We start from the raw sequence: 72,089 nt of genomic DNA on the forward strand, positions 1-72,089 counted from the left end.
TAAAAACTAACGTAATTCATTATCACATTTTATTACGTATCTATAAATATTCTACTCATATGATCGGACAGCGGCAGATCCAGGATAGGGATTAGGAGGGGGGGCTAAAAGGGATAAACATTCCAGCAGTAGTGGGGGTCGGAAAAAATTATCATTCTAGCTATTGTAAATTACCCAAATACCCAAGAGGGTATAAAAATACCCAAGAAGGGGGGGCTGTAACCCCCTTCCCCCTCCATAGATTCGCCACTGTGATCCGATATGTAATGTCGATCAATTACTTATTTTCATCAAATAGCATCCCACATTTTGGAAACAAAATCAAAAACGACTTTTGAATTTAGGGTTTACAAGGCTTAAAGGCAAGTGAGTTTTCCCAATGTATTCCCTTCCAATGCCACTGGAAAGCCAACGTTTCCTCCATTGCTACGCTTTCTATTTATACACTCCGGAGTGCGAGAGCTAACTGGAGAACGCAGCGGGTCGGCTAGACAGCCTAGGAGGAAAGGGGAGGAAGACAGAATTGGGACGAGGAATAGACAGACAGGCGCCCATGGGGAGAAAAAAATACATGAATTAGAGCACCACGAGCGAAGGAAGCTGGAACAAAATGTCGGATGCGGCAAAGCAGTAAACAAACAAGTAAAACTATTCGAAGATGTTAACGAAAGACCTCTGTTAAGTTTTCACAAGTTAGGCATGACCAAGGAGCAGTGAAGTTTTCTCCAGTTTCACACCGGGTCAGGTCCTCCATTTCTCCTTCCTTGGTCAGGAAGTCTCCTTCCAATGAAGGAGAAATGGAGGACCTGACCCGGTGTGAAGCCCGAGAAAACTTCACTGCAATTGTTCACCGGGAAAAAAAACAAAAATTATATGACCAAGGAGGTTGCAAATATCTGAAGGCGCTGTTTCCGAGTTTTTAGCGCGATCAAAGTTCTGTCATCCTGGTCCGACAATTTTTAGACTTAGTCTCTCGCTGATGTTTTGAAGTGGCTAAGTTTTGTTCTGAAAATGAACGACATTAATTGAAAACACGCTACCATAATCATTATTTTTTTCGTCGGCGATTATCATCGAATTTTTTCCATCATTCGCGATACTTCTATTAATGTACAAACTCCGTTTCTGTTAGCCACTTTACTGATGAGGATATCCATGAATATATACTTTATTACTGTAATTGTTAGATTTCCGTTGGCTATATTAAAATAAAATACCAGTATAAGTTCAGGTAAATGACTAGTTTACTCTCGTAATATTTTATTTACAGCTGAGCTGGTTGTAGAACGTAACCGTGGTGATTGATAATAATGTTTCCCCGGGGAAAAGATATTTGAGTCATAACTTCACGAATCCTACCAATGAAATAAGAAAAAAAAGGTTTACATTGCACGTCCCATAATTGTTTTATGTATTAGCGAGTAATAACAAAAAATTTCGGAAATTAGTAAGCATTGGCCCTTATGGGATTGTCCTTGTAATGGTCAAAGTAGGCGTTGCTCGTCCTACCCTAGCACCCCCGTTCCGGCCACAATTCGATCCACGATCGTAACCAGTGGGGTAACCTCTAGATATTTACAACCTCCTAAGACATGGCGGAATCGAGCATTATAGTCGACTGATATACCATTAAAATTCAGTACATAATTAGGCCTTCACCGAAGTAGAAGTTGTTCAACTCATAACGCGTTGCGTATGGGTCACGAGAATCATCATTTTTCCTAAGAAATGCGTTAAGGATGGATAACAAGAATTCTCGATTTTACTGCTCACTCCTTTTTTTGCCAATTTAATTCAATTATTTATCATTTGCCTACAAGCAATAGATTAGTGACCACACCAAAATTTTCGATGATTTCTAATTCAGACGTTGCAGTAACAAGAGAAGTAGTAGAAAGAAAATATATTCGAAGGAAAAATAGATCACTGATTGACGGATTTCGCGGAATTATTAAGTCTAATCTTCTGAACTATTCAATTCAATTTACCGGTTGATAAATGGTTCAAGATATGTATATTAATAATTTCCTCACGATATTTTACCAAAGAGCATTATTATTCTACCCAAATGTTCTGATATGTTGATACGTCACGCCGATCCATTCCTTATTCATTGAATAGCAACACCCAATCAAGACCGCGAGCGCCCAAACTTCGCATATCGCTGCTATGGCAACGGCAGCAGGTCGTTTCTCGGATCTTACGAAGGTATACTCTCACATATATCCGGCGCTTATCGGCAGAGAACATCTTGATTTGTTGTGAAGTTTTTTGTTAGCTGGTCTAGGCGTATGTTTGACATAACTGACCAAACCAAAAACAACAGCACGCAATTCAGCTCGTTAATTAAGCCTATCTCATAAAAATCCCATATACCGGAAGCATACTCTAAATGAGGTCTTACTAGAGAAAAGTGGCCCCGTTTGTTTGCTTAGTCTTGTCACAAAACGAACAACCAACTACTATGGTAATTATCATAATATTAACGCACTTGGACTTTTTTTAGACCCTTTCTGACGGTCATAAAATGTGCGGAATATGTATGCGACCGCCAATACGCTTCGTGAGTCGTGACGCGCAGGCAAAAAAAAACAAATGCCGATTGCGAAAGAGAAATATTTTCATTCTTTCTTAGAAAACTAAATTTTGGATTAAGATTATTATACCTCGCAATTAATAAATTGAAAAAAAAAAAGTCTTAGGCTTTTATTTATTATTTTTGGCTGCGTAGTTAAATCACTGTCTCCCGCGGGAGATATATCCAAAGCTGCCAATTCCCACAGTGTTGCACCGCTTGACCTTCGCAAATGTAATAGATAAAATCAAGAACTCAATCGATAAGTAGTGCTTCTTTGTGCTCCACAGTAACTGTCTATACGCAAGAGTCGAGCATTATAATCGAATGATATAGCACTCGAATGCAACAAATAAACAGGCTCTCACCGAAGTAGAAGCAGTTCAAATTTCAATACGTTGCGTGTGGATCACGAGAATCTTCATTTTTCCTGAGCCATGCGTTAAGGGTATACAGCGGGAATTCTCGTTTTTACTACTGACTCCTTTTATTTTGCCCATTTAATTTAATTTTTTATACTTTGTTCATATGTAACGGACAACTATTATAAATAATATTATTTTGCACAAGTTATACACTTATAGAATGTCTGCATACATATTTTTATTTAAGTATAGTCATGGTTCCAAAATCTACTTTCACGCATTTAAGTCACAACAAAAAGGACTACCAACATCATAACCGATTTCTCGCAAAAGTTCCTTTAAAAATTATTGAAAAAATAGAAAAAATGGTATTTGATAGAAGAGTGCATTTGAAAGTGATCAGGTTTTAATACCTGCACGCAAAAAGGGGCGCGAGGTATTTAATCATTACCATACGCAACGTATTAAAGCCGTAGGATTCGATAATGGTGGATATATTGCAAGCAGCAATGTTGATTTAACTACGGAGCCAATAACGTGGCAACAGCTTGGTATTCTAAATCTTCAGCTCATGAGGGAGCACTCGTAAGCCAAAATAAAAGTTTATTTTCTCACAAAACAGACTAGATGATGATATTTATCTTTCAACACCGGCATTTGCTTTTCATCCAATTCTGCCGAGACGTTTTGCAGAAGGAAAATCTCAAAGCAGAAAGAGCATTGCGTTCAGTGTACGATGACCCGCAAACTGGACAGGCTGCCTCTTAGCCCCTTCAGCGAAGACAAATAAATCACGAATTAACTAGGACCAAACTTAAACGGAGTCACCCGTAAGTGTAAATAAAACGCGAATATTGGATAAGAGAAAATCAAAATTTCACCTTCTGGAATCGAACCGAGATCCCCCAAATTCATTTCAAGCACTCAAACAGTTCGCGGCAGATGTTTATTTTTTTTCAAAAAATGCATTTTTCTGTATTCCTAAGTTAATTTTACCTAAAAAGTTTAATCTAATATTAATAGAATTCAAAGTTTTAAAAATTGCAATTTCTACATATTATGTACCTCAAAAACTACAGCAGCAGAAAAAATTAGGGGATCCCGCTCACAATAGATGTAATTTCTTATAAAAAAAATGAGTATTTCTGTTTTGAATAAGTTAATTTAACAATAAATGTTGATTTGATACCATTAAAAAGTGGTGTTCAAAAAACTGCAAATTCTAAATATTTTGTAGCTCATAAACTAAAGCTAAAGAAAAAATGACTAGACTTTTTTTGCAGCCAATTTTATCTAGTTTAATTTCGTATCCATATAAGCTATCATACAAATTGCTCGTTAGAGATCAGGGTTTTCGAGTTACTCACGAAAAAAGCAAAAAGTCACCTTTGGAGTGGGAGAGGCTTACCTCCTCGCTTGATCCTCAGAGTTGAGGTTTTGGTGGACAGTTCATGAAGATACTACTGAGTAAAAATTTGCGACTACTTTCTGTTTTTCCCCGAAAAAAACTTTCGATAACTGGACTATAAATCTATCACCTACGCACCGATATCGCGAAGAGGAATCAGCGTTTAGCTGGGTGTGGGCAACAGTAAAGTATCTTTGGAGAATTAATGAGAAAATGGAGTTCGTTAATCTGAGTGGAGGGCACAGTTCATACAGTTGCATATATAGATCGCCTTGGTACCCATGAGATTAGATCAGATATTTTTCACGACAGCGACATACTTTGAGAAAATAGCGCGTGAGTGGCTGAAATGTATATAAATAGACTAATAAATCACACGCAGTTGATTTCCAGCGATTGAGAGACAATGACGTTAATATCTCTACTTAGAAAAGTATTCATTCACCTCCTAATGGAAGCAGTCTTAGCTTATGGCGTCGTTTACTTCACAGCTTCCATTGTGCTACACGATGTTTCCGAGAAATGACGTCGAAAAATACGCCTTCCAGCGAAATATTAAGTGGTTTCGGGGATTCAAATGACTTATTTTGGAAAAATGCTCTAATAGGAAAGTTGGCGAGAAGCACACATCATTTTCATTATTATTAAAAAGTACATTATTCCATCAATGCTTTCTAGAGTGTCGACCACAAAAAAATCTTTTCTTGTAATAATTTCTAATGATCAAATTTGAAAAACAACTTTTATGAAATTGCTACTCAAAGCAATCGATGAATGATGCCAGACTTATTTCATTTTGACTAAATGCCTATTAATATTCGTCGTACTATCAGAGTCATGGGAGCTTGATGGCTACTTTCTTATACTGCCGTACGCCTCTTGAGTTTTTCGATCGAAAATTCTGCGACCTTTCTCAGGTAAGTTGATGACGCCACAAACTCATGTCAAGGGTGTGGGCGCTTCTAAGTTACTTCTCGGCCTTCTGCATGGACCGCGAGTGTTTCGTTGTTGTTTACACTCTTGTTAGCGATTCCATCCCTTCGTGAAATGATCTCCTTCAACAAGTCAATGAGATAGAATTCTAATGACGTCATCAACTTAAGAATGGTTGGCGGCAAAATTCACGTTTTCCTTCTTATACAGTCACAAGCGAATGGGTAAAAGTAGGGACCTAATCTTTACCTTCCAACTACCGATTTCTTTTCATAAAATTGCGATTTCGGGTCTAAGTGAAGACCTCAAAAACGCATTATCACTCATTACTATCATCATCAAGACATCAGAGGATCGGGTTAGCGTGAAGGCTAGAGTGATAGCATCCCACTCCCAGCGGTGGCATAGATTATTTCATATGAAATCAATCGATTCGGCTTTAACTTTGTGAAAATACATGTTGAAATGAAAAATAAACAGCCTTGGTAAATTTTCACTGAAAATTTTATTGGTACGACGCGTGTTGAATGCAGGGATAAAAGATATCCTGGCTTCATTTTGCTAATACTTAATTTATTCTCCCAACCGTTCCGGTCTACTGAGCCGCAGCCAGTTTACATATATTTTGTATCAGCATTTGAATAATTCCAGGAGAATAAATTACTTAATAGCAAAATGAAGCCACAAAAACTTTTATTCCTGCATTCAACAAAGCGTTTCAACGCTGAGGCGTCGTACCAATAAAAGTTCCAGAGAAAAGTTACCGAAGTTGTTTTTTTAAATTTTCATTATTTCAGGTATTGTCTCGTTTCGGCTTGAGTGCTTCGTGGAGGACACCTCCAGTACAGCACTCCGTCCGTCGGATGGGACGCTAAACTGTGGTCCCCTTGGCGCATTGCGTTAAGAGCGGGATAATGCCGACGCCGGGTTTCTCTCCATCCTTCCCTCGTAATCTTTCCTGTGGCGTCAATGACCTTAGCTGTAGATCGCCTCTTCCAAATGGCATTAAGTCATCATCAATACGTTATCTAAACTATTGACACTAGGATGCGGGAATATGAAAAATAAAAATTTCCACGATGGCAGTCTTCAGCTGAACATCCCTTAAATTTTAAAGATTTCTGTCGATCGGAACCTTAAAATGAAATCATCGATGAAAGATGAAACTAATTGAAAGTTGATTTTGAAACAATTTGGACGAAAAAGAGATAGGGGCAATTGAAAAAGGCCTTCGCACTCCCACCAATCCATCTACCTCGAATCCCAAGCGGCCTTCTCGATATTCGCATCACGCATTCGATATATATCAGTCGATTCCTTCCAATCAGCGATAGCGAATCCTCTCGGGGTTGAGTACAAGCGCACGCCACCGTGGCGCCCCTAACGTCCGAGGACCTCGGATTCCTTTCTCATTACGGCAACACACAGCTGGGAGAGGAGGAAAGTGATTGCTGCAGAATCCTTTCCTCTTTGTCGTGGATAATCGGCGAAAATCCTCACGTGGAGCGTGATAGTAGAGCATTCGACTTTTGGCGGAAGGACCCCGTGTTCAAAACTAGGTGAAGAGCGTTCGGCACAGGAGAAAAAACTCTCGTTTCTCTCGAGAAAAAAACTCTGACTCCTTCGCCACTTTGTGTTCATATTGATATTGCTTTTACGAATAAGTTTGAAAAATCCATGGAAATTATTTTTTTTCCGATTTTCAATCCTTCTGTAACTTCTCGAGCGTTTTGTAACGAAAAATCGTCAGCCAATGGTTCTCCAAAAATTCTTGTTTTTGGTGATAAAAACAATAAAACTTAACTTGAAACAAATCTTAACAAATAAAAAAGAATTTTGTCCTCTGAAAATGTGAAAAATATCCTTCGTTTACCAATGTACAATGATAAACGGGCTCGCGAAAAGATGATGGAGGAAATAGGCTGCAGGAGAAAGAGACTCATAAATGTCTTGTCATCACAGTACCACCAGGGAGATCAAGGTTTTTCGGTTACATATAATATTACGATATAAAAATATATTTTTATACGAAAATAACGTTTATGTCACGAATTAAAAAGGATAGAATAAATTTGTGTGACCTTAACAGAGTCTCTAAATAAATAGCTTCACGTACAACGATATACGCTGGGCGCATGTTCCACTATGACACTCAATTTATACTTAATATTAATAAAAATGTATAAAGCTGTAGTTCATTGTATTTCCTAACTTAATTAAGTTATGATATTAATTACAAATTGAGTGTAATAGTGGGACATGCGCGCAAAGTATTTTGATGTATATAAAGCAATTTATTTAGAAAATTTGTCACGCTTATAGAAAATTTATTTTATTTCAAGTAATTCGCGAGTAAACTATAAATATTTAAGAAATATTTATTTATTTAATCCAGTCCAAAAACAGCACGAAGCCAATTACAGAGGACTCACAATAGCAGGAGAAACAATTTAATAACGTAACCAATAATGAACAAAAAATATATTGTACCTTATAACCTTATTTTTAGATTTTTTATCATTATACATACCGACGCGCAACTCTGACTAGATGAATAAGCCTGACAAGGTCTCCGGCAGAGGAAAAGAAGCGTTGGCCAGTCTTAAAATTGACGAGGTGAAACCCAAAAATAACTCTTTCAAAAAATCAAAGTTGTTCGGAAGTGGAATGCGATCGCTGGCATCCGTATAAACTCGTGGGTCGTGATAGAAGCGTAGGAGGTTTTCCAGGTGGCCCTTAGCCTTTCAGCTGCTGACACTACAAGCATGTCTTCCGGAATTTTTTTATTCTACCGAGAGCAGATAGAAGATCCTTGTAATCCCCAACCGGACATTCCTGAACATCCCTGAAGGCCCGCCGGGAGGTCCTCTCCACCCATTTAAAGACGGACTATAGTGGATCATTGGATAATTCGGTGAAATTACTTTTTGGACTCAAATTGCAAAACAAATATTCCATGTACTTTAATCATGGAATATTAGTTTTGTAGATTGTACTAGGACCACACCCACTAAGTTATGGATTATAGGAACATCAGGTGATTCGGCTAAATTACTTTCTGGGCCAAAATCTACTAGACAAATATTTCATGAAGTTCATTCATAATGTGCTGTTCAATTAAATACCAAACCTCAAGAAAATCGGCTGATATTCAGCGAAATTGGTTATCTGCACGTATAAAGGAAGATGCCTGTTTGTCTGTCCGCAATGCGTTTCCATACGGCTGCTCGAATTGCAACCTAAGTAAGCATATAGGTGCATCTCATGCTCCCAAAACCCGTAATGTTACTTTCGGTTGCGTCCGCCGTTTTCCGTTTTCTTATTACCATTCATTACGTCACGTAATACAACTTCTGCGGTTGGGCATCCTTCCGGTTAGGCACACCTTTTGACGCGCTCATTGGGAAACGTAACACAAAGGATTCTACACTTAGATATTAATCCTCTCGAGGTACGACGATTTTGGTCTATACACAAAGCAATCAATGTTGTGGAGCGGGGTTTAAGCTGACCCCGTGCGCGTTATTACCTCTTCAGACCCATAAAGAGTATTGTCTGCAGAAAATTTGCATCTGCCTTATTTTTCCACAGAAATAGAACTGAAAAATATTATTTATTATTATTATAGTATTCTACCGATTAAGGTAGGTTTCCATGGAGTACGCAAGAAGTGATCCGGGAGCCTCCCTTTCCTTCCAGCACTGCCTTCTTTAACTCACAGTAAGGCCTACTCTCCATCAATCTATCTAAAAAATCCTATTCTTTTCCTTCCCCTCCCTCGTTTCCCTAACATTCTACCCTCTAACACCATTTTCAACATCCCCTCACCGCTAAGCACTAACTCCATCCATACCTTCTGTCTCCTCCGTATCTCATCTAAAAGCTGTCTCTCCTCGCCAACCATATCCAGCACTTCGTCATTCCTTTTCCTCTCCGTCCATTTCACCCTCTCCATTCTTCTCCATACCCACATCTCGAATGCCTCCAATCTTCTCTCGTCTTCTTTCCTCAGTGCCCACGTTTCCGCACCATAGAGAGCTACACTCCAAATCAAACTCTTCACTAACCTTTTCTTTAAACTCTTACATAACGATCCTCTTAGAAGCTCCTTCCTGTTCATGAACGCCTCCTTCGCTAATGCAATTCTCTTCCTGATGTCCTTACTACTGTATCCGTTTTCCTCTAACGTACTACCTAAATAGTTGAATTGCTCAACCTGCTCAAGTTTTTCACCACCCACCTTTATCTTGAGTCTCACATTCCTCGCTCGTGATACTTTAGAAAACCGCATAACCTTAGTTTTCTTGTGATTAATCCTCATCCCATACTCCTCGCAACGCTCGTATAACGCATCCACTAGAGCCTGAAGCCCCCTCGCTGACTGGCTAATCAGCGCCTGATCATCCGCGAATCTCACTGATTTGAACATCATTCCTCCCACTTTTATTCCAGCTTCTAACTCATCCCACGCTTCCCTTACCATCTCTTCAGCGTACACGTTAAAGAGAAGCGGCGATAGAGGACAGCCTTGCCTCACACCTCGGCCAATGCTTGCCCACCCAGATTCTCCGTCTGCTACCCTCACTTGCGCAGTCTGGGCCATATACCGATTACGAATCAGTCGTCTATCCCTCCAATCTACACCTATTCTCTTCAGAATATCCATTAACTTTACCCAGTTCACCCTATCAAACGCTTTCTCAAAATTCATGAAACACGCATATACGTCCTGGTCATATTCTAGGTTCCTCTCGACGAGGGACCTCATTATTGCTATTGCATCACGAGTTGACTTCCCTTTTCTGAAACCAAATTGATCTTCGCCCAAATACTCGTTTGCCCTCGCCTCCATTCGTCTGTTCAATATCCTCAGCACCACTTTCGCCGCATGCGATATTAGGCTGATAGTCCTATAATCTCCGCATTCCACAGCTTTCTTCTTTTTCGGAAGCGGAATTAAAGCCGCCTTCACGAAATCTTCCGGCCAATATCCCTCCTCATAGATCCTGCGCACTAGTTAGAAAAACCTTTTCTTACCTTCCCTCCCTAGATTCTTCAGAAGCTCACACGGGATATTGTCCACGCCGACTGCTTTCCTAGCCTTCATATCACGAAGTGCTCTCTCTATTTCCGAATCTAATATCTCCGGCCCAAGATTATCCTCCTCCACTACACTTTCCTTCTCTAGGGTCAATCTCTCTGGTCTGTTCCGACACCCGCCCTTTGCGGACGGGTCCCGGGCGATGAGATTCCGAGGCTCATTTGGTTGTACTCCATGTGTTCAGGGAAGAGATAGTTGGTAGGGTTTCCCACTTCCATTCGACAACAGTGTTTTTCACGTGACACCATCACGTGGACTACCTTTCGTCTGGCTCCTACCCTTCGACCTATCTGGCATGGGTGGCCCTACCGGGAATAATTTAGAATTAATCCCGCCAGTGCAGCTCTAGGGGTCATAGGAACGCGCAAGCCTTTCCACCGCGACAAGGTTGTAGCCCAAGGGAAAGGAAAAATATTAATATGCTTAAAAAATTCTAATCATAGTGATAAGAATCCCTTGTATCACCCATGATCCGTAAAAACAATGCAACAACTACAAAAAAAGGGTTTAAAGCAAAAAAATAAATGCATGCATGCATTATATTATATGAACCACTAACTGCAGAAAGTCATCATGTCCAAGTTGGACGATTTTTCTTTTTTCTTCTTTAAGTTGTTGCTAGGTGCAAGACTCAACGTTTCCTAATAAGAGGAAACAAGTTATGGAAACATATGTTCGGTGTTACTCACATAACATGTTTCCTTTTAGTAGGAAGCATTCAGTAAAAAAAAAAAAAAAAGATAAATCGTCAAAATTGGACATGAAGCCTTTCTGCAGCTGGCACTTCATATATGGTCATGTTATAGAAATAATATCAGTAAATGGTAGTAAAATAGTATCAATAAATGGCAATCACCTTTTTTAATGCCACTCATTGTAGAATAACACCAAAACTGGAATATTTCGACAACAACCACGCTTCAGATTCAAGAGAGATGGAAAACAGATGAGTATGTTAAGGCGCAGAATGTATAGAATACGATGCAAGCGGTCCACAGCACTTGGAGACACTCCTGGATAACGATAAAAAAAAAACATTTAATGCGAGGCTTATTCCACAAGTAAAGTCCGGTTAAGAAAAATAATAAAAAATAATTTTTTTCCCAAAACTATTGTTTTATTTACATTCCCTACATCTTTCTCCATTTTTCTGCATACTATCCGCACTTATTCAAATATTTCTCACATCGTTCAACAAGCTGATGCGTAAGTTGTAGAAATCGGCCACCTGCGAAGATAACCAGTCTGCTAACCTGTAGGTCTAACTGCTTCTTTCACTTCATCGTCGGTGTCGAAGCGCTTGCCACCAAGAAACTCCTATAGGTAGCGGAACACGTCGAAATCACTTGTCGTCAAGTCCGGACTGGTAAAATAATGAGTGGCATAAAGTGTGTTTGAAATCTGCCTATGTACCTATTACAAATTGGGTTATAGCAATTTATCTACTTGCAGGAACACTTAAATTTCACTAAGTGTCATATCTGAGGTGCTCTTGTATCTTTTTATTAATTGTAATTAAATTCTGCAAATAGTAAGTCTCAACTGTTCAAATTTATTAATAAATGTGTCACATTGAAAAGCATCGGAGTGGGTTGTTGAATGTTTTCGTCAACCGCATTGACCAAATCGTCTGAAATCACTGATCGTCGGCCGGAGCGTGGTTCATCATGCACATTTTCCCGTCCCTTACTTCACAATCGGCGGGCTGATCAATTGTGTTAAACATTGCGAACTGACACTAAACGAGTTTGTACTAAAACTAAATGAGTTTGGGCCATGACGAAAGGAATGGTTCCGAACTTTTCTTCCGTAGTCGCCATCAAACAGGCAAAGCGGAGAGAAAAGTTAGTCAATGGACTTCGGTGGAAATTTTCATGCATACGGCCAACGCTCCATGTCAGTTTCAAGGTTTATTTTTTCCCTCAAGTAAAAAAGAGTGTTTGAATTTTACTACGAATTGAGTTTTTATGAACCTATTACAAATTGAGTTATAGTATTGGAAATAAAAAAATAAACTTTGTAAGGTTCACTGTTATTTAATTATGAACAAGACCCGGGTTTCGTAACTTGGTTACATCGTCAGGTGACTGATCTTGCATGCATCATATATTTATACACAAAGTACACAAGTGACAGTGAAAACAGTGAGGGTGTAGCCCTCACCCCCGCCCTTTCAACCAGTCCTTTTCCTTTCCGATAGATGTCCTCACTGTCACTTGTGTCCTTAGTGTATAAGTATATGATGCATGCAAGATCAGTCACCTGACGATGTAACCAAGTTACAAAACCCGGGTCGTGCCCATAATTAAATAACAGTGAACCTTACAAAGTTTTGTTTCTTTATTTCCAATATGGAGAGGTTTCACAAAGTATAGCCTGAAGTTATCAGTTATGAGTTATAGTAATTTATCTACTCGCAGGAACACTTAAATTTCACAAAGTGTCCTACCTCAGGTGATCTTGTACCTTTTCATTAATTGTAATTAATCTCTGCAAATAGTATTTCATCACCATTAAAATTGATTAATAAATGTGTCATATTGAAAAGCATCGGAGAGGGTCGGATTGAAATTCATTATCACATTTTCAATAACGCCCAAATTAGAATGTCTCTCATTATAAGTGCTTCCCTCTGAAAAAATATACCCGAATCATTTTAATAATTCATCTTTCTGGTTCATTATTATTCTTTATGGCTTGATAGGGATTACTTAATCCTCATCGCGGGAAGCACTCAACGAAGACATCAATCACGGCCAACGGCACAGCTGTCTCCAGCGATCGTGGAAAGCGCGGAGAGTAGCCATAGGTAGTGAAGGAGGGGATTCAGCTCTCAATTTTAAAGATTCCTGTGGGCTTGTATCTTCAAATAAAATCGCGAATGAAGTGTGAAAATATTTCAAACTGACTTTTGAAAAAAATTGGAAGAACCAGTGGTAGTCAGATAATCGAGCGCATATGTCAAACGTAATAGAAAAACTAATTCGCCAAATCCGTATTGTTTTCTACCGATGTCAATTTCTGAAGCGTCATTTTCAGACGTTAGCTGTGGTGAAAAGGGTGCCTTGACATAGAAACACACGCGCGTGATTGTGCAATGCGGCTTTAATTATTAAAGCGACCTTCCAACTTCAAAAATGGCTTCAAACTCTACGTTAACTGCGAGTTTTCCTTGGAGGTGCACGGAAAAAAAAGATTTGATTAAAACTATCGAACTGGTGTGATAGGGAGTATTTTTGTTAAATATACTTAAACTTTGATGCAAATTATTAAGCACTTGATTTATTTTACCAAACGCTAGCGTGAGCTCTTGATATATTTCATCAAACATTTTGGTATTGCATAATTTCGGTCAATTGTACGGAAGAGTTTCGTAAAAATAACCGAATTAATTCAATACGATTCTGAGTTTGATAACTTTTATCGAAGTTATGATTAATTTTACGAAGGTGATTGCTTGTTTGGTAAAAATTATCAAACTCTACATTGCTATGCAAATTTGGTTTGATAGAATTTACCAAGTGTTTCGTAATCCATCGAACGGTCTATCGTTCCTCTTACGTTTATACCAATACACATTTGCAGTTGAAAGATTCTTAAACAGGCCTTACATAAAAGATAAGTTGGTAGAAATGCTTTTGATTTCATTATTTGTGATGGCGATTACGTTTTAATTTTGTTTACGTTCATTTTTCTGTTTTTTTTCCTGCTTTAAATTGCAATACTACCCGTTAGCTGGTGCATCAAAGACATTGATTGAATCGCATATTATCATAGATATTAAAGCTGTAAGGAGATGTTTGTGTATTTCGACACATTAAAACTTTAATTATAGGTATTCCTGAGGTATAATCATTCGCGATCATGATTAATAACGTGATAAAAGCCGTGATACTACACCCAATCCATGCTAAGGATATCACCCAGCACGTTAAAGCCATCTCTATATCGATGTAATAAGCCTGCAAATAAAGTTTTCTTGTGCATCTGCACTAGATATTCATATGGAGTAACTACGCAATGCAATTGTGTGCATCAAGTATTCCTCTTAAGCATACAAAGGGAAACTGTAGCCACACCTTATTCACATTTCAAAACAAAGGTTAAATACTTAAATAATAATATATTACAGCGTTTAAGTTATTACTTATTGTGACAACCGATTTAGACTAGTTGTTAGAGTCCGTTGCTAACACGCGGAGGGCCCGCGTTCAATGCTTCATGCAGGCTTGTTATTTTTCCACTTTTTTTTGTATTTTTTTTGCAGAAACTTACGCCAAACTCCTAATTTTATTATTTTCAATCATAATAGTGTTTTCTGGGTTGAAAATCTTTCACATGTGCACGCTACGTCGATTTTATTGCCCTTTCGATTTTGATAGTTTTTATCGAACTGCTGTAGCCATTTCGGTAACAATTACCAAATCAGTTTGATAGAATTTATCAAACTGGTTTGGTAATAATTACTGAATTTTTCAATGTGCCATATGAACCCAAAAGTTTGATAAATTTAATCAGAAATCGATAGTTCTAATCAAACTTTTTTTTCCGTGTGCGTTTCCGAACAAAGTCGCGGTTGAAAGGTGGAATAATAGAAACTGGAGATGAAATAATTTGGAATCGCCAAAGATAGACCGTGAAACAAATCAAATAGGTTAAATATACGTTAACTGCGAGTTTTTCTTGGAGGTGCGTTTCCGAACATAATCGTGGATGAAAGGTGGAATAATAGAAACTGGAGATGAAATAATTTGGAATAACCAATGATAGATCGTCAAACAAATCAAATTCACTATACTCGCAACTACATTGTTTTCGACAGATATCAATTTATAAAGCGTTATTTGAACGACGAAACCACTCAAAAATGAAACATATACAAGAAAATTTCTCCGTTTCATTTTCTCACCATCTCTCCTGCAGACGAGAATATTTCCGTGGAGCACCTGGAAAAATGTTCCCTTAAAAATACGGATAGCAAATCCATTGGTTTATCTGCGATGAAATGACGGCATTTCATTTGGAAATATGATAGATAGAAGTTAGGAGAATTTCACCAATTTTAAATAAACTTAATAGGCACATAAAATTCACCATGGAAGGAGATAAAGAAAAGAACGCTCCTTGTCTTTTGCAAATGCTGAGCATTGACGAAGGCAGCTTAAGACACGCGCATAGAAAATATACAGCTAATCAAAATCTCCACGCCAGCTCTCACCATCACCATGCCCAGATTAACGCTGTTATCGTCACATTAATTGAGCGATCTATTCGGCTAGGTGTCTCGAAGAATCTGTCTTCAAAAACACAAAAACTTAAAAATATTCAGCGTCGTGACGGTCACGACAACATAACTTTATATTTAGAACGATTAGGCAAAAAGACAGTAGAAAAACATTTGAAGATAAACACGTAAACAGCCAGAAGTAAGCCTTCCTCCTCTAGCTTGAAAAAACGATCGGAGAGATAAGCAAAGTGATTCACAAATTTAAAATTAAGACAGATTTTAAACCTCGTGTGCAAGTAATTAACCTCTTTCTAATTGCAAAGGGCAGGATACCGCTACAGTATACGTTTTACGGAATTAGTGGTAGAAAAAACATCGGGGAGTCGGATCACACAATAAAAAATCGACTTTAAGAGCTCAAAAAGGCCATTCGCCTCGGTCACAATTAAGATCGCTTTAGCGAGGTAAGGTGGGATATTTCAGTCTCAGACACATCCGTGAATTAAGTTAAACAGCAAGAAATTCCGGATTAACTTTTTGCCAGGCGTAATATTGAAATTGCTGAGTTGAGGAGCAATGTGCCTGACAGTAACAGATGCGAAAAAATATTTTTAACTCTTAGCATGACTCAGTGGTCCCATGGTTTGAAGTTTAAACCATCATTATTATTAATATAGCCAAACACTTACATGATGTCTTTCGTACTAACCACATACCCCTTTAAATGCCGAAATACGGATCGATCCAGCAAGGAGCGTTTCAACGTGCTCTTTAGGCTATTAAGTGTTATTACATGAGGTGGTGAGAAGCCAAGGGGTACAAGTGATTTTTTTCAACAGTTAGGTGAAGTTAATTGTTAGAAGAAATACACAAAAATTGGTTGCCAAGGGATACGAGTGAGTCCCAGTTCTGGCCTGGCATCGAGTGGAAAATCAAATGCACGATATCAAATGCCTAATTCATCTCGTTTGTTTCCTATAACTAATTGCTGTACCTAACTATGCATAGAAAAAAAAATAACTCGTACCCCTTGGCTTCCAAACCACTCACATGTAATTTGTTTTAGCATCTGAATTCTATACGATCAGTGTATTTTTATTTTTCCATCTAATTTATCTAATAGTGCATTTATTTTGATTGATTATGCTGAATAATTCGTTACTGACCTGGCGCCATAAATGCTAAAATTTAAACGCTGCATAAAACGAATCAAAAGAAAAGGCTACTGCATGCGTCAAAGGTCCATTGCACCCGACAGAAGGTTAAGGGTAAGCAATAAGCAAAGCATCCGCAGATTAAGGTCGTTGTTTTCTGGGTGCGGTTCATCAATTACTGCGGCGCTTTGGTGGCATGCTTTTAATCGCAGTGATTTGAGGTATCATATGCGCATAGAAATGGCGTTTACATATTAATCAATTGATGTTTGAACATTTTTTGTTCAGCAAGTGAAGTAATGAACTTACATGAAGAGCCACCTAAAAAATTACCATCTTTTCAAAATTTCCATAAATTGGCCATAATGTATCAGTGGTTATGCACGAGATTACACCTCTACATTTTCTCCCTTTCAATCTTAACTCCCTGCCCCCTCCCTTTTCTCAATTAGCATAAATAAGATTAAAATAAAGTAAAAGCTAAGCAGTGGTAGCTAGTACAATTCCAAGGAAAAAGTGGTTCACAGGGAGTCGCGACCCGCAAAGCCAAAATTCTTGGTTCATCACGCGGCACACACTCGGCGCCGACCATCATGCGTCTAAATTATCAAACTTCCAGTTGCATCACTGTGTGAATTAGCGCATTTACTTTGCATTGGTTATATAACATCAATATTCTCTCGCTCGTGATTCGAGTTGCGTACTGACGAATGAATCATAGGGTTAAATTTAGACGATGGCGCTCGTCTTTGTTTCATCCATTGATTGACTTGTGATTCATTCATCGGTGCCATGGCCGTGAAAGTTTCAATATCATGACAGTGTCATTGCCATGACAGCGTCACACCAGTGCGTCTTCATTATCCGCGTACTCACAGATAAAAGGGAGGTCTTCAAGATCGTTCTGGGTTTAAGGATGTTTCACACGATCCGAAAATCGTTCGGTGCTCCCGAAGAGGTTTCCGGCAGCTTCAAGCAGCGGGAAACTGGAGCTCTTCGCCAAGAGGAGGTCGCCTGGTATGGCCTCATAATATGGATGAGAGAGGGAGAAACTGGCGACGATTTTACGGCCGAAACCCCGTGTGCGCTGGAGCGAATTAAGACTCTGACGCGGTTGCGGAAACGAAACACGGGAAAAGTCTCCACACATCAAAGTTTAAAAACTTTTTTTTACGGTACCATATGCGACGAAGAAATGTGATACAATGGCAGTTTGTTTTCCACCTATTTTATTTTTGCAACGTTACCTCTCAATTTGCTTATATTTTTCACCGGTCAAGGTAAACATTTCTCTTTTTTCAGCCACGCATTTTTATATTGCGTGACATTACTTTCCATGTGTTTGTAAATTTATGTTACATGAGCCCTTGTCCCAGAACAATAAAACCCAATTGTTCTCTTCCTAACTCACTCAATAAAACTCATTTGCACCTCAAGTGACCAACCGTGGGATGGGACGTTAAGCAATGGCACCATTGACGCCTTTCGTTATTCGCAGGTTAATACCGACGCCGGGTTTCTCTCCACAATCTTCGATCAAGTCAAAATTCTTTGCTGTCAGTCACCTCCTCAAAATTAAGAATAAATCATAACGTAAAAATGGAAAATAATAATTTTCAGCCGCACGAATATCTAGCGAAAAAATTTCTCAGAAATCTCCTTAGAGCAAAAAATGTTTAGCAGTGAAGGATCATCAACTTTCATTTGAACTGTAATGTGCACAATTTTATTCAAGCGAAATTCAAAATAAGCGTAGAAACTGCCTCGGTCAATACTTGGCATATCGCGTGCACCACGCAGGCAATAATTCACCCTCTATCCATGAAATTCCTCGTTGAAGTAATCCATGGCAAGGACATTGTATAAGGCTCTACGAGCAAAACAAGATGATCTAACAACGCCAGGACCTCCCTGCAAAGCCAAGTCACTTTCTAAGCAGATGAGTCATCCTGTGGGGAGAAGGGAGCACACCCTTAGCTGTCCAAGGACGCCCCCGCAGACGCAGCTTCCAACTGCCAACCACAAAGCTCTCTCTCGCGCGAACGAGTGCGAATGTTATGCGAAAGGTCTTCAAGCTCTTGTATTTAGGTTAACCCTTTCCTAAGCCAGCGTTACTTCTGAGAACAGCCAAATTGGAGGATTTGTCATAAAAAAGAATGTTTTTAAATGTTTAACCCAATCATAATATAGTGGCATATACAATACAATTTTAAAGTTTTATTTTATTGCAATAAAAATGCTCTCAGTCCAGACCTATTTTCTTATACAGGATGTTTCAGGAGGAATTTGCAATACTTCAGGGGGTAATAGGAGACTGAGGGTTGAATGATAATGCGCAATTATAGTTGTCTGAAATAACTAATCTTTGAGGTTGATTAAACGAGGGCCTTGAGCAATTATCAACAATGCGATTGCGCAATCTCAACAATTTTGAGAGTAATTATTTCAGGGAATTATAACACCACATATTCGTTCAACCTTCGTTATGATGCACTTAAATCGTTTTTTGTGATACCGTCATGTACGATTTTGAATTGAAATAATTAAATTTCATTACTCTTTTACCACTTGGTAGAAAAATATTAAATCGATATATGACTCACGAAATTTATAAAATTTTCACACAGTTGAGGCGTATATTAATGTAAAGTCAATAGCTAAATTTAATTGTTATTATTTCATCAATTTGCATGATTGTTAACAGTCACAAGCCTATTATGGGTATTAATAATAATACTAATTACCAACAAAATTAACTTCTACATCATTTTAAAACGATTTGTACGAAAATGAGTCATGCAGCTGCAAGTGAAATTGCCAAATTACATCTCCTTCTTGAATCTAAAAGGGAAAAGCTAATTTGATCCTCAGCCAACGTTTCGAGAAATTTATGGCCTTCTTCGGGGCATAGTACTGCATCTATGTAAACATACAGGGCAAAACTTCAAGCATTGCGAAGCAACAGTTACGAAAGGATATCCAACATTTAAGGTGTACAGGAATCATATTACCTGTTTAATTCTTCATATCGCGTTTTCGTTGGCTAAGCATCACCGAACAGCTGTCGCACGACTGTATACTAAGCAATTATAATGCATTAACTTACAATATAGATGTTTTTGTCAGATTATAAAATCTAATTTTAGAACCTTTCTCTCGATTTTTAATTTTCTGAATACCAGAATGCCAATCAATGGAAGCCAAGGTTTCCAAAAAGTGACAAGTCCATTTGGCAAGAATTCGAGACGAAAAGTTTTTCTGTATATCTTCGTTGCTACTACAGCTGTTGATGTTACGATTTTTTTCCATGAATGTATTTTACACTAGCAATATATCTATTCACGGGGAAGAATGACTTCTTTGATAACTAAGAAAATGTACACAGAGAGTGACGTTTCAAATTGTGATGAACGGACTGGTAAAACTTTGAACTCATGAATTCCAATATATTAGATATGAAAAGAACTATTTGATCACGATTTGACATTGATTTTCGACTATACGAAGTCACCAGAACTTATTGTAACACAAAATACATTAAGCAATAATTTTCCTCCGATTGCAGGCAGTGAAACACAACACCGCTGGCCCTATTTGTAAAACGGTTTTAGTCTTGCAGCAAATCCAAGAAGGCTTGATTGTGAAGATTACCAATCTGGAAAGGCACCAAGCCTTTCCATCAAATCGTGATTGCGAGAAGCAAAGCAGCTTAAAGTCACTGCTCACCGCTCTCCGCCCACATAATGCTCAACATGAATATATATATGGATAAATATATATTCTCCTAAGAGATCGTTTTTCACTGAAGCTATGGGTAGCTTAACTATAAGATTTAAATTATGTTCCATAGAGACTAAACACAAAAATTGCCTAGAACGAGGATATATTATACGATGCATCCATCTAATATTTATTAGTCTGGAATTAATAGAATAACTTATTGTAAATCAGAAGAAAATAAATCTAGATTGTCCAAGAACTTTGTATGTATCAAACAAACGGGAGACTCATAAACCAAGACAATGAAATAATTTAAATGCCTTTTCTGTACTCAATTTTCTTCAAAATATATAACATAAAAATATCGATTAATTAGTCGAAATTGACATTTCTCGCGTTTCAAATGACAAAAAATAACAACGGATAAAATCGTGAATTGGTGAATGCTGGACTTGTAAAACTTTGACCTCATGACTTGGATTATATGAAAACAAGAAAATAACTGATTGTTGGGACATAGAATCACGACGCGTGACGCTCGGTATATACCAAGCGGTAATATACCAAGACACCTTATAATGGATTATAACACAGAAAAGAATGAATTAGTGAGTTAGTTCATAAAAAAATCAAGTTAGATGAAAAAATAAAAAAAATGCACCGTGAAAACTAACAAGCTAGTGGCTGTGAAACCTTTCCACAAAATATTTTTGGCAGACATAATGTGTGAAGTGTAAACAATTCGTTCGCCAAAAAACCTCAAATATGTAACTAAGAAAAGAAAAGACGAGTCAATGATGAGAGGGAATTAAAACGATGTTTTCCTCGAATTTGTGTGTCAATACTGAATGCTGGGTCCTACAATAGAGGGACAAAAACCACGAACATTGTTTGTGTTTTTACAAGAAGCAAGGGAAGTAGCGGACGTGCGTCCCACGTCACAAGTCAACAAAACACACAAAGCACGTGCAAGACAACAATCTGATGATTCCATTCAGTGAGTTGAAAATTTGAGAGAATAAAATTTTTTTGTCTAGAATTTGGGAATCTCTATTGAGTACTAGGTTATCTACGTAAGAGATGAAGCCACGGACATTGTTTATGTTTTTTTTACAAGACGAGAATGAAGGTCTCATGTCAACGCACGAAGCACATAGGGAGGAAAGAATTTAACGGTCCCATTCAGTAAGTTGAGGATGAGAGAGAATGAAAAAAGTTTTTTTTCTCGAATTTGGGCATCACTATTGAATGCTTAAGAGATAAAGCTACAAACATTGTTTATGTTTTTTCAAGAGGAGTAGTAAGGTGTAGCCCACCATCCAAGGTCTCATGTCAACACACGGAGACAATACTCGTTCTCACAAGACTCAAGAAAACAATCAAACGGTCCCATTCAGTGAGTAGAAGATGAGAGAGACTAGAAAAAAGTTTTTTCTTCCTCGACTTTGGGCGTCATTATTGAATGCTAGTTTGTATGCTTACGAGATAAAGCCACGAAAATGGAGTATGTTTTCTCAAAAGGAGAAAGAAGGCATGACCCTCCCAGACTCCTGGGACTGAGACCCTTATACCTTCTTCAATCACCGATCCCTGACCCTCAGGATTCTAATTTCGAAAACGGTCGTTTTATGACACCCTGAAGCGGAGCCCTTGGCCGTCTTAACGGAGGTATTCTGGGATGGGAACTTCTAGCTTTTTTAAAATGTACATCACACCCTCAGTTTTACTTTGACATACAGATTACCATGTCTTTACACGTTTACCATACGTTACTCCCCGTGTACGCATTAGGGCATTGGAACACCATAGGTTCGACAAATTTATTATTTCTAAATTTTACATAGGCTCCATCCGCCATTCCATAGAAAATGCCACCTCACATTATTACATGACTTGATATCTACAAAATAATATTGGAATTGGTAAAAAAATCATTCACTGGGAAAAAAATATTTGCTCCATTATTTATTGCGGAGGCTGAATTTAAGACAAGGCCCTGATGCTCTGAAATTTCTCAATGACTTCCTGACAAAACGCATCCTATGGCCATACCTTAAGAAATGGGTCGAGTTCTCGAAATAATGAATGATTTTTGTGTCGATACAAAAGTTGGCTCGCTGACTCTATAACATTTCCAGAATTTGTTATGCATCACTTTCCCGATACTTCAACGACAGCCGGTTGAGTATTGTATTTTTGTAAACATCTATTCCTCTCAAATTGATTGACTAAATAAAATCCCCCCCGTAGCTTCATGCTACAAAATTCATATTATATTTGCCAGGCATTCCAGGGCGACCAAAAAAATGTCGCACCTAATGTGTTAGATCACGCAGAAGAAAATTCAAACTTTTAAAACTACTGCTACTACTGCTGAGCTTGCTCTCGCGGCATCTGTGAGTTTGAGAGAGAGGGGAGACACTGCAGCAGCTCACCTAATTGTAGAAATAACAACTACGACCCCTACTCGGGCTAAGAGAGTTCTTTCTAAGTGGAGGACGAGTGAAAAGGTCCACCCTGAGATGACAGTGGAAGAGGCACTGTCATTGATGATTGCCTCTGATTTGACCAAGCGTCAACATCGGTCTTTTCGTAGGACAGCTCTGACAATGAGCCATGGACACGAATTGTATTCCAGTTATGATAGAATAGCGATAGCAAAAAAAGGCAGCTTATAACGAAGGAATTAAAATAACTGAGACCATGTGCGAAGTAAACCTTCAAGCACCACTGAACCACACCATATTGGGAACAATAGCCTACTTAGCCACCACTTCCACCTCTCAAGAATTAAAATGTGTGGTGAACTACACATTAATCTCTAAGTACGGTTTTGATGGCAGTTCGGGCCACTCTCAATATAAGCAAATGTGGCAACAAGTGGATGCTTTAGATAAATTCCTATTCATGAGTTCCCTTGTATCTCTTAGTTTGATTAAAAAGCAGCAGGTAACAAAGGCGCTACAGGTAACGACTGAAGTTTCCACTTTCTCTTGGTTAATTACATTTATCTCTAAACTTTTGATAAAGAATTTAAATTGCATCGGAGGCACTTCTCACATATAGGCTCTACAATTTAAGATGATACTATCTGGGAAAATCCACTGCCGACGTCGACACGATTTTGTCATCCCATCCGCTTTAGGTGAAAAAAAGAGACAAAAGAAGTTACAAAATCAGAAAGACATTACCTATATCGAAAGGCAGGTGAATGGCCTTAATGATTTCAACTCTGGATTTTACACGATCAAGTTCTGTTTACTTCTGACCATGATCAACGGAAAAGTAATGCTTACATTGCTTACCTTATTTTCCTAATTTTTTCTTAATCTTAAAACCCATATAATTTATTATCCTACAGGGAAGTATAGTCATTTCGAAATTAAGAAAAACGATAGTTTTTAGTTTGCAACACACTGAAGGACAGCTGAATCATGGGGTTCTAAATCTGCGGTGCAATAGAGTCGGGTATGAATAACTTAGGAGATGTAAAATATCATTCACCTGATATCGATAAATGTTCTGTTGGTTTGTGTACGCTGCACTGCCACATATGATTTTCTGAATGCATATTGGATATGTCGTATCGATTGGAATTTAAACAGTAGCATTTGATAATTTTGATTTATTTTAGTTAGGAAAGGAATGCTAAGAAAAGTTTCAGCTAAAATTGATAATATAAATTAAATTAACTATTTCGAAAAAGATGTTCGGGGATTTATTCAAAAACGTACTTACAGGCAAGTGGAAGTTTGAAATTTCTACGCTCCACAAGCAAATTAAAATCACTTTAACAAAATCTGCGCACTCAAGAGAACTTAACTTTCCTTCACCACAGTCCAAGTAGAACTGAGGGTATGATACACGTTTTAAAAAAATCTAGAAGTTCCCGTGGAATTGTCTACCTAAACTACCCTGTCTTCATCGTATCTGCTTCAACAACTTTCTAGTGCTTACTGTCCAGGGCTCCGCTCCAGGGTGTCATAAAACGACCGTTTTCGAAATTAGAATCCTGAGGGTCAGGGATCGGTGATTGAAGAAGGTATAAGGGTCTCAGCTGGTATCTTTCTGGTAGGTCTTTTTGTATGAGTCCCAGGAAAACAACTCACTTTGTCGAGGTTTGAACGCTTTTAATAGAAGCATGGTCTTCGATCGTATCCAAAGATAACGAAATGAACTTCGATGAAACGTGCAAGTACATCGCATGAACAACCTCCACTGTCTTCACCATAGACCATTTGAGAATCGGTGTCTTGAAGCAAAACGTAAAAACGGTGAATTTTGAGTGTTAAAACCCATACGGCTTCAATAACCTTACCGCGGCGCGGCTAATCCAACTCCCGACGCGCGGAGAAGAACCCTGCCGCGCGATCGAAAAATCAATGTAATTTCCGGCGACGCAAACTTATTTCATAGAAAACTGCATAAAGACCTCAAAAAATCTTCAAGCAATGCTCTCATATAAGTTACTCTGCGCGACCTTGCCGAAAACCTATTTGAAACTCTACCTAAATGTAAAACTTTGTCTAAAAACAGTATCCGCCATTTTGTTACTGCACGGTAAGAATTTATGGGCTGTATTCTTTAAGATTACGGAAAATTAAAGAAAAAACACCATGCTAACAGATTATGTGGTTTTTTATTCGGCAAGAATCCACCCATAACTTCACCATTCACTTACTTTGGAAGATTTTCAGAGAAAATTGAAGACGGGCGTTTTTATGGAAATTTGCTCACGTTTGAGCCTCTGTATCTCAGTAACGGGTAGGATCTATGTCAAATTAAGTACATATTAATAAATTTCAATCATTTTTGAGTATACCTGCGAAGTTTCACGTTTATAACTCAAAAAAAGCCATTTTGTAATTTTGTCCGGCTTTTTCCGATTTCCGCCCACTGTGCACCGTCCCTGTTCACATGGAAAGACAGGAATCCAACAATGAGTTCAAAATGTGATGGAACAAAAAAAAATATTCCATCCTCGAATTGGGGCATCACTTTCGAATACTAGGTTCTCAATTCAAGAGATAAAGCCAGGAGCATTGTTTATATTTTTTCAAGAGAAGAAGGAATTGGCATCCTAGATCACGTGTCAACACACGAAGGACTGGCAAGAAAAAAATCTAACAGTCCCATTCAATGAGTTGAAGAAAGAAAATAAAAAAAGTTTTTTCCCCTCCACTTTGGGCGTCACTGCTGAATACTTTAGGGATAAAGCCCCGGGCATTTTTTTGTACTTTTCATGAGGAGAAGGAAGGTGTGACCCTTCATCCCAGGTCACATGACAACACACAAAGCACACGGCAAGACAACAATCCAAGGGACCCATTCAGTGATTTGAAAATGAGAGGGAGAATTGAAAAAAAAATCCTCGAATTCGGGCATCACTATTGAATACTTAAAGAGGTGAAGCCACGACTATTGTTTATGTTTTTTCAAGAGGGGAAGGAAGGTGTGGTCCAGGTCACATGTCAACACACGAAGCACATGGCAATACGACAATCTGGCGGTGCCCATTCGGCGCCCTTGCGGTACACCCGAAATAGCTCTGCATCAGCGGGCGGGCTATTCCCGTCCGACGCCACCTCAGCCCGAAGTGCCGTGTGCAAAACGAAGTGACTTAGGCGCGGCGCGGAGGCCGATCTCGCCATTCGAATTGTCAGTGGTGCGACGGACGGGCAACTCTTCGACGAAGCAAAACCTCATCTCATCCAACTCCTCGACTACCCTCGACCGTCCGACCGTCGTGCTCTACGAACTCTTTACGCTAAAGGTAAGGACACCGCCCCGAGCTTCCCGGATACAATATCGAGACGTGTGCGGCCGGCCGACAGTGCGTGCAAGTCAGCCGGCGTGATGACGCTTTGCATGTGAACGGATTTTTGGTTGGTATCGAAGGAATTGAACTACGTGAACTGCCTCGAAGAAAAATATTACGTGCAAGGCTGAGGCAAAAAAAACAGTGGAATTAGATAGGCATTTTGAGTGAGCATCACATCCTGCAGATGCCGCTTCCCGCGAAAGTGATTTGTTATTTTGTGGCATACCTTCCGGGCGCAGGAGCTATGTGAAACCGTGGATTTACGTCGCTAGAATGCATAGTGCTCAACTCGTTACCAAATTCCGTGATTTCGGATTTTAGAAATCAGTTTTATTGCCCCCAGTTGTGCATTACAGTTTCCCGGCTTCTTAACCGGTAGTAGCAGTTTCTTTATCTGGGATTTCATTGAGCAGTTAATTTTTTCAAAGTTATTTTCCAAGAATTTACCGGTAAAAATTAACAAAAGGTTTCTAAAAATCTTGAAAAAACACAATTATTGGAATAAAATTATAGCTTATTTCAAGATGTCTGTAAGAGATATCATGTTACGTGTATATCATGTCTATAGAACTAACGAATTATATGAACAAAACTGAGGTTGACTGTTCCACAAGAGAGCGTAAATTCTTTAAAAATTACAATTTGATAAGTCCTCACACGGGTTTCCATTGAATATACAGCCACTCTTTTGTACGGATTATTTGTTTGTCGGTTTCCAAGAAGGTAGGCCATTTTGGAAGGAAAGATGTCGAGCTCCATGGTAGAAATGTCGATTAGCGTAGCAATGGAAGGCATTAGATGATAATTTTTTTAAATGAGTGAATCAAAATTAATATTACGAAAGGTTTTAAAAATCGTATTGATATATACAAACAGTACCTACTGATTGCTAACCATGTGAATGAATTGAAAACTTCAATCATAGTACCCGAAGTTTAACTGAAAGATAGGAAAAAATCTTTTTACAATTAAAAAATCGTTGACAAGTTTCTAGCCTAAACGCCGTGATTCCTATCCGAAACACTAACTGCATGGATTGAGGCCTCTACTGAATGATAAGTCGCCAGGTAACCAGCGTGCTATCACTGCAGCGGATTGCACCTGCTGCCTAAATCACTTATCTTATTTTTTTAGAGAAAAAATTCTGTATTCACTCACTTTGAAGGGTACTATCCTTTTTGGACAAACAATATACGTCCTAAGACACTAAATTTATAATTAGAGATTGACTTGGAACAGATAGGAATGATAAGTCGGTTTAATAAAAAAAATTGGGTTTTCCTCTTCATCAAAACGGAAGTTATATACTTCCACACATCATAAAAACGTTTCAACAAGTAGAAGAGATGCACTTCAAGGTCACCTTAAGTCTTCACGTGAAGTCGTTGAGTGCTTCCAACCACTTCCGACCGAAGTAGCTGCCTCCAGTAAAAATCATTGAAATTGGACGCATGCTTAAGACTCCTCTTAGGTGCCTCTGTTGGCAACGGATGCAACCGGATGCGGGGTGACGTCACTCCCTCCTCCGCCAATGGGAGCGAGGGAGTGCAACCCGACCTCGAGGCCCAAATTTGGCCCGAAGAAGAGAAAGAGAGGGAGAGATTGAGGAGGAGGGGTGGCGGTCATGTGACACGCCCGAGGTGCGCTACACTCCCACCGCGGAGGGGTTCGACAAAGGCTCCCTCTAGGCCCGCTCGCTATGCAGACGGCGCTATGGAACAAACCAACACCCGGGGAGGATTATCATCTTTCTCACCTTAAGAGGATGCAGCACGGCGATCGTGTTTTGTCTATTTAATTTCGTATATGCTATCTAAAGGCCCACACTCTCACTTAACAACGGAAGGCATAAGACTACAAAATTTTTGTTTTGCGAATTGAGTAAAAATTATAATTATGAAATGAGTTACGAACCGAATTTAAGAAATTTCGATTCTTTTTGTTTCTTTTACAGAGTTTGGGAAAACTACACTGTTATCAGCATATCTGATACAACGCTATATTTTCAAACTGACTGTTACCGCCTTTGTCTTAGCCTATTTTCGTTTCGTTATACTTCTCTAGAAATTTCGCTGTCATCTTGGAATTTTCAGGGTCTATATATACTTCCTTTTCCGTGCGTTCCTATTTCTGTATTAGAAGGTTTTACTCATACCTATCATTCGCCTTTCTCTTAGGTATCACGTCCGTATCTTCTCCTAAATCTCGTCCAAGTACTTTTTCCACGCTCGCCCAGTTCCTCTAATCCCACGCACTTTCTCTTCCAGAAATTTCGTTACCAATTACATCTGTCTAGTGGCAGATTGAATAAATTTTGATTTTTCTCTTCTCTACATTTGTCAGCACCTAATATGATCTTTCTTCGATTGGTGTTGAATATGCGATTCTCCGCTTCTGATAACGAGAGGAAAACTGGTGAATTAGGAGTAATTTCAACCTTTAATCATTATCAAAATATTCCACCAGTTGAGGTGTGTTTAGATTGAGTATTTTGCAGATTTCCCTGACTAGTTGAACTGCCAACTTAAGCTTCCTTGTTGAATTCAAACTAGTTTTAATGAGAAGTGGAATATTACGTCTTATTCGCCAATAGATAAAGTAACACTTCCTCTTTAATCAAGTACATAAGTCTTCTCTGATTTTCTACTTCTCTTAGAACTTCCAGACTTAAGTTCTGGAGTGCCCACATTGTTCCCGGCATCTTCCGCCACACCCACACTTCAGCAACCTCTAGTCTAAAGTTCCTTTTCCTACATACTCATACTTAACTTTCACTTCTATACAGCAGTGCAATCCATACATATGATATTGCAAAGGATTTTCTGATATTTGAATTCATATGCTAGATGATTATAAAATTCCGAAGTATATTTTTGTCAAATAAATCCATCTCTTCACTTTCGATAAGCATATAATGTCCTGCACAATCATACAACGGAATTAATACATTTTTCTATCGAATTAATTCTCAAGTCATCAAGTTTAATGCTGATTTTAATTTCCTCCAAATTTTTTCGCACTACCATTTCTTTAGTTTTCCGAGTATTAACTCTTACTTTACAGTGTTTAAGAAATTCTGATGGGACTCGCACGATTGTATTTATTTAAATTTTAGTCTGAGACTTCGAAGGGATGTGAAAATCTGATACAATGCAATTTTTTTTAACATTGACTTTTATTCCTTTTGTCTTTATCCTATTTCCGCTGTGTATTTCTTCTTTAAAAGTTTTGCAATCATCTTGGAATTTTCAAGGCTTAAATATAATAACTTTTCAGCAATCAAATTTACCTCAAATGCGGAAATTCTGCTCCTGAGTAAATAATGAGGAAAAACTAATATATTTACCATGCCAGCAAATGTTTATTAGAGCACATTCTAAGCACTCAATCAATTGCCAAAGAATAACGTAAGCCTTAAACAAGTATTACGTTACTAAAATGACCGGGCGCGCGGGAGTGATGCGACCTTTTAAGCTATGCCTGAGGTTGCGTTGTACTACTTCGTATCGCACGTTTCTTCAATTTAATAAAAAACCAATGATTTTGAAACACCATCTTACTTCTTACAACAATCAAAACGATTTTTTCTTGGCTTCCCTATTCTGAGAGTACATTCCACTCTATTCAAAATTTCGATTTCCCTTTTTTTGTACAATAAATTTGATCTTCCTCTCTCGCGCCTCTTCCACCAGTCTTATTTCTTCTTAATCTCACACATAATCTCTTCTGGTCACTTAAGTGCGTGTTTATATTCCTTTTTTATAGCCTCTACAAAGCATATATTGTATACACGGTGAAAGTGGGTATCCCTTTTCATGTACAATAAATTTCATCCCTCTCTCTCTCTTCCACCAGTTTTATTTCTTCTTAATCTCACTCACAATCTCTTCATTCCTCTTCTGTCACTTAAATGCGTCTGTGTAATCCTTTATAGCCTTTGCAAAGCATAGATTGTATACATATAGTGAAAATCCTTACCTTGCTCCTTTACCGATCTTTGCTTATTTCTCTCGTTTGTTCATCACTAGGATGCTTAAACTCGATGTTCCTGGACCTTTGCCAATGCTATGTTATAAGATCTTATATCATCAAACGCTTCGCTCTTCAACTATCTCGGGGGTTGAAACACGATCCAATATTAACATTTGACTACCTTGGCGTTCCACCATCGTAGACAGGTTTACGTGTTCCGGCGTTAATCGCACTCTGAGATACACGAAAACTGAGTCACGACAGTTTCATACTGCAATTGGCGAGGATTCCAACAGTTCTACAGAGCGCCATCCGCGTATTGAACGCTACCGATAGATGAAGGAGATGGCTGTGATTCTGTCGGGAAGTGAAATTTTTCATAATAGAACTTCCTCGAATGCTCCCAACATTAATAAAAATGTATGTCACTATAAATAAGTCGCAACTAGGTACATACCAATCCAGCGAAATAAAGAATCCCAGGAGATATTGGCTTGTGTAGGGGCTTCCATCTTATGGAATATTTTATGAAACATCGAAAGGAAAAGTGTCCATAAATATTTTTCAAATACGAGGAAATCGTAAAACCTTGGTAAAGAGATGCAACATTGAGTAATGATACATTTATATAGACCCTATCAGATCCAAACAAATAGATCAATAGAAAATAGAATATTAACAAAAATGATCACAATATGTTACTCATGAGAAAATAAAAATTATGGCAGCAAATTTTTCGGCAAATTCCAAGTTCTATATTTAGAATAAGGCCTTTGGAAAATATTCAAACGTCAAAATCAATAGAAAATTTCATAAACCGATTTAAGTCATATCAAATGCCTTTTAGAAAATATAGGCACTAAAATGAGCCACAAGTAGTGCAATTGTGAGCAGAAATAAAACGGATGATTCAAGTCATTATTCAAGCGGCATTCAATAACCTTATTGAGAGCAAAACACTCAATTTATTAGTAAAGGCAGCTTTAATGTTATAACAGCATACATTTTGCCATAAATAAGTTCAGGGTTTGGGAGCTACAGTAAATATTACGTCTACGTATGTCGACTCAATATACATTTAGAGAAAGAAGTAAAATAGTAACTTAACATTTACGAGCAAAGACATAGTAGATATATTTTGTACCTATTGTAATTGCAGAAAATATTTTATACTTTAAAGACAAAAAATAGATAATTGGGACGACTTTAAACCATAATAAAAGTGAAAAAGAAGATACGATCTTGGAACTACGTAAAGGACAGTGGGATTTTGTTTGACTTTGAATAGGCCTGACGTTAGTATAATAGGTGCCTTCCCAACAAGGAATTTCATATTATATACCCAAGTTAACTAAGCGAAGTAAATAACTTTCAGAATATAAAATTGTAGATACTATGAAGAAACCTGCACGATTTGGTAGGCCATTAAGATCTGCGAAAACTATTCTGACTCGTCCTTATTTTTTATTGAATCGCTACCCCTATATAAGTAAACATCTACCTGTGCCTAATTAAGATGACTTTGCAAGTTACTTTTACACTACACAATTTATAGCTACTGCATATTTTATGGGATAGTCACATTCAGAATAGAATTCGTAATTTAATATCTTTGGAAGCGTCTTACCGTCGAAGTCAAGGATTGGCGAGAAATCGTGCAATAGTAGCGCGGAAAGATACTCCACTGAATTCGGTTAACAAGGCTCTGACATTTTCTGTGAAATTGTTGTTGTCGGGAAAAACTTTTTTTTGAAGTATTATCAAAATGAAACACCGTATAACTCTTTATTGGGTGGATGTTAGATTAATTGGTTATTTAGATGAAATGAAGTGGCAATCTAATATTTACATGTGTCTCGAAGAACGTGGTCAACATTATTTTTCTCGAAACGAATATGAAAGAACATCGAGTATACTTTTCGATGGCTTCTAGATGAAGCTGTTACTCAATTAGGCAGCTCGTTAAGCAGAGAAACAAAGTTACCACAGTATTTTAAATGCCAGGTCATTAACGAGAGTTATGCCAAGTCGCACAAAAACATCATTATGTAATTTGAAGACGAGTTGTCAAGGGATACTTAATGCTGCGACGCCAAGTCGTCGCTCGGGCCATTTCAGTCCGTTCCAGACGCACTATCTGCCGACTCGCATTCTGAGCCGGAGTCTCCGAGCGCCCGTTGGCGCTTAAAGCTATCCATGCGCCTAAATGATTTCATTAGAGGAAGCGCAATGGTTTTTCCTAGTCCCTTCCGATTGCCAAGCCGGATGCCGATATTCGCGCGCGCTGTAAAGGCCAAGGCCCGCTGAAAGGTGCTTGACTTTCATTACTCGAATGCCGAGCGCAACTTCAGACGGAATAAACAAGTGAAATACTCCACCGAAAACTATTCAGACCGCGAAATAATTATGAAATTTGGTGAAGAGGAATTTTGATAGTTTTCAGCTCCGCCATTCAGACGGGTTCACACGTGGTGGAAGAATGAAAGCTCAGAAATCTTATCTCGCTCTGATTGCCAACAGAGAGTTCTCCCAAGAGTAAAATACCGTTTCTTGATGGAAAAGTTTGAATAGCAAAGGAAGTGTTGAGGAAAAATAGAAATAATTTCACCTCCTATAATAGATGAAAATACTTACGAAAATTTATCATTACTATAGTCATTAAAAGTAAGAAATTAAAAATTAGCAAACTGTAACTACATTCTTGAGTGATTAAATCAACGTTGCCACTTGCGACCACATACTCAAAATCATCGATTACTACTAGGTTCAAAGCTGAACTGCTTCAACTGCGATGACAAATCGAACTGAGACCGTCCATATTCTCAATCGAATCGTGCTCTCATCGTAGTGATTCCCAGACCCTGTCAACACATTCGAGATGACCATATTAGTACCTACGATTTCTATAAGACGACTGAAGTGGTCAACTTTGTTGTTAACACTAGTCACCTAAATTGTAATTGTGCGTAATAGATTTTGAAAATGCCATACTTTTCTCAGCTATCGAGTACACCTAGTTAGGTTAAGTATGGTAGGAAAGTTCTCCGCTAGCGGTCTTTTTGAATTACCTACACTGAAATCACGAAAAGTTAAGGATGGATATGCAAGAAACGAGGAGTAAGTTGTGCTTCTAAACATTAAAAAATATATTTTCTAATTACACTTCCTCGACTGGCACAAAAGATAATGCTCTGTAATTCATTATTTCAGAATTTTGTTTTAAAGCAGCTTTTTTATTCGAGATTTAATAATACTTAGTAATTTTCCAAGTACATATAGAAAAATGTTGATTACTGCTAGTACACATATTTATTTCACACAGACATTGATATACAAGTCACTGCACCATGAGAAATATTATATTAATTAAGTTTAGGTACTTCACGGCACCACTTTTGGACTTATAGCAAAGAAAGCCAAAAGTCAAATCACTTGAGGGACATGAAAATGGCGCTACGATCTGACCTCCCATCTCGGAATAAAACGTTCACCTATAAATATCAGGATTTAATTATCAGCATTCTCTATACTCAAATTTTATTAATCCTCGATAAATTTCGTCTTGAAAAAATGATTACTGATGATAATGAGGAAAACATTTGATTGCTACTTGATTTGAAGTGTAATTCACACAAAGAATGGATACAATGGTCGCCAAAACACGACAAATTTCAGAAATAACATGTAGGAACGTTATTGGACAACTTCTTCAGTTATTCGCTAACGCTGCAACAGAAATCAAATCTCCTCAGTTACGTGAAAATCTCTCTTCGGTCGCATCTACTATCTAAGAAAAATTTAACTAAAAAATATCAGAATCACGGCATCAAAACTTTGCATGGCCAGATTTTATTATTGGATGCAGTCGACGATAGCATTTATTTAAGTAACTAGCAGAGAGTATTTCTTTTGGATCAAGCAGCCGTGAACCTACCTCCTTAAGCTGCAACCAAAGAAGCTTGCCTCTTCTTGTCTATCAACACTGAAGAGGAGGAACTCGGATGAGATAGCACGGCCGCCGCCCGGATAGAGACGTGAAGGAGCGTGGGGAGAGGAGCGACAACTTATTCCGGCTATAATTGGATGCGACACCACCTTCGCCTTCTTCTAGTTAGATCTATTCCCGGCAGAGGCGCGGCCGGCGCAGGCCTGGCACGGACACAGTTCCTCAAAAAAAATTCTTAGCTCTCACTCAAGAATATTGCTCTCGCCTTCACTTAACAGAGATAGGCTACGAAATAAGGATATGGAATAGGTGGATTAATGAAAATAAGAATTTTCTTTTAAGCTTTCTACTAGCTTCCGTCGCTTATAGCTATCGTAGTTCTTCGTACCAATCCACTGATAATATCGAACTTAACTTTTTTTGTGGTCAAATTTATTTAAAATATGAAATGTGAGCGGGTAATCTGATGTTCTAGCGAAGTTACTTAATATAGCCTTAGATTGATCTATCCCCCTCCAAAGATATAATATTTATCCATCACTCGTTTGATTTGATTAAACTTGTGGTAATTCCTTTTCTTATTCTCGCAGTTTATGAGATGTTTTAATCCATCCAAGCTTAACGGATGTTATTTATACATTAAATAAAACATTATATAATTATTATTATAACATTAAGAGTGGATCATAAAATATACCAATTTTTCTACAAATACTGAATGGCCGTTGGATACATCGGTGAACAAAAAAAAACCCTCGGTAGAGTTTATTTCGAACTTCCAATGGTTGATCTTTTATTTCGGATATTTTCTATACATGTATTTATTTCGCCCATGTATTTCAATTCACAAAATATAATTGACGTATTTTAATTCATTGTATATTTGTGCGTAACACGCATAAATGCATTAATAATGTTCTAGAATAATACTAATTTGTCCCTTAACCAAGAAAGCACACTGCCTGGGGAAAAATTTCCTTTCGAAAGGAAACGGCTCCATTATTTTTACATATTTCATTTGTTTTTCTTTTAAATATACATTTTCCCCATCCGATCATTATAAAAAACGTTATCTTTTTACAAGCAAAGTACATACCAATACAAAATATCAAATTCCTGAGAACCAAATCTCCCTTTTCGTCAACTGCTGAAAATGAGTTAAATAATCATTATAAAAATACAGCTCCGACAGTGCATTTCAGTATCTTTATGCGCGGACATAAATGCAAATGATACGAGTTGCTGTCCTTGGAGACGGCTGCGGTTGGTTCTCCAACTGGTTAAACGATGATAGTTGACTAAATAATTACAGCGTCACAAGTCAAATCGAAGAGTCTTTACTGAAATTAAGATTTTTTTCTCTCGTCAATTTTCAAATTAGCACGGAGATTCGATTTCGTAATTCTTAGATCCACTCTTCTCCGCAACGCGGCGTCACGCATAATCAGCGTAACAATTACCTCTCGTAAAATTATCTCTGCGCGCTTCATTTTCCCCCATTTAAAGGGTGTTTGAGATGTTTCCTGCCACAATAAAGTCGCCCGAATGCGTACCCAACGGTGCGTGCACTGCACTGCATTTGCAAGGAAACGGAGCAGTGGCGCCGCGTGGTAGGTCAACACCCGCACCTCATAAACTCTGGCTACACATTAACTCGTAGAGGACAACGGGCGCGAGTTTTGGAGTACGATCTTTAGAGGGAACAAAGTAATTGCGAATTAAATCTTGGTGCCAATTCTCCACAAATACTTACATTTCCATCACAAGACCAGTTTCAATAGCTTGTGCTAGTAACATCAGTTCTGACAACAATTCAAAAGAAAATTAGAGTATCGGTAGAAAATCGGCAGTAAGATTTAATTTAAAATACCTTAGAATTACATCAAAGTAAGCTGAAGCAACGCTCTATATCAGTAATGCAAAAAAAGTAAATAACTAGCAGAACTTCGATAACCAATGAGAATATTATTGATGATTTTAGGCTTAATTGTGTGAAATTATTCTATTATGGGAAATGAAATTATAAACTTTGTTAGATTCACTAAAATTAGCCTCATTAGCACTATAAAACCTCATTTTTGGGGTTGATTTCATGTGGAATGACCAAGGTTTTTTCACTCTGAAATTGCTTTCACATCCATAACTTAATCTATTACTATCAGTTAGCATAATTAGGAATGTTTATAGCTTGGTTCTTAGGCTCTCAATTACACTGATCTTAGCTTCATTATTAGAAAATTCTAAGCTCATGATCTTAGCTAGATCATGAGCTTAGAATTTTCTAGTAATAGTGATCCTAACAAAGTTTTTTTATTTCATATCCCACAACCAATGAGAATACTGTAGGAATAGAATGAATAATAACTTTGCTATTTCCACATTGTAATTTATTGAGACCGACCACGCAAAAAATTATCAAATCGAAACGTAAAAATCAAAGCGTAACATTGTCAATTTCGTGTAACAGTAGTGCGACAAGTCTCGTGCACAAGGGTTGGATAGGTCTACTCTCTTACATTCACGTCGATAATGGATTTCCACCAAGTTACGCCCGCTACTATTAATTCAATGACAATATTGATTTTGACGAAGTTAATATGCTCCATCAGAGTCTAATTGATGATTTAATGCCGATAATATTTTGTTCTGAACACCGCTTTACAGTTTCCTCTTCTGTCTTTCCAGGTGAAGCGAAGCAGCATCCGCAGCCATGCCTTTCAAGCCAGTGGAACACCCCAAGTGCCCTAAGTGCCAGAAGTCCGTGTATGCGGCGGAAGAACGCGTCGCTGGTGGTCTCAAGTGGCACAAAGGCTGCTTCAAGTGCGGTGAGTACACAGAACGGAATTTTGTGTAACCTCGATAAGTATCCAGAACATGGGTTGTATAGGTCTATATTTTTACAGTTACGCCTATATTCCTCCCAGTTTGTAGTTTTCAATCGTTTCCATCGTTGACCGAATCACTCATGGAAAACAACGGTGAAATTCTTATAAACGATGACGATTTTTCTTACAGCCTCTAAATTTTAGCGAAAAAATATTTCTGATTGGGAGAATGTTATCGCAATGTTTGAATAATGTTGGCTCTAATTATTGTTCCATATTTTAGGAATTGTAGAAATAATAGGGCCATGTAAATGCTATCATTTATATAAAATCCTCAAAAACTAAGTATTTAACACAAGTTCGAGGGTAATGCGTTCTCGCGTTCATAAAATGATCCACATATTCCCTATACAAACACTATCTTGGTAAAGATAAGTTAGTGTCAATACGTAAGAAAGATACAAAAGATCTGTGGAACGTACAAATGCACCTTTTTCTCATCTGTATTTTTGCTTATAAGAATCAATTAAATATGCCCACTAAAACGTTGTTTGAGTCTTGGCTAGCCACAACACGCCACCGTTGCGATCGTAGAGCATTTATGGCGTCCTAATGCAAGCTGGATAGCCAAAACAAACGAAAAAATGTTCACACCTACAGGGGACGAAAAACAAGAATCATGGGGTCAGAATATTACCCGACGATCAAGTGGGCATACATTTCAAATTTCTGACACAGTAACTGTTCTAGGACGTCCAGAGTGTGATAAAAATTTTCGCCGCCTCTGATAGACTCCTCACTTGCTCTTAATTTTTTGAATACCTTCGCTTGAATATAAACAAGAGCGATCAAGATGGCGGTAGAGTAACTAAAAACTGAGGCCAGCATTGAAATATCCAACTTCTATATTTCTCTGAAGAATGGAAAAGGTAGTAAATTAAACACTAGTAAATGATCTCTAAAAAATATCAACTTGATTCGAGAGTAATGAATTCAATGGACACAAAACATTCAATCGAAACGAAAAACATGATAACAAACGCCTATCGACGGATTCCGGATTCTTCCGTTTCAATCACGGTCTCACGCGCAGAAACGGAAATTTTATCTGTTTTTCAAGTTTTTCACATGTTTTCAGATTCCTGCTGTGTGCACATCAAGCAAAACAAACCGTCCGTCAGATATGACTGCCATCCGCGGTCCTATTAACGCTTTTTGTTAAGGGAAGGGTAATACCGACGCACTTTTCTCACCTGCCTACCCTACGCTAAAAAAACTAAGCAAAAAACTAAGCTATTGGCCACCTCCTTCAAATGCCATACCGAAAAACGCTCTCAATTCTCTGTACCCTGAGTCGAGCTTTTGCTTTGGCAAACCCATTAATATTGCAGTAGAGGATTTTCCATTCTGCCTCTAGACCCACCGCGAACTCAAATCTGTCAAGAGAAGTCACAACTCGCGGTGCCGATGTGGACAGCGTTCCGACTATCACGAAGAAAATTGCTATAGTAAAGGTTACTCACTTGAGTTCATGTTCCTTGATGATCTGAACAATATACTTCATAAAATTTTAGTGCTATCCCTCGCGACTGCAAAGATTGGTACGGTAATTAGAGGAGGAGAGCCACAGCTGAGGACATTCGTGCCATGATTGAAGGGCATGGAAGGAAGGGTGGAGAGAAACCCGGAGTCGGAATTAGCTTGCTCTCAACCAAAGACGCCCAGAGGAAGTGACCACGACTTAACGTCCCCTCCAACGGACGGAGTGTCGCGCTTGAAAAGCCCTCCACACAACATCCAAGCAGGTATCGGGCAATCTCTGTAAATTCTCTGCCACCGCCGGGATTTGAACCCGAGCCCACGGGGTGGGAAGCCAACACACTAGCCACCACACCAACGCGATCCACCGATTAATTTGATTTATTTCTTTTACCTGGCCCAGATGAGGCCACAATCCGGCCCCCTCTTCGTCTGGACCAGGGGTCTCTTCACAAGGTTATCAATACCTACGGAAATAAAGGAATACATAAATAAGTAAAAATTAATAACATGGTAGATAAATTTATATTATAATGTAGCAAGGCCACGTTGTACTTTTTGCCAGCTGTCGGATCACCTCGTTCTTGACCAGTCGCGTCTCTGGTCATCCGACAGGGCGTTTAATGAGCGGGCAAAGGTGCATATAAATGATCCCGCCATACGCGAGGACCTATGGATTGGGACCAGAAATTTGTTTCCCCCATTTCGCGTGTTCCACGTGTGGATATCGCTGAGCAGAGCCATGATGTTGTGGATAAAGGATGGAACACGGTACTTCCAAATTTTCCACCCTGTTTCCAGCCCTACGAGTGTTCGACGCTCCTTGATTTTCAGCCACCCTTCACTTTTAGCCACCCGATTGCAAAGATTAAATTTAAGAAATAAGAGGACCACTCTGCACTCAAAGCCGGGCTGAGGGCATGTTTTGGAAACAGATTCGCCAAATTTACTGCTTTACTGCCGAGATGCGCCCAATGTTGCGAATAAATATCTACTTGTCGGATGGGGCTTTCTCTAGGTAGTCCCCTTAAGCGTACCGGTAGGGACAGGATGCATGTCTAATCGCGCTGTTGCCGACAGGTCTGTGCAACAAGATGCTCGACTCCACCAACTGCACGGAGCACGAGGGTGAGCTGTTCTGCAAGAACTGCCACGCCCGCAAGTACGGACCCAAGGGATACGGCTTCGGCGGAGGTGCTGGCTGCCTCAGCATGGACAAGGGCGAACACCTGGGCAACACTGAGGCCTCCTCGTAAGTACAACAGCGCAACACGCACACCCCCCACCCAAAAAAGAAAAAAAAACACACGAAAACCTCTCGTTCGCACATTCAACTTCGCCGGCCAGCCGCGAGGAGCGCTGCTCTCGGCTCGTCCTCCATCTTGGGGCTCGTACTGCTGCCATTTTTTCCAATTCGATCGCATCTCTCACGTTATAATTACGTGTGCGAGTGGCTGCACGGTGACGAGCTGTCAGAAACAAGTGTAAAACGAAATGCAAATGTATGTGAAAACGACTTTGAGGGCGCTTTCTTGTTTCCACTGTTTCTTTTTCCCCATCCGCCTCACGAGCATCCTTCCAGAATCCACAGCGAAACCACCCCACTGCTAACAACCCCACACCTCCTAACGACGAATCTTCAATGTGCCTAACAGCTAAACCTTTCCCATTCAGTAACCACATGTTTCACAATATGTTCAGTAGTTTTATTAATGTTCCTCGGGGATATTGACGGCGCAAAAAATGTATGTACATTAATATGTGTAGCAGCAAAACGTTGGTAAATTGACTTAATATGTACTGGAAACTTCACGCCAAATAGCGAACTCATTTCTCACCATAAATGTGCTTGATTTTATGAACGTTTCCGTCAGAAAAATAGTAGCCTCCCAAGCAACTATGCTGTACGTACGCAAATGACATTGCTGTATGTATGCAAATCCCTCCGGGCACATTAAAAAGCTGGTTGCAGAAATTAAGCCTTGCTTCTTTTAGATAATTGTGATTAATCGCCAATCCCTACTTTAAATAACATAATTAAAGATATAAAATTGCAATCCTAGATAAGAATTCATCCGTCCCATATTCTACTCAATCATTGCAGAAAATGAAAAAAAAAATCTTATGCCTCGATCAGATAATTTTTGAAAGGGTATAGGATGAATACGAAACCCGATAACAAGCAAGCATTTTAATTAATCGAGCATCAAATACTATCACTAGCATACGTGTATAAGGCATTGAGAAAGGCTTAAATGAATAGTACAGAATTCAGCTAGAATGAAGTGTTATAGACGATGCCACCGCTTCAAGGTGTAGTACAATCAATCTTTGTCATTCACGTTCTAAATTCACTAGCGCAGGACTTAAAATTAGATAATTATAAGTTATGATTTCAAGAGCAATTTGGACGACTGGAATGCACAATTGGTAACGTTAAAACGATACAAATGTGTGACTAAAACGGTTAGATGATAGGTACATTTCCTATCGATTACGGACTGATTAGATTGACACAAGCTTTTTAAGAGAAAAGCGTCAGCAATGTCCATTTTTTTTACCAGTTGGGATCCAAACTTTCACTAATATCGGAACATTTTCCGTTTTGGTGGCCCAATAATGTGATTGTAATCATTCTATACACTCGGGCGAGTCATTAAGGATATACGTTAAGATGGATTTCCGTAATCGGTGTTGCGTTAGCGTGCTAACGTCACCTCTTCTTCCTGCAAGATGACGGAATTTACTCTAAAGAAAAGTCATGAAATGAAAACTCCAACTGACATTGAGAAAAGGGATCAATTATCGTCCAAGTACTGCGCACTTCAAAAGCTATCGAGTATCCAAGCCAAAGAGAGATCTTGTATCTAAGGCTACACCAAAGTACGGATCAAGTTCAAAAAAGGGATTACATATAATGAGAGGACTGAGCATACATTTTTAAGTGTATCTATGTATTTATATATTGATTTATAAGCTAGCCTGTGACACGCCTTCTTCGTCTCTTTCACTCCACTGCAGCAACTAGCGCCCTCAGGCCGAAACGGGGGCTAACTGAACTCCACGCAGACCATCGGTTGACTGAAAACGACCTCCGTCGCCGGGAGCCTCTCCATGGCCCACCTCGTACGAAATCAGTAGTTCCCATCGTTCCTGTCTGCCTGTTTGTTGTCGCATCCTGTCATTTCAAACATCCCATGCAAATCCACTGTAATACCAAAAAACATAAGTTTCCAATGAGGACTCAAAGCTCAAATACATATTTATATTTTTTTGGATCCTAAGTGGTCTTTTGTGTGTAATTGAAATAAAACTAAAGAGTTCAGAATGCCGTTGCTTCACTACATTCCAAAATCAAAGGAGCATATCATCCAATCCATGAAAGGCATTAGGGCACTGAAAGGAAAATCATCGGCCCCCCTCCGCAGTAGACATGTTGCCAGTGATATGGCGAGATTCTCAGTGTTTTCTCCTCCACAAATAGTTTTCATTGCCAATGAAGGAAAGTGAAAGTTAAAACTTGCAATCCAAGGAAATATTACGAGAAACGGATTCTAATATCCGAGGAAATCCCTACTCAAGGCAGCCAATTCATTTGTAGAGAGAACAAATCAAGTTTTCTATTTTTGCCCCAAGAGGCACATTCACGATGAAACATAACGATGATTTATGATGGATATCTACAGCTGAAACAAGGATTTTTCTCTCTGAAAGCTGTTTGGGAGCTCCAATATTTTTTAATTCAATCTGTGCACTTGGATGATTTTCACTCTCTACACAAAAATACCATAGATTACCTATCCAAATTTTATTTTCATTTTGTTGCACTTTCATTTTTACTGCCAATTTTTTTAAAATTCCCAATTATTGTAACAAGTGTTAATTATAATGATAGATCAAATAGAGAGGGGATTTCTCAAAACAAAGCTACAAGGTACAAAGCTAGATGGGAGAGGAAGGAGGGGGGCTTAGTGTTGACTACATTTGGTTTACCATCCGATCGTGCCGATAGATGGCATTGGTGCTTTTTCCGCGAGGAGCCGCATGAGGAGTGGAGGCCAAAGAAAAGGCCTTGCAGGCACACACTCTCACAAGTAGGTATTCAAGCGGACAAGACGACGTCGAGAGGTAGATGAGTGAGTGAGGAAGCGACGGGTGAGCCATTTCTGAATTCTATCAGCCAGTTCTTCTTTCTCCGCTGTTGATTTTTCTCTTGCATGAAGCGCGACCTCCACAGCAGCCATGAACACGCTTCAGTTTTATTATTCGCAATGCTAGATGGCAGCACTCTATAGCGCCTAACTCGAAACCCCAATTAAACGCTAGTAGATCCCATCTCCAAACATGTACTGGTCATTTGGAGGCAGAATTTCTCTGGAATTGCCGGAAATGACGCTTACACCGGAAACTGCAAAGTTTAACGAGTTCCTCAGCGCATTGTTTCGCCTGTCCATCGGGTGGAAAGCCAGATGTACGCGTTTACAAAGCTATTTACAACACCTATTGTACTTACAAGTGATATTCAATTGAATATTTATAGAGGAAATTGCATCATAAATTCAGTCATAGTTGCCAGCTAAGCATAATATGAAATCTTATCCGGTTTCCAGCCGGAATAATCCTTCCTTGGTTTCCTGGGGAGGCTTAGGTCATGCAGACCAACCCAGTGGGAAACTCAGAAAGAATTCATCGAAATTATCCTCTGGGAAAGCCTGAGATCTTTTGTTCAGTCAGAGAAATTTGGCTAGACGCGCAAGGTTTTCAACAAATGAACGCGCATTCCCGTGTACTTTGCAGTTGAAGGTTGAACACATCTAACAATGCAGCAATCATAACGCCCAAACTTTCTGAGCAGTAACCATTAACGCACTAAAAATGTAATAAAAAACCGTTCGCATGTGATATATGTGTGAAAAAGTGATGGGAAATAGGAAAGGGCCCTCAAAAACAAACATCCTGGTCTTCAGGATCCGTCAACCTACTACTTCTTCCGACTCTGTCTTTCTGTGCTCTCTTTCTCTCTATATATCATTGTGAGTGTGTTCTAGTCTTGTGTCCGTCCCCGCCCACACGACACCAGCGCCAGCGGAGAGGGGCGGGTGGTGGTCGGACCTACGGCCGCAGGAGGTGCCAAAGACAGGACGGCAGTCAAGCCACAGTGCCGACCACCCTGCCCCCTCGCGGCGCGGTCCGCGAACCAAAAGAGGAAGGCGAGAGAGGGGCCGTGGGGATGGTCTCCTCCTCCTTCCGATTCAATCCGCGCATTCACATTCACGTAGATTGTTAAAAAAATGTTTCTCCAGTAGACACTCAGACTCTGGTCAGTACCCTGCTGCCCCACAGTTGAGTCTGGCGTCGAGCACAGCTGGAGAAACCGAGGAGTGAAGCCGGGCCGCGCGGCCTTGCCGCCATTCCCATTGCTTTGTTGCGTCACACCGCTTCGCTGCAGTCGCTTTACTAGGAACGACTAATGCTTCCGTTTTTTAGTGCCTTGCTTAGTACTTCCATTCCACTCCATATATATTTCTCAAGTAAATCTCAAATGCTAATTTCACCTCTGGAACTTCAGTTGCCGAATAAGTAACAAAGAGAGAATGTAACAATGTAACTCGCAGTGAAATGAAGGAGGTAACTGCTTAAAAATGCTTCATACTAATAGGTGGATGAAAATTTCCATTGAGTAAAACGTAAAAAAAAGATTGAATGCTCCCATTATGCCCTGTATGCGCTGCCGATCATAACGCTTTTAGCTCTGGAATGGAAAATGCCTTTCAGGCGAGTGAGCAATGTGACTCATTAATGCCGTAGTGTTGTCCTCATCAAGGAGATTAACCCAATTTCTAAAGACCTCACTCCCCCCTCGCAGAATCTCATCCTTTTTCTCTTTGCAGGCGGGCCGCACTGGAGCCGAGGGCAATAGCCAAGGCCCCTGAGGGCGAAGGCTGTCCCCGGTGCGGCGGTTTCGTGTATGCGGCAGAGCAGATGCTTGCCCGGGGCAGGGTAAGTTATCACAATTTCAAAGACACACCTTAAATGGTGAAGCAAATATCTATCGATAGCACTAGAAAATTCACGAATTAGGGTAATCTGGAGTAACTTTAAAGGCAGCAAAAATGGAAAATTCTTACCTCTTAAGTTCCCGTATTCATAATTTTCCATGCATCAATGAAAAAATGCAATCTATGCATCATAAATAAGCAAATGAGCTTCCTTATTACACAGAATCTTAATTTTCATTTTGTGATTATTGTAAAAAGTAGTGGGACTTTACATAATGCCCTTCTGAAACGGACATTTTTCTTTTCTTGGAAGGTAGTCTCTCATTTAACACGTGAATAAATTTTTACAGTTCAGCTTTACATCATTACAACTGATGTCACTAGATCCACTTTTTTTCAAAAATGTATCACACACGAAGCACATAGTGATGACTATAAATGCAAATAATAAGATCATATATTTTTTTATTGAGGTACCACGCGGCTTTAAAATCTTTAAAATTTTCGAGTCATAAGTGAATTAGTATAGACAGCATAACATAAGACTATTGGCGGATAGGGAAATGTGAATTTTCAATAAAAGATCCGAAAACTGCTGTGTATATGCTTTAAAAATTGATAACTTGATAGCTGGGCTTGATAGAGGATCTCGGCTGTTTCCATCTGAACGTTCAAGAAAGGCTACTTCTTACCTCTAAGTCTATCAGTGTTACGGTTAAGGCCGAAGTAAGCCAGGCATTTAACACAACGGAAATTGTCCCTAGCCATCGGGAGTTATTTCATGATATTAAATGATGCCTGAGCTAATAATCTCCCTCAGTTTAACTAAGAAAATTGGGAATCGTTACGGGAACAGTCCATGTTGATTCAAACCAGCCAGCTTATTTAAAGGATTCACAATGAAAGGCACAATATGAGTAATTAAACTTTTAAATGCTTTCTAAATTCAAAAATTGCCTTTTGTCGTGCAGGATTTTACTCGCAAAAGGAAAAGGTCTAAATTCGACTTTCAACCTAATTATTTTTGCAAAGTAGCATTAATATCATGGATGAGTATTTAAACGCGTTACTAAGAGCACAACACTGTAAAGTCTTCGCAAAGCCGTGGATGGATACCAAACGATACCAAACGACAGTTTGTTCTTCGTAAAATACTTTCATAGGTATCAAAACAAAAATGCGTACTTGCAGGATATTCAATTTGAAGTCACCATTTTTCTTGATAATCAACAGAAGGAGTTTTCATCACTTTAGCACGAATCCACGCAAAAAGAAAACTGTCTCTGCTTTTCATATTTTGTACGTCAATGACCTTTTTCATCTCATTTCAATCCACTGTCACGAACTAGCGAATTCATTGTCTGACATTCCTACTACCGAATGACAGAAACAGCAGTTGAAAATATTTCCAAATCAATAACAAAGACGTGTGTGAATCGTCAGTTAAAATTATTAACAGAGATGATAAATTGATACATTTAATGAGAGCTCTATTTATTACGAGCTCTGCACTGACGCCTTCCCCTTTTTAACTCTAAACTGCATCCTGTGAATGTATTTTGGCACCTGTGGACAGGCCTGGCACAAGGGATGCTACAAATGTCGCGTCTGCACCCGCTGTCTCGACTCGACGCTCGCGTGCGACGCCCCAGACGGCGAAATATATTGCAGAGGTAATCAATTACTCAAGCCCAAAAGCATCATTCCGTTTTTGTACGTATTTGTGTGTAATTGTGTGACAGAGAGTGTGTTTGTGACCGAGTCCCGTGGTGCTGGTGGCGATGGGAAAGAAAAAGATACAAAGAACGTTCGCGCATGCGCCGTCGGACAGGTTGAAGACACGTGCTGGCGGCGCGGCGGCTCCTCGTAATACATGAAGATTTAGCCTGCCTTCGGGCATGCTTCCGCATAAGTCAGCTAAGTGGCGACTTTTCCGCAAGCGTTCCAGCTTGCCTATCGAAGCCGAAGTGCTTGTGGTTATAGTCAGCCTTTATATGTTCATGTATAGCCTTACATTGATGTCTCCATGTTTCTGGGTTTCACCGCGTGGATTTTCTTTGTGACGACAGTTTCTCCGGTATTCCAACCGGCGGAATACCGGAGATACTGTCGTCACAAAGAAACAGATAGAGGAGAGCTACACGTTGGTAGCCAATTAGAAGTGTCTTCAAAAAGCTTACCAAACTGGACTGACAATTCTAACTAAAATATATTAAGCCCCTTCTGTGCCTACAACATATTAAGTAGGTTTACAAAACTTCGTCAACGATCATTTCGATCTGAGGAAGTTTGCAGGAACGCTCTCTAAATCGTCGTCCATTAAATTATAAACAAAGAAGCAAGCCCTAAAGCGAGCCTAATTCTAGACTCCCTCCACGGAAACCTTTTGCTCGAACATTGCTTAGTGATACATTCCTACCTCTCTTCTCGCTGCTGACGCAGGGATGGCACAGTAACTGCTTCAAGTGCAATGAGTGCAACAAACGACTGGACTCCGTCAATTGCTGCGAAGGCCCAGATAAGGAAATTTACTGCAAAGGTCAGTTTCCAGGGGAGCAAGAATGACATGCTTTCGTACAACGCTTCTAGCAATCTCATTGTTTCTGCTTTATCGCCTGGCCATTTGAGCACTATCAGAAGTCTAACGCCGTTCACAGTTACTGATAAAAAATAGTTTTACGCATTATATTTTTAGCAGCACAGCTTAAATAAAATGCTTTCTAGGATGCCTAAAGCTAATTCTCGTGCACAAACTGTGGTAAAGAGTGCAGCAAAAATGATATATACTAGCAGTACTAGCCATAACACTATGCTTCCTAGGATGTCTCCATTTAAATTCGCGTCTACGGACAGCAATGAATTGCAGCACGAATTACATGTATTAGAAGCACAACCATAACACTAAGCTTTATAGATTGCCCTAAGCTTATTATTATTTCCGCTTTCGACTAGTCAAGCTCTCTACTATCAGTACCTTGCCCACTTCACCCGCGCTTTATGCCAGATTACACACCCAGAGAAACGGATATCAGTTGGCTGCCGATTTGATGATGCAGATTCGGAGAGAACCTCGACCATTGGAGAGTATCAGCGCTTCTAGCATCGTTCTGGCACCACCCGCCTGCTTCTTTGTCCCTGAGTCTGTTACAAGTTTCTGGGTTTTCTCAATGTTGCCTCCTTTCCCTTACCTCGCCTCGCGCATTTCAACTGTCTGTTACCATTAACAAAAATCTCTTGCATGTCTCTTTAGCGTTTTTTAGACTTACATATAACACTAATTGAAAAATTTTCCTGTTCCTTGATTAAAAAGGCATTTTCATAAACTTAAGAGTTAAATATGAGTTGTTTAAAATAAAATGTACTTTTGGATGTGACATTATTTTGGAATTACACCCAAACTAATTTCTTTGGTGATGAAGTTTACCTTGTTCACTGTCGATTAATTTTTGAAGCATCATCTAATGATTATGACATGTAAATAGCCAAAAACTAGTGGATGACCGAATAATATCAAATTAATTCATTCAATCACGCATTTTGTGGTGCGTATTTCCACTGTAGTTTTCAAGAGGGTTTCTCACTTTTTTTCTGAGAGCCATTTTAGTCGTCAGGCCATATAAGGGTCATGCCACTGGAGGGCGATATGCTTTGTGTTTTATATACATTGACATTGCGGAGAAGTACTGCCTCCGTTAATACTATCTCAATCATGGGACGCATTCAGCCGCACTTTGCTCAGTGATCATGATGCCACAATCTCACGGTAAGAGCGCACCAAATTCAACGGTACGCAGCTCGACTCCCGTTTGTTTTCCTCCTTTCTACTCCATAATGATCAAGAGTGATTTCCCTTACCGACTAAACCGTCGACTGATCAGTGACATGGCGTCACGACACTCAGTTCCATGACGTCACGTAGTTCACTTGCTCAATGATCAGAGATGGTCGTTCAGTACGGCTGAATACGCCCAATGAACAACAAAAACTTACGCGAACTGAAACCTTTGAGTAATGATGTATGAGCTCCAAAAAGGTTTTTTTACTGTTCTTTCGGTGCTAATTTCTTGAAATGATAAGCGATTTCAAATATAAGTGTTAAGGACAGCTGTTTTAGCGAGGCCAACAGCTGCAGAGATGTTTCGAAGCAAGGGGCAGCGACAATGAAGTCTCTTTCACACTGCATGCATTGTTCCCACAGTCTGCTACGGGAAGAACTTCGGGCCCAAAGGGTACGGCTACGGCCAAGGCGGAGGTGCACTGCAGAGCGACGGAGGCCTAGCCAACGGGTGCGTATCTTCGCAATGCAAACACTTCTTAATAACCGCTTCTTAACATGCTTCAATCAAAGGGAAGAGACAAGTTTTTGGGTGGTTACACAAGCTTAAGAGAGCGCAACGCGACGGAGTCCCTCAAGGGTCTTCTCTTTCGCCTTTGCGCCTTCTTAAAAAAAACGCCCCTCACCTCACCACCCCCCCCCCCCCAAAAAGCTACGGCGCACGAAGAGCACAGCGATAAAAATATGTTCTAAATTTCTCCAAGAAAATATTTTGTCTCTTCCCGATTTAACCAATTAATATTTTTGTTCTTTTATCCCTGAAGGTTGCTATGGAAATTTGTTTGGACCCAAAGGTTATGGCTTCGGTGCCGGGCAGGGAACCCTGACGTCAGATCCGAAGGCGTAGGTAGTCTGCTTGGAGAGAGTGCTATGATGTCAATTTGAATGTCTGTCTCTTTTCAATGATTGCATGCACAGACAGACACGTCCCATTCAACCAAACCGGCCGGCGAACGCGGGCCGTGTGACGTCATGTCATGTACACCGTGCGTGTTTATCGTTCGTCTACTAGGACGACAAACTTTGCCAGTCTTGTCACATTGTCTCGTATCGTATTGCCCTTGGGATCTTTTTTCGGATTTTTTTTTCATCCCTCAATCAGTATTGCTCGTTTTTGTTGTTTTCAATGCTAGAGTTGATATCGTTTTATGTTTTTTTTGTGGCTGTCCATTTTTGTACCAGATAATGACTATAATCTGTTTGCATGGTCAACTATTGAATTGGTCCGTAAATGTGACCTCAAAGTTCATTTCTCAGCAATTCATATCACCAAAATATGAACATTTTACATTTTTAGCGAGCCCATTTGATTGTATGCCCAGAAAAAGGATGAGCATCACTACAATAGCATTATGATGTCACGCAAACGTCGTCTCAAGGCTATTGCAATATCAATTCCACACTTGATGCTCACTAAATGCCGAAAAACTTTTCAGTGTGAACTTATTCTTCTGGACACTAAAATACCAGAATGATATCCACAACTTCACGTAACAGGGTACGATACTTTTTCATTAACAGCTAAAAATTAAAATGGCACAAGCTACGTGCTGAAGGATTCAAAGGACTTGGTATTATATGCTAAAAAAAAATTTAAAAGCAAGTTTACTCATCGAAACAAACGTTTTGGACGTTAGATTATGCAATTGAACGGGTTTAAAAAAAGTAAATACATATTTCTGAGCAGGCAGGAGACAAAAGTGCCCTACTAGCCACTTGTCACCAGGAAATACAGTGTAATAAAAAGGAGCAGAGCATGGAACTCCTTACCACAAGAGGGATAATACTCTGAGGAGGGAAATGAGTCCAAGCATCACTAGCCGAACGTAGCCGAAGGAGAATATTTTTACCTTACAATCGAAAAAATTCCAACTCTCGACATGTCACGTTCATAAAAGTATCATCATTTCTTTCATCGGTGTGATCGCAGTTGAAGTAGTATGCATTTCTGGAGAGCCTGGTCTATAAATGTGACCTTAAAGTACATTTCTACTTAGTTCAGACTTCAATATGATATGGCACTGTGCAACCGGATATGGAAAGAAAAGATAAACGCTCAAACTTACCGAAGCACTTATTTGAGACAAAGATCCACAACAAAATCACTTTCCATAGAATTTCATAGATATAAATGCATTCAAATCATTCCAGGGCCACTGACATCAATATGAAACGTGCTGCTTCCCATTATTCAATCAAGTATCATGCATTTCAGACCTTGGGGGGCAGCACAGTTGTTAGCAGTGTGAATGCATGCTTGATTTGTAAGAAAACGAACTATGGTGACGTGAACGGGGCATTATGCGCCGCCCCACGCCCATATCCTGTGTGCGCATGTCTCTGCCGTCATGTCGCCGCGCGACGCGACGACGCTCTACGACGGCGTCGCGTCGCACTCTCCTCTGAACTTTTCGTATCCTTCTTGCAGCGAGTCGCACGCGCCCAAGACGACGGTTATCGACACGGCCATTATCCAGGCGCCAAAGGGCCAGGGTTGCCCCAGGTGTGGAGGCATGGTCTACGCAGCCGAGCAGGTCCTCGCCAAAGGCAGCGTAAGTACATATCTAAAGGACTTAATCGTCCTTAACACTTTTTAAAAAGGCAAGAAATCCTCCAAACTAGTCGAATGCTTGTCTTTAATATGACGCATCAATACAGCTCGATCGGTCGTTATTCACGAATCATTAAATGCTTAAACTTATGCTGTTATGAAATTCTCAGAGAAAAGTGAGTACACCATTTTCAGTATTAGCGAGCAATTCAAATTTTTAACATAAAATTGTTGATTCAATATTTTTTTAAGTTAAAAGAATCAACCGCAAGACAGCTAAATATACATAAATGACTAAGACCCCTAAAAAATTTTAACATGAGAGCTTAGGTTAAAAACGAGTGACGCAACGGTAAAAATGGCTTTATCTTAAATTATTATGATGTTACACATTCGCAATGGGCTCAAAAATGAACCATTTCCCTTCGCAAAAGTATTAAGAAGCAACCAAATACATTATGTTTCAAGACCATAAGCCAACCATTCCCTAACGACTTTAAAGACATTTGTAACCCATTACCAACGTATTTTCAAACCCTCCACGAAGGAACACTTCGTAATTGCAAGGTGAGAAAGAGTTTCATACGCTTTGAAATAAATATGCTATATTCATGACTTTGATTTCCACCCGCAGACCTGGCATCGCAAGTGCTTCAAGTGCAAAGACTGTCGCAAGGTTCTGGACTCCATCATTGCCTGCGATGGCCCGGATAAGGACGTGTACTGCAAGACCTGCTACGGAAAGAAGTGGGGCCCACACGGCTACGGATTCGCCTGCGGTTCCGGATTCCTGCAGACAGATGGCTTGACGTAAGTCTCTATTCAGCGAAAACAATACATAACGAGCGAAAAGTTCCACGGAGTACATGTAATAATTCTTTTCCTGGGATTCTAACCCCTAAACCAGAAATCGATCCCCGAATTTGCTGCTACCTTATGATTAAAAAAATTACAACGGTTCGCCAAAAAGAAATCGAAGAGATTAACAGCATATATACCTTCCTAAAGCATGTGAAAATCTGGCAATTGAGCCACAAAAATATCATAAGGGATAGTAGTATTTTCAATCCATATTTTTGTTTTAGTTTCTTCAATTTGATTACAATTCCATAGCTTTTTCTTTAGTGTATCTTTACACTATAATACTTACGCATCATAAGTTCATCTCGTAGACATTGTCTTTGTTTTTCAGTAATATACACAGAATTAACATTTTTTCTGAATCTGATCCCACCAAAAGGCACCACATCTATGAGAACACACACTCAGGAATTTCTGTCGCGAAAGTTGTCTCTTGTAAGCTCCGAAGGTTTTACCCTTTTCTGATTGTTTAAAATTTATTTAATCCGATCTGGGCGTTCAGACGCGAGTGAAAAGTTTTGTAAATCTATTTAAATGCGCGGTGGGTGATGACACCAGTACAATTCGAAGGGAGAGTCCTTTATCACAATATTTGTGACCAGCACTAAAGAACACGTGGCAAACTGCTAATCCAGAGTACTTCCTTTCTTTCCGCAGGGAAGAGGAGATATCGGCATCGAGGCCGTTCTACAACCCAGACACCACCGCCATCAAGGCACCTGCTGGCGAGGGCTGCCCTCGCTGTGGAGGCATGGTCTACGCCGCCGAGCAACAGCTAGCCAAGGGAACGGTACGTATCACTTCTATGGCCTTGCAAAACGGCTTTCGTTCTCGCCCAACATTGCATTTTATACGTGGTGACGTAATTGGATAACGGCCAAAATCAATACCTTTTTTTATCGACAAATTCTCTCCTAACGTTTAAAAAATTTTATTATCTTATCAGTAGTGCTAATTTGATTTGAATTCAACTGAGAAACAGCATTATAATTAACTTAACATAACGGAAAAACAGGTACCTGTACAAAAATTAACCCGAGCGCATTCAAAACGAAGTACATACCTGAAAAAGTGCTACTACCACACTCCACTTGAACTTATAATAATGAAATCTGTTGACTCATGATGACAACCAAACTAGACATTCTTCTAATTTTTTTTATAAATCACACATTCGCTTAATTAATCCGTTTCAAAGAACCGATCGTAAAACAAAAATGCATCGTGAACGCACTGCCTTAGCATCATTTCGAAGATATATAAGGCGGTGAATTACAATTTTGATGGCTCACTATACGAGCGGAAGAAAAATCAGCGATTTTTTTTCAAAATAAGAAATAAAAAAATTGCTAAGCTCTGCTCAGTCAGATTTGCCGTAAATAAAACCTCATATCCCTCTCTAAATTCTTTTTCCCCCATGAACTACAACACAAGATGTGGCACAAGAAGTGCTTCAACTGCGCCGAGTGCCACCGCCCCCTCGACTCTATGCTGGCGTGCGATGGACCCGATCGGGAGATCCACTGTCGCGCGTGCTACGGCAAGCGCTTCGGGCCCAAGGGCTTCGGCTTTGGCCACGCCCCGACGCTCGTCTCCACCACCGGCGAGGCCCCAGTCCTCTGGTGAGTATCTCCTCAGTCCTTTTTAAATTCCCGCTTTATAAAAGTCATACTTGATAAATTTCAACACACATGAAATGAAGCACTACGCGTAAAATAAGCTTCGCATCTTGAGCGGAGTATCGAGTGGTTTAGCTTGGTTGAAGCAACTTTATGACGGAAAACCGAAAAATGCACATCAATTATAGTGATCCGCGGATTCAATTCTTAAGAATATTCGATAAATAAAATACAAGGTGTTTCAAAAAGGACTTGACAACTTAGGAGAATCAAATTCAAACGTTTTCTCAACGCACGCCAAACCTTCGCATGCAGGACTTGCAGCTCACGAGATGCACGCCCGGTCGATTTCGTAGAGCTGTTGACAAAACTTTGTCTCACTTGCTCGACGCTTTCGTCAGATGTGCTTGGACGACCTCATGCTTTCCAATGTTTTACTTGGCTCCCCGTTTCCACAAAGCAATTATGCCACTCATAAATGTTAGACTTACTAGGACGATCTTTTGAATACTTGGCACGAAACTTACGCTGAACTGCTGTCGCCGAATTTGCTAGCATGCTCGGGTCCATTGAAGACAGACTTTTTAATAACTGCCATAAGCGCTTGTTGCGGCGCGATTGTGCACTAGCGAATACGCGAGTAAAAAGTTGATGTCTTTCCCTTTAAAACAACAACAAATCTAGCATGTACCCTTTTTGAATTGATTTGTATGAATTTTCAAAGTTGTATTGTCCTTTTTGAAACACACTGTACAATTACAAAGCATGCTAATAAAAATGAAGGATCTTCACCGATTAAATTCATCAAAGAATCACTTTTTATAATCTATTCTGAAGTTACCATTAGTAAGAATAATAATATTTATAAGAATAGAAATATATTGAATGGAATTCTATGGTGAATTCCACTGCAAATTCATCCTAAATGTTAGAGCTGAGAATAACAATTCGGACTAGCGCGATTTTCCATTTATTTAATTGGAGCGCAACTCTGGACGTCCTTGTCAGTACGGCAAGATTCGCAGTAATTTCATGGAATCTCTCGGGAAGGGGATATCAGTATTTTTTCGCTAATGAATATTCTCTTGGCCTCACAGCAGCGACCAGTCCATGGGTAGCATCAAGGCGCCAGAAGGAAAGGGTTGCCCTCGTTGCGGTTTCGCAGTGTTCGCCGCCGAGCAGATGATCAGCAAAGGCAAGGTGAGTGCTCTGCTTCAGTATTTAAAACCTGGTTATATTCTATCCACTTTACGTTTGCGGGTGAGCTTTCGTGAGAGCCCGCACACTATCGGATGGCTTCGCTGATGGGGGAGGGGTAGTACCAAGAGAGAGAGAGGAGGAACGAACTTAACGTTGCCAAATGTACATAGCCGCCCTAGTTTGTCACTGAAAACGTGTGAGTTATGGGTGGTCACAGGTATTTTGGCCCCGGAACCAAGACAATATAAGTACTCATTCGGAAGGTATTGAGGATAATCCTTTCACAGAAGCCCATGACAATGTCAGCTACCACGCTGAATAAGACACCGTTGGTGAAAGGCATATTTAAAGACATACAAGGAGAACGAGTGAGGTTTGGCAACAGTGCTCCACGAGCAGATTCACGATGTTAACTCGACAAAGGTCTGAAAACGACTGAGGCCACGCCTGCTGTTTGATGATTCGAAAAGGGAAAGTCACGAGTCGAGAAACTTTCACTCCCCTCACCACAGCCACTTTAGCTCACCCGCAAAGATAAAATGAACAAAGAAAAGACGAAAGTGCGTTACGTGAGTGAATGTATCTAGCTGCAACTCTCTCTGTAACGTTACGCCATCGTGCCACAGGCGCATTTCGCTGAGAGCAGGCTCATGCCGACGCCGGGTTACTCTCCACTCTTCTTTCCCTACCGTTCCCTATGGTGCAAATGACCTAAGCGGTCGGTCACCTTTTCAAAACACCATACATTCATTAGTCCCGGACTTGATTCAGCCTGACTTTAATTGATCACGTGCGCGGCATTCAGCGCCCTAATTTCCACAGTTTTGAGTTAAGTGGACAAACAATACAATTGATTCATATAAATTGCCATGAGGAAAAATTCCCTTAAACCGGGGATCGAAACAAAGACCTTAGGGTTTGGGTTTCCGTGGAAAAAATGAAATGGTAACAGTGCTCACTTTGTGGAATTCCATTTGATAATAACAGTAACTTTTACAATCCACTATGGTCAAAGAAAAAACTTGCACAATCCGGATTTCAATTCTGGAGCATCATTAGCAGGTATTATATTTCAAATGCCAATTCCTATTTAGCGTTGCTATCTTTGATGCACCACAACGGCCTAACACTAGCACCATTAAACCACGGTAAAATTTCCAATAAATTAAACTAGATAGCGCTGTGACCCGGAAAGGTCCGTGGTTCGATTCCCGGTCCAGGGGAATTTTTTCTCAGGGCTATTAACCCCTTCCACTTCGATTAATTTTCTGAATATCGTGCTCCTATTCTCTATTTACTTTTTCTGTGGTTCTCTTTTAAACGGTAGGTAGAGAAATGATATTTTTTTAAATTTGTAATCAAAGTAGAACCGTGAAATACAACGTGATTATTAAACATGGAGACCACAGCTATTGCTACTCGAATAAAATCATTTTAATTCTTCCTAAGCATCATGTTTCATGGAATATGAATTATTCATGTATACTATGAGTTTTTTTAACATCGCTATGCTTTCAAAATAATTAGATTTCTCACGTATAAAATCGTATCCGGCTCGATTTTGTGGAAGTTCTTTATATCCATGATAAAAAGAAGAACACAATGGTAATATCCACACTTTTAATGTCACAACTCAGCAACCGACCATGGTTTCAACACGTAAATGTCATTTTCAAGGTCGTTGTATATCCTTGAAAATGACACGTGTTGAAACCATGGTCGGTTGCTGAGTTGTGACATTAAAAGTGTGGAAATTACCATTGTGTTCTTCTTTTTATCATGAATTAGATTTCTCCTCTAAATAGCGCCAAAATTATGAAAATCCGATGACGAGATACACTCGTCATTGCGTGGTTTGGCACCGCAAGTTCATGACGAGCTAGACTCGTCATTACGGCGCAAGTGGTTAATGTGACTATCACCGCCGTTCACGCGGCAGGTTTCGTATAAATCACTATGGTTGACGGTTAGGAAACTTGGTCACGGTCACTCACCGCCTGCTTTTCCTCCCTCAGATCTGGCATCGCCGCTGCTTCAGCTGCAACGAATGTCGACGTTCGCTCGACTCCACCACGCTCAACGACGCCCCAGACGGCGATATCTACTGCAAGTCGTGCTACGGCCGCAAGTTCGGGCCCAAGGGCGTCGGTTACGGCATGGGCGCTGGCACGCTCACCATGGCGTAGACTGCCCCGACCCCCGCGTCCATCCCACGGCCACCCACGCATCAAGAACTGCACAGCGCCGGGAACGCAAATACAAAGCAAACAATCAGACATGAACAAACACAGCAGCTCAAACACAAATTCAACACAACACAACAATGCCACACGGTCAGCAACGCAACACGACGAACAACGAAACACAATAGGACACTCGGCACAAACAATAATGCAACACAAACAACAAAGTAACACTTACAAAGGACCCAAGGCACTGATCCTGCCACGCGCGCTACTCAAGTTCGGGTAACCCTTTTGCTTACACGAACTTGCCATGGTTTTTTAAAATTAATATTATTCACAAACACTTATTCATTGTGTGGGTATTTTTACACACACATTAACGGAAAATAGCGTAATGAGATAACAAATATATATATATACATACATACATGGATGCATACTTTTGAGCCATTATACGAGAAACTTAGGAGATACGCAATAACTTTTTTAACCACGAGTATTGTTTCTGGGGGCTTACGTTATATATATATATATCTATACATATACCTGTTTTACTGTACTCAGCATCCCTTTTTGTAAAAACGCAATCCATTTTTTATGTCGTTTTATTTTTTTCGTCAAGCCAAATGCATGATATGTTCCTAAACAAAACCCATAAGCTTTTTATAGAGAGTACGAATCGCTATTATTACCGCAGTCAAAGTGATAAACGTAATGTATTGAAAGCTTTTGTAACAATGATTCAGGAAAGGTGCCAAAGCTCTTAAATAAAGGACAAACCGCGCAGCAGGGAGGACACGAATACCTAATGCATTCCGTTCTTTCCCTTGGTCGCTCACAAACGCACGTCTCCCAGCGACCCCCTCTCTCTGCCGACGCCGCGAACTGACTGCCCTCAAAGCAACGCGATCTAATGGCGCGAAAAGTGTGTGCCACTGTCGGCCCATTTGACGGCGCAACGGTGGCGCCACGAATATCGCGCTGAGAAGCGAATGCATTGCCATGTTTCAGATTTAGATCATCCACATTGAACGAGAACCAGTCGGGCAGATCTTGCAGGCTTCTTCATTTTTTTCTTTAAGAGCTTAGGCATCGAAGGTTCCGGTGGGAGTTCTTGCTTCGTGCATTTTGTTATTTACAAATTTTGTATAATTATTTGACAAAGTTCACATAGAATGTATTATTGTTAAAATAAATATTTGAATAATCTGTGCTGTTTTTATGTGGTCACAAAGCTTCCTCAATCATTCGGCAGCGTGATACAAAGTATTCTCCTGTAACCTGCCACCATATGCTGATTATCTTGCTATCCTTTGATGGACGGATTCAATCGACATGAAAAATATATATGCACCAGGGAAATCCTCGGCTTCTGCTTTCGAGACCAGTAGTAAATTACGTATTGCCCACATGATTTCATTGGCTGATTACGACGATAGCGTTTGTTTTTGTGTGGTTTGTTTCCATTGGAATTTTTTCATCCACAAAATGGAAAAGACACGAAGAAGAAGAAAATCAGGATTTTCATAAAATATACTTGCAAGTATTTACTGCTGTTTTCTCTCCCATAATAATGCAGACGTTAAGGGTTTGAATATTGACCTCGGCATCTGGTTACAGAGAGCCACTACGCGCACTTATGTATTTCTTACCTCTGATATTCAAATAATGTTTTCATCAGTCCCGTTTTCATTCACACAGTTCGGTTTCCTTCGCCTTTAGTTCACTACCACGCAGGGGACCCTTATGTAAAGCACTGCTTTAAATTATGTTTATTGCTACATTTTCAGTTAAACTGCAATCAATGAAGTAGATAAGATTTTCCAAATATACCATTGCCGGTTGCTATCAGAGGTGCAAAATATGCGGAGGCCAACGCTCCATAGCAACGGTCTTGTACTACCAATATAGGTAATAGTATTATCCTCTCGGCTTTCTCTAGCCTTTCAAAGGTTGCCTTTCTTTCTGCATCATCATGGTTGAAGCATCACTGAATCCGTGGATCAACCGTCGGATGATTTTGATAGGTGAGGTTATATAACATCCCAGAGTAAGCCACACCCATGTGATTATTACATATTCCATGGTATAGAGGCCTAGTTCCTCTTTCTGGACCACCACAAACTTCCGAGGATTTTTGTTAGGAAATGTCCAAAGGCTTCCCGATTTTAACCCGGAACGAAGGATCGGAGGCAACGCGCTATTCCCACTATTAATGAAACCCTTTGCCAAACAATTGCCCGAGGAATTTGGGAACATCGATAGCGTAGTGGTGTGCGCAGTGGACCTGAAAACCAAAGGTTCATGGTTCGATTACAGATCTAGAGGAATTTTGTCTCATGGCAAATTATGTGAATTTCATCGCCGTTCACTCGGCGGGCTCGAAATATTACACAAAACTCCTGGAGTAAATGACTACTGACTCAGGCATATAAATTTCTATTCACTACTAAAAGAGTGAAGAATAGTGGGACGATTGACACCGTAGCATTAACTTTCACAATTTCATCTACCCAATGGTAAAAACATGCTTAGAACTGCAGTATAACAAATTAACCATTTTCAATAATAAAGATGAAATTCATAGCCAAAGCAAACACAATTATATCCAAATTTATTACTAAGGTCTCTTAGGCTCGAACTGACTTGTTTAAACAAATCCTTTGCTAGTTATACAATAAATAGAAATATTAAATTTATGCTAAAGGTAGGCTGACAAAAAATGAGGAAGACAATTTATGAAAACAGCGAGTTCATACATCCTCCCTCCTCAACGAAAGTTACCATGGTGGAAATTGACAGGCTCTCGCTCCGAGAGTACTGTGGAATCCTGATTTTTTTTAATTACAGAAAAATTAACACCTGTTTAAAAGTTTCGAGTCCAGCATAATTGTAAAGATGCACACGCACAAATTACGATCTATTTATCTTATTCTAGCTCCCTTGTTACCTGATGAATTTCAAAACGGACGCCAGAATAGGTAGATAGGTAACTAGGTAACTAGAATAAGATAAATAAATCATAATTTGCGCCTGAAGATGATTATAATTCATCGAATCATGGTAGCGCTTTAAAAAAAAAGTGGTATAAGTAATAGTGTAATTTCCAAGAAAACTTATAATGGAGTACCACATAGTTAGTAATGAGATTGTGAATTTAGTTAATGCATTTGTAAACTGATGTAATAATGCAAGGAAAACATCGTCCGTACTTTGCCTTACAATCAACTCAGATTGGAATTTTTTCATAACTGCAGTAATGTTTTTCAATGCCAGACATGTATCCACTAATACATTACACATTTTCGGCCTTACGAATAAAAAAATCGTTTAAATAACGTATAGTTAGGTCAAGGTAAAGAAATATAGGATTTTCGTAGGGTGGAGGAAGGGTAGTTGCACAATAACTACCTAGCATTTCCACTTCTAATGATAAAGGTAAAACTTCGTAAGAAACGACATGCCGAAAGAAGTGTAAAAATAAACAATAAAATAAAGAAAAGGAATTTTCCAGGTTTTTTCTTTAGGATCACGCCATGTAATCATCTTCGTTTGACAATAATGCATATACTAAAAGAGATATTTCATAAGCTCCATCCCAAAGAATTCACCTTAGTCTTGAGTAAACCAAGGCGCTATAAATACTTTAAAATATTTTGCGCACATGTTTCGAATAAAATAAGAAAATCCACATGGTTCGCAGCACACTGAAATATTTTCAAAATGTTGCCGTCACTTTATGCACTCGTCAAGAGTTATTAGCAGATACTTGAAACTACACATCTATTCCAAGGGGACACAGTTTGAGCACTTGTTTGCGAGACAATTATTTAAGTGATGACAATTCCCAATCAACTGTATACCAGTTAATAATGTTGTTGGTATTCTCAGGTAACTTGTAACCTTTAAAGATAAATATTCAAATGCCTAGCCGAATTGAAATCTATTAACGCTATCCAAAATTTTTAATGAATCTCTTGAGTGAATGACTGACACACTCAGGTTTATTATGTCTTGACTATTTCTACATGGGGTACAAGGCTTAAATTTATGAAGAAGTGAACAATAAAAATAAGTTGCATAATGAAGGATCTATGTTATCATAGATTAAAAGGAAATGCAACGGTTCTGCAGATGATATTGCCATAAATTATGCGTCAGCCAACTGGGAACCGGTTTTAAATAGCTTAAACGAAGATTTTTAAGTTTCAAATATGCATTATTATAATTTAATAGCATCCAGATGAGTGAAAAAACCTAAGTTATTACGTTATGATATTTTTAAGCTAAACTATTATCATTGGAACTCAGTATAACACCCAGTAGATTGCTCTGAACTACCTTATAAGGTCCAGAAATTGAACGAGCCAATGAAATAAAATATGGATCAGTAGTTAAAATGGAATAGTATAATATGTTAAAATTTTCTGGTACACCAAGGTACTGTTTTTCAAATTACATATAGTAAGTAATAAGTGCTCAATCCATTGCTGAAAAAAAACTTTCATTTTCCTCCAATATTGACAAAATTAAATTATGGTTTAGTCTAATGGGGATCATCAAAATATACTTCAATCAATTACAGTACTACAAAAAAGAGAATAATTTGAATCACTGCTCACATATCAAAATTTTATCACTCTTTTCTCTAATTTTCAACATTAAAATTACAACAGTTTAGAAACTTAAAATATTAAGTCCTTGGATTATTTTACCAAAGAAGTGGAAACCACCACTGCACAGAACGAAACAAAGCCTTGCAAACAAATTTCACTGTAAATCCAATTAAACCAAAATAATACCTCTTTAAAAGATCTTTCCTTTTACGTGAGGCCAAAGGTATTTCACTGGCTACATACCAGAGAATATTATACAAAGATAATATTTTAAATTAATTTCCCCAAAAGAAAGCGTAATGACTGATAAATCAGCCAAATGGGCATTCGCTTGGTGCCGGCACGTTTGTAGAGGTTAACTTATGATTGTGCTGTTTTGAAGTACGTGTGAGCAACGACTTATTTCGATGACCACGATTAATGCAGCAGATAAATGTAGCTGTGTACTACAGACGAGCCTGGGCCATTTTGTGAAAGGCAAAATGATTCCGATATATCACATCAAATGATTCTCACGGCATAGATGAACTACTAAAAGATAGCATTACTTCTACTTTCGATCGAGGGTTTCCAGGTGCAGTTACTCTTGGGGAGTAGAAGAACTATAGGAATCGCATGCCGAGTTATGAAAACAAAAGAAAACAGTGGAATTCAAGCTAACATTTCAATTATCAATCAAGAAATTACTCTACAATTAACCTAAAGACCTGAGGAAAATTCCTTGATCCAGAAAATGAAGTTAAAAAATAGTCCTTGAAAAGGGTCTTAAAAATTTTACATGATGATTTGACTGATTTTCCCGAAAAAAATCGAAATCAAATTAAAAACTATGCAGCAACTAAACACATTAATGAAAAATCGTGATCAATTATACAATTAAAATTAATATAATTAGAGAGAAAAAATACAAAAAACTGCATGCTGATGTACAAATACAGAAATTTTTTTCTCGAAGACGTTACATTTATTTAAAATACCTCCGACATTTATAGACAGTGCCAATCCTAGCAGACGGCACCAAGGGTAAATATAGTTGATTTTAGCATGAAAGATATCACCGCAAGCGTTACGTTGAGAATTTGTTCAATCATGGAGAGATCAAAGTTGCGACAGGCGACAAGATGATGAGGAGGGAAGGAACGGAATACGTTAAGGGGATAAGTCCACGCTAATTAGATAGTTGGGGGGGAGGGTTCACTTAAGGAGAACTAAGCGTATCGAGGAGGCATCTTACATTAAAGAAATGCATTAATGGCTCCATCATCCTTCTTTAAAGTAACAAAAAAGTCTGCTCGCCATCAAAAGGCACCCACAAAACACTGCATAACGGCCCGTCGCCATCAAATGGAGGGTTTAGAAGCATGTTGGTGTAAGTCAAAAATCAAAGTTTTTCAATATTTAAACCTTGCTTTTGTCATTGTTCTCAGAATTATAATCCTATTCGACATCGGTATCATCTCTATCAATTAATAAATTTAACAGTTTGTCTCTATTGGGTTTCATTACACAATGTTTTTCATAATGCAATTTGTGTCATTAATCAATCTGATTCAACAACTTCACTATGATTCGCAAAGAATTTGAAACTGTGCTGAGGGCTCCCAGAATGTGCTGCTTACTGGCGGTCCCAAGAATCCGGGATATCTTACACCATTTTGTTTCTAGGCAGATAGACTAATTTGAAGTCTGCTGCCATGGATATCTCAAAAAAAAAAAAAAAAATTGAATTACACCGATGTTTCTCAGCCCTCCAAATCATCTCCTCGGATCACAATCCACAGGATTTTTTGAACGGGGCTTGTACGTAAAAAAGGAATTGCAATAGCGAGGAAATGTGCTACGCGGAATCCGGTGACACGGGCGAGTAGCTTGGTCCCTCCTCTCCGCCAAAAAGATCAGTCTGCGACAATCAGCGTTAGATTCGCAACCGTTAAAAACGTAGCATTCGCCCGTACTTCTCCCACCAGGAGTAAATCACGCACTCTGATTCGACTTTCTTAGACAATGCGCCGGTTGATATTCATTTCCAAATGCTTGAAGTCTACGGATTAAAGCTTAAGAGTGAACGAGACTTCCCCAAATCTTGCAAAGCTCTTGAAACGCCATCCCTCGAGCTTTCAGCATTGTGTCATTCACTTTCGCAATTGTTTCGTCCGAAGCCGTCCAGTTAGATGTTCACAATGAAATCCGAGGACCCAATCGTGATGGAATGGAATTTTTCCATATTGAAACAAACACTTGCAGTTTTCCACGATTATAATCGAGTAAAATTGAAATTGTTGATTTCATGACTGTTTACGATGGACGCCTGTCTATGAATTCTCTGGACGTAGTACTAGTAGTAGTATTTGTGTTTAGGGTGCCTCGACAACTAAGGTCATTTGCACCACAGACAATCTATAAAAACAAAAATTTTAAAAGATGCATAAAAAAAAACATTTAAACATTCATAAAAGTTTTGAAATAAAAGGGGTTGTCAAATTATAAAAAGGTTGGAATTTAAACACTGTTAATTAGCCCGGTCTCTATTAAAAACTTTATCACTCGGCTGACACTATCAGGGTCGTCTCCTAGGATGTGCCCTAGGTCTCCTCCGATGTTCAGCCGATGACGCACAGAGCGTTCTCTGGACGTAATTAGGGAGAAGAGTGCAAACATTATCGCAAATTTCATACATAAGTATAAACTGTGTTCCAGAGAAGATGGCTCTTAAATAAACAGATACATCGACAAAGTTTTTGAATCATAATTTTCATATAATTTCGAAGACCAAAAAAAAAAACTATTCCACGTCCTAAATGTATAAGACTTAAGGAGATGATAAAAAATTAAAGGCAGTACCTAGTAATTCAAGGGTGGCTTAGTATAAATGAGTAGTTAAAGACACTTCAACGATGATTAACTATTAATAATAATTGACCCCGTTGAAAATCACAAAGCAATTATAAATACTTTTTCCTTCATAATTACTTAAATACAGCACTGTTACCATAAAAATTTTCTTCTATATATTTATTAACATTGAAAATAATTTAAATATGAATTCTTTCTACTAACATCTTTTATCCTACGCCCAATCAATATGCATGCACTCGGGGTGAAAAATGAATCATTATTTTGACAATATCTACATTGTTCGGAAAGTGCTACATTAGGATTTGAGTGAATAATACTTAATTTCCATAATCTGTAAAACCTCGTTATACCCCTACATCCCTGACGTGAGATGCCAATAATAAAAGGTACCTAAAACGTAGGCGTAGAGTGGTGCTTTTCAACTCCAGTAAGTACATATATATGATCAAAATATTATTCTCAATCATTCACGATGCAATCTATCACCTATCGTTTAGTGAAAACATTACTATCAATTATAAATTATACAGGGAAACGATCGCGCATTCAAATTTCACATTGCGTAGCATTCAAATTTCTCACTTCACTGCGCGGGCCACGCACTTTTTCCATAACTTCAATAAATGGGAGGATTTCTTTGCAAAGAGCCCCATAATTTGGCACAACTACGTAATTAGGCAAACACCTATTTCGGTTGCCCTTTTGCGGTAACAATTTATTTGCACGGTGGACTTCACTTGTTCGCGCAAAGCACCGGAATTTGTGTTTTTTTAATCTCCCTTTTATCAATCAGAAAATGCCACAGAGTTAGCAAACTCGATTTACTGGGGAGTGGGGAAGATGAGAAAAAAATCAAAGCAAAGACCCCGAAAGCAACCTTTGGAAAAGAACGGTCGAGGGGTTTCAAACTTCTCGTTCATAATTCGATAGCAACGACACCCCAACTGTCGACAAAGCGGAGGCGCCTAATTGGTGAGAGAATAGCAAGGGGGGATTAGGAAGAAAGCCAATTACAAATTGCCCACGGGCAATGATTCAAATGACACTCGTGATAAAAAAGAGAGACTTACCCCTTGACTAGCATGACACCCTACCAGCAGCGTGTCATGGAAGTAAAGGGGTAAAAATCTGAAAGCATCAGCCCTGAAAAGGGTTCTGGCAAGTAAAGAGAAACATCGGCTCTACTTCCACATCAAGATGCGCGTAATAAAATAAATCTAGTCAGTTTTTCAATGATGTCTCAGGTATTAAATGAATTATCCGTAAATTTCACAATATATTAATAAATCACGCAAAAAATATCACCAAATCACCCACTTAGCTACACAACCAGACGGTTGGTTAGGATGGGTGAGGGTAGAGCTCACCTCGAACTAAGCCACAGGCGTGTGAATTTCACACATTCAGGGCACGGGGGCCAATTCCTTTCATTAGTCCACCTCGTACTTCGAAGATTTTGTTTTAAGGGTATACGAAGGCTTCACCCGGGATTTGAAATCTGGACCCCTTGATCTAACCACAATCTAAACAATAGCCAAAAGAAATAGGAATGAAGCTTCCCTCATTACCGTATTAAACACAAAAAAGGAAGATTTTCAGTTACTTTGCACACCTGCCTGACCCCAATCCCTCCCTAAGACACAAAATAGAAAAAGAAAGGTTCTTCCATTCTAAGATTTATCACAAAAATACTTATTGAATTGAGAAGGGTCAATTAATATGCAAGATTTTATTAGTTTTCGACCCTTAATCGATTATTATTTTACTATTAGGACAATTTTAGTAATAAAGAAAAATACCGTGCATGAGGTTGACTTGTAATAGCCGAGGTTTCTATTTTTTTAATATGGGACAAACAGGACAAAGATTCTATGTACGGACAAAAAAATCTCTCAGTATATTAAAGACTAAAAATCAGGTTCTGCAAATTACTTTTTTTACGTATATAATGTTTGGAAGGAAATTTCTTAGATTTTCTACAAAAACACACACTTTATTGCCGACTAGTTTCGGTTACACTGTACCATTTTCAAGACTAGCTACAATTCAGTGCATACTTTTTTTACATTTTGATATAGGTGATTTTAAAGTGACACTTTTACGAGCCAATAAAAAAGATGCTAAACAGTCTTTATTTGATCTAACGACAAACGTTAAGTTCTTTTTATATGGATTTGTTGAATGACTTGGTAACATTACATCATTCACCCTCAACCAAGTTCCCGTCGCTCTCCTAGAAAATACTTCTTTACGTTCCCCCCCCCCCAGCCTAGCCCTTCACCTCCGAATTTTCTTCATTCTTTCCTTCAACACCCCGATTACTAACCCCCGCTCCACCGCCTTTAAATTAGACACATGTATATTAAAGAAAGAGTGAAAAAATGCGAGTAAAGTTATCATCTCACGCCAATATCACGAAGAAGAGGGAACAAAGAGGTGCTTGTGTCAAAATACGTTATGATAATACTATGCTTGTCAAATGGTAAGGCAAAACTGTTTTCAAAATGGAAATAAATTATGAAATATTTCCCGTAAGTTCCACAAAATAATCACGAAAGAGATTTATGAGCCACAGCCCAAATATTACTGGTACCATATGCCTAATTTGACATGAAAATGTTTATACTTAAAACCATTTTTTATCGTTCAAAATTTATGGAAACATTTTTTTTGCAATAGATGGATAACAAAACTAAAAAGATGAAGTGTTTACAACAACTCGAGGCTGATTCACCACGTCAAACTGCACACTCCCCCTAAAAAACATCCTATAGGTGGCTCGCAGGGTATTATGTAAATATAGATGATGTAGTTAATAAAAGGGATTTCCTTTAAATGCCTGAGAAGAAAATAGAGAGAAGAGGGAGAAGGAAAACCAGATTTTCCGGAGAACCTAAGAATGCATTGAACAAAGTTTTTTTCATTTCTAAGGAAAAAGTTGATTTAAAAAAATGGATTTGATTAAGAAGAGGCAAATAATTTTGCTGATTCATATATTGGGAATAGCCATTACATCGACATTACTCCTTCGATTTTAAAACTGCGCTATGTCAGGGCAAGTAAAATCTCGATCGAATCGTATAAAATAATTCGATACCCGCTGTATTTCGGGAATAGACGTTGAATTTTGACATTTGAGATTGAACGTGATTTTCAGAATATTAAAAAAAAACCATTTAGTTTGGAAACTTATTACATAAGACTTTTTCACTAATGCATGCAGTCATAAGTTGTATCTCAAAATGCCATCATTCCGTCACGGATAAATTTATAATTCAGGAATTAAAAGTAAACGTTCAAAATCAAACTGGTTATTTGAAACCTCAATGCAACAGTGTTTTAATTCTTTTCCACTCCAGAAATGGAGTTGTCGGGTAGGATTTACACATCAAAACCCATTTCAACGGTGCCATTGGGAAGAAAATATTATGATCTTACAAAGCGCCGAGCAATTGAATAAACTACCACTGAAAGATGACCGATATTACTAACACTCGGTAAGCGATACTTTCACGGAGGTTACTTCGTCAATATCACTTTTAGCTTGAAAAAAAAAACCTCAAAAACGAAAGATTAAGTGTAACTGAGAGGCGTTGACATGGGCGGATATTGCGCGAATACAAAAAGGGGTGCTGCTTTACTTGTCAGATGGTAATTCAAAAGTGTTACAATCGCGCAAATAACTGTAATATTTTTCGGTCAAGAGAAAGAGAATTTTAACTGTCGTAATGAGAGAAACATTTTGCGATGATTTGCCTCATAGAGGTATATCTCAGAGATGTTTTATGTATTTGAACTCAAAAATATTTAACCTATTATCGGATGAATATAAAAATGAAAAAAAAAAATTATAAAACGAGTTAAAAATTAATTACGGAGGCTTCCGAGGTGATTAAATTGATGATTATTTCCGGGTTAATTTCTCGTCGACTCATTTTTGGTGAACAAAGTTTCGGGCGCGTTCCAGCTCTCATCTTCTATGGACCCGGAACGCGACCGAAACTGTCGTCTACCAAATATTAGTAGACGCGGAATTAACCCGGAAACCAATCATTGGGTTAAAAATGGTTGTTTCAATATGATGACATTAAAATTTCATTCATATATGTAGTTAATATTGTTTTACAACATGAATGTGTAAGGTATACTTGTAAAATGATTCTGTAAAATAAGTCCGCAATAATCTTACTGCTGTAAAAATCTGCACCATATATATCACTCTTACATTTAATTATTTTTCTTAGTCGCATTTGTACATTATTCGGGTACCGATTCGGATACCGGGTAACAGAATAAAGTACAAATATTTCTAAGAATATGTTGCCCCCACACGTTTCGATCTTAGGAGTAACATAGAACTTCCCTATCTACGATTTGGCCTATTAATTGTAAATGTTTCGGAGCATTAAAATACTTATTGTCTTACAAAGGACCAGGCAATTGAGTATACTGCCACTGGAAGACGAGCGATGCCTCTACCACTCGGCAAGCGATACTTTAACGCAGGTTACTACGTCAATAGCACTCTTAGCTTGAAAAAAAATACCTCAAAAAGGAAAGGGTGAGTATAAATGAGAGGCGAGGGTAATGCAATCCGAGTGGGTGCCCTCCCCAAGCGCAGAAGTCGCATCAGGGCGGCCAATGGCGGGCTAGCGCCTGGCTCCGCCCTCTGCCGCGATTGGCGGACTGTAGGCGGGTGAGCGGGTAAACGGACGCGCGGGAGGAAATACCAAAGACCGGTTCACAGGAGTCAGCAGAGGAGCCTGAGAAGCCGAGGAAAGCGAACGGACCAACAGAGAAGGTAAGTGATGCGGGCACTTCGCCTGGCGCACTCTTTCTGGTATCATTGATTCAACACTAAGTCTTTCGTGCACTTAACAATCAAAGCCTGTTTGATTCATTACAACTTGCAGACTATGCCTCAATCAATGAATTGTTTCCGTAATACAGATATATTTGTACCTCCGAGATAAAGGGCACAATGTTCATTTTTCAGGAAAGCAGTTTTAAGATTTAAAAAAAATTAACCGGCTATTACCGAAAGATTCGGTAACAAGTTTACATCATTTTAGTATGGCAACGTTATTGGTATAGTAAACTAACCTTCCAGTATTAACTAGTTTAATTTTGAAAAAAATATTAAAACTGCTCTCCTGAAAAATTAGGGAAGCGGACATAGTATCCTTTACCTCCGATGCACAGATATATTAATTCTGTGCCTAGTCGGTCTGTCGGCATTTTGCGCAGTCACAATTTAGGGTCTATCTCAGTAGCACCAACTGCTAAAGGGATGGGATTTGATGTGTTCGACGCAGAATCTCTGCACGCGTATTTTAAACTTGATCCCGGCGCTGTAGCTCAACATTGCGAAGTTGTGGGCAAAAAACGTGCAAAAAAATCAGCCTGCCGTCGAAACGGGAGACAAACAGGGGCAAACCATAGTTAATTTCCTCCTCCCCACTACAGGAGTTCTCCTTTGAAAAACTATACCAGCCAGCAACAGGTGCACGACAAGCAACAGCGCCACAACGACCGCGGGATAAGAAGTATACTATGATATTTCTACGAGGTAGGATAGGTATACTATGAAATTACGACAATTTTCAAAAACTTCCGTAATTTGCAGCGTAAATCAACCTTAAGGAAAACTAATGACGTTTCACTCATCTCAAGGGGAGTGAATGTGAATGTGCACTAATGAATGGAGAGGTATTAGGTCGGCAGCCGTTTATAACAAAGAAACTAAAAACAAAAGAGAAAAAAAAACGCGTACGTGTTATTTGACCGCTGAGTCCCACCTAGTATTTATCGAAGTCCTCCACTAATTCGGGGAACGACTTCCTACATTTATCCGTCCAAATTCGTATTGAACGACAGTATATTTGGCGTGTGCGTATGAACTGTGCACGAGTAAAGGTAGGATAAAAATATTGCGCATCTTCCGACAGCAGAGGCTGTGTGCTGCTCTTCTCAGGTTCCTAAACCACCACATCCTCAATCTCTGCTTCCTGATGCACACAGTAGCAAAGCACGTCGCATATATTCAAGGATACAAGTACTAATGCCATTCAAAAAGTGTCGTATTGCCTGTTTTCAAATGCTTCTGAGCGCCGAAATACAATTCTGAAACCATGAATAAACTATTTGCGGATTTCACATCTATTAATTTAATATTATTTAGACATTTTTTTTATAAAATTTTACAATAAACGTTATAGGTATTGGCGGAACAATAGCTTTACATTTGGCACCAATCTAAAAGAGCGTAGTAATTGTGAAAAAGTCAAATAAATAGTCGCTAACAAACACGATAGCGCTACAGGATGCAATGGAAAAGATTTATTCCAGCACCAATCAGCATAGATACCAATCCATCTAAGACGGATCGGACAATAAATTTACTTTTGTTTTTTTCGTTTTTTTGTTTTTAACGAATTGCATTAACTTGCTGGTGGCTGAAGTTCAGAGTAATTAAAAAATAAATTCATTTTTGGATGTCTTCACTTTTATTCTGCCATGAAAAATGAAATTTAAAGAAACTCAATGCACCAAATCAGTGCATCTGACCCATAGCCGCTCAGCGAAACATTTAGCATAAAATAGGACTTCACGTACTCGGTTGGACTCATTTTTCCGGTACGTTCGATAACATGGTAATTTAAGTATAAAAGTTAACAGATAACTAGTAAGAGTGAGTTCCATTAGGACCTAGGAGCCGTCGACCGATAGTTTTCTTTTCCAACGATTTTATTGAGGTCATCAACAGTATATATCAAAGACATACAATAAATTTCTGCTCGAGGCTTTTGCAGTGCTCTATCGCAGTTTTCTCCATGGATTTCGGATTAGCTGCGTCGAAGTTGTTTTCAAGACGTTTCACTCACAAAAACACCGGATCTGAAGATGTGGTCTGCTTGGGCCAAGAAACGTCCTCTTAAAAACATCGTCGACGCAGCTAACCAAAAAACCATGGAGAGAACTGAAATAAAATTAATTTTGTCTTACTAATGTTTTCATTGAGACTTTCAGTAGTATACATAAAAGAAATAAAATGAAGTTTTCCATGACTCACATTATTTGTCGCTTGCTCATACTACAATTCATGTTGTTTTAAGTGAATTATCTTTCCTGCGTTTGAATACCGATCTCAAGCGAACAAAGCTCGCCCAAATAACATCAAAAACCTTGTGCAACTCCATTTATTCCAAGAAATAAAAAGAAGTTTTTCGAGACTTACAGCTTGTTAACATTTATTTCAGCTAGACGTTCTTAATTCCTACTTTTCTATTCCGATTTACAAAAAAAAACAACACTCAACGTGACAACAAAATATTTTACAAGTCTGTGTTATGTGATTCTGGCAATGATAGTTTAAAGCATTCTTGGTTTGGTTCAGGAAACCAAACGCTCGCTGTTATCTTCGGACATTCACAGGGTCGAGCATCACGTGATGTTCAGGCCTCGAAATCGTCAGTAGAGATCGCCTCTTTTTTGCCACAGCACTTCCTCTTCGATTATTAACTCAAAGCAGCTTACATCGATCCGCGTTCTGTCCCCTTTGAATACGCAATTCTGACGATTGGCTATTTCCATTTCAGCGAGCTGTTCTTGTCATCGTTGCTCACCGCAAAGGCCTTCCGGTTTTTTGTTTCCTCGCTGCAAGTGCGCAGGCGAGGGACGTCAAGCGTTTTCCACACCAACGTCGATAACATTTCAATTTATTTTCACCTCGTTCATCATCATCGCTGGTCAACAATCCTAGGATTGGTTTGACGCAGCT

The 72,089-nt window shown here is 39.1% G+C and overlaps 2 protein-coding genes across 7 annotated transcripts in view; both read left to right on the forward strand.

The window, feature by feature from the left end:
* The first annotated feature begins 26,115 nt into the window (after positions 1-26,115).
* LOC124162532 (muscle LIM protein 1-like) lies at positions 26,116-58,046 on the forward strand. Of its 6 annotated transcripts, none has more exons than XM_046539104.1 (12): positions 26,116-26,256; positions 36,908-37,047; positions 39,667-39,838; positions 44,478-44,586; positions 46,162-46,258; positions 49,185-49,263; positions 50,849-50,972; positions 51,606-51,781; positions 52,490-52,622; positions 53,267-53,454; positions 54,549-54,651; positions 56,667-58,046. In XM_046539104.1, the coding sequence occupies exons 2-12, from the start codon at positions 36,933-36,935 to the stop codon at positions 56,835-56,837; spliced, it is 1,467 nt and encodes a 488-aa protein (XP_046395060.1). In that variant the 5' UTR covers positions 26,116-26,256; positions 36,908-36,932; the 3' UTR covers positions 56,838-58,046. The 6 variants fall into 6 exon arrangements, with proteins under 6 accessions (XP_046395060.1, XP_046395058.1, XP_046395059.1 ...); XM_046539102.1 differs by lacking the exon at positions 49,185-49,263 and adding an exon at positions 48,784-48,871 and having other exon boundaries at positions 26,117-26,256; XM_046539103.1 differs by lacking the exon at positions 46,162-46,258 and adding an exon at positions 47,028-47,124 and having other exon boundaries at positions 26,117-26,256.
* Positions 58,047-68,924: 10,878 nt separating this feature from the next.
* LOC124162198 overlaps positions 68,925-72,089 on the forward strand; it is a 20,278-nt gene continuing 17,113 nt past the window's right edge. The window contains exon 1 of the mRNA XM_046538638.1: positions 68,925-69,110. The gene's annotated coding sequence lies outside the window, so the exon portion shown is untranslated. The remainder of the gene's footprint in view (positions 69,111-72,089) is intronic.

This window comes from Ischnura elegans, chromosome 7 (assembly GCF_921293095.1).
Source record: "Ischnura elegans chromosome 7, ioIscEleg1.1, whole genome shotgun sequence".
In the NCBI taxonomy this organism is placed as follows: Eukaryota; Metazoa; Arthropoda; class Insecta; order Odonata; family Coenagrionidae; genus Ischnura; species Ischnura elegans.

Coding starts and splice junctions, on each gene's coding strand:
- LOC124162532 (XM_046539102.1), top strand. CDS start 36,933: ATGCCTTTCAAGCCAGTGGAACACCCCAAGTGCCCTAAGTGCCAGAAG. Junction 48,872..50,848: donor GACGGAGGCCTAGCCAACGG/GTGCGTATCTTC, acceptor TCCTTCTTGCAG/CGAGTCGCACGCGCCCAAGA. Junction 50,973..51,605: donor AGGTCCTCGCCAAAGGCAGC/GTAAGTACATAT, acceptor TTCCACCCGCAG/ACCTGGCATCGCAAGTGCTT.